At 43.0% G+C, this 72089-nt stretch overlaps 3 protein-coding genes and 1 long non-coding RNA gene across 6 annotated transcripts in view; 2 read left to right on the top strand and 2 right to left on the bottom strand.

Annotated features, from left to right (window-relative positions):
• Window positions 1-23989: 23989 nt before the first annotated feature.
• On the bottom strand, window positions 23990-40398 carry tent5d (terminal nucleotidyltransferase 5D). Of its 3 annotated transcripts, XM_066715314.1 has the most exons (3): window positions 40293-40398; window positions 38953-39056; window positions 23990-29830 (listed from the first exon to the last, which is right to left on the bottom strand). In XM_066715314.1, the coding sequence occupies exon 3, from the start codon at window positions 29818-29820 to the stop codon at window positions 27430-27432; it is 2391 nt and encodes a 796-aa protein (XP_066571411.1). In that variant the 5' UTR covers window positions 29821-29830; window positions 38953-39056; window positions 40293-40398; the 3' UTR covers window positions 23990-27429. The 3 variants fall into 3 exon arrangements, with proteins under 3 accessions (XP_066571411.1, XP_066571409.1, XP_066571410.1); XM_066715312.1 differs by lacking the exons at window positions 38953-39056; window positions 40293-40398 and adding an exon at window positions 37007-37459; XM_066715313.1 differs by lacking the exons at window positions 38953-39056; window positions 40293-40398 and adding an exon at window positions 36861-36977.
• On the top strand, window positions 35158-38759 carry LOC136760068 (uncharacterized). The gene is made up of 3 exons (XR_010820146.1): window positions 35158-35302; window positions 36898-37064; window positions 37447-38759. It is a non-coding gene; the product is annotated as an uncharacterized LOC136760068 (long non-coding RNA).
• A 7799-nt stretch (window positions 40399-48197) lies between the features above and the next one.
• On the top strand, window positions 48198-57752 carry chmp1b (charged multivesicular body protein 1B). The gene is made up of 8 exons (XM_066715311.1): window positions 48198-48380; window positions 49612-49709; window positions 50209-50355; window positions 51372-51440; window positions 52102-52209; window positions 53171-53214; window positions 55562-55634; window positions 55976-57752. Exons 1-8 carry the CDS (start codon window positions 48365-48367, stop codon window positions 56018-56020), a joined length of 600 nt encoding a protein of 199 aa, XP_066571408.1. The 5' UTR covers window positions 48198-48364; the 3' UTR covers window positions 56021-57752.
• A 13455-nt stretch (window positions 57753-71207) lies between these two features.
• Window positions 71208-72089, bottom strand: part of tbx22 (T-box transcription factor 22) — an 8371-nt gene continuing 7489 nt past the window's right edge. Inside the window, exon 7 of the mRNA XM_066715310.1 lies at window positions 71208-72089. This exon is cut by the window's right edge and continues 402 nt beyond it. Coding sequence (XP_066571407.1) covers window positions 71911-72089 — 179 coding nt within the window. The 3' untranslated portion in view covers window positions 71208-71910.

Genomic DNA, 72089 nt, shown 5'->3' with positions numbered 1-72089 from the left:
CCAGTCCACTGCCCTCTCCATGACTCCTCCACGTTTGCACCTGAGAGACAAAAACGGCTGTGTGCGTCTGCAAAGAACACCCAGGTGCCAGCAAGGAGGTCGCCTTTCAGTTCTGTGGGGATAATATTCAGCCATAACATATGGTGAGCACTTTTAATGAATGTGTAGAAGTCCAATGTGACGTGACACCAATCAGACTATTTTTTCCCAATTGAGTGCACGTTGAATGAGTATAATATTGTATTCATATTGCACATCAGTCTGTATTATTTATGTAAATTATGTAAATTGCCCATTAACAAAAACAGCCCGTTAAAGCGCAAGCACAAACTTGAACCCGGGCGATTCAATCTGTGTGGGGTTTTCTGACATTTAAAGAAAGATAAGGCAAAGCAACCAAAGACATCCCCTGCGAGAGAGGAAGACGCAGCAGCACTCAACGCCAACACCAACCCACGGAAGCTTCGTAAACACCTGTGATTTGTGCATACATAGTGCTGCGGCCATGCGGGTTAACTTTGCGCGCCGCAGAACTGCACTATGTGAGAGGGAATGGCAGAGATTATGGTTGTGGACACTTAAACAGATTTCCTTTATTTTGTGTTGCAAAGTAGGGAGGAGGGAGAGGGAGAGGGAGAAATGTACATTATAAATCATCCCGTGCCTTTTCAGTCTGATTGTGCAGGGTACCACATAACCAGCACCTCTGCAATGTGACGGGTTGTTGTGTGTGAAAGCTCCCTATCTGCCTGTGCTCTCCTCACTCTCTCCACCTGCAGACGTCTGTGCTGGATTTTGACTCTGGGGCGTTTGTGTCCAACAATAAAAGCTGATAGTTCAAGCTAAGACAGGAGATCAGAGGGAAATAAAGAGACCATCACAGGATAATGGCTGTTATTTGGCACAGTGATAGATATTTAAATACCATGTTTAATTTTTGAAACCCACACTTACTTAGACAAACATGCAATTATCGTTACATAAAAAATCCACAGCTCCTTGCAATGTGCTAATGGCTTCCCCCTTTGAAAGGTTACAGTGCAGTGGCAGACAAATGCCAACCGCTTATTTGACTTAATTTTGCTAAGAAAAGAATAACAGCAATTAGGAACGTTCTGCTGACAGAGAGGGGTCGAATTCAGAATGCAGGGGAGAGATACCTGAACAGATTAGTCTGGCAAAAAAACGAAATAGTTCTTGCACCATATCTATCTATCCATCTATCCATCTACCTGTGTCTGTCTGTCTTTCTATCGATATTTATTTAATTAGATGTCACTTACTGCTAATAGCATCAAGCTGGGAAGGGAGAGTGGAGGGGGAAGGGGCAGAGGGGTGGCTAGTCAGAGTGAGCCATTATAGAAAATTGATGAAAATTCCTTTGGTGCTTTCCACGCTTTGACATCAGAGCTTGCGTCATCGCAGGTCTTGGCTGCCTCTCCCCTGGGACTGTGCGAGGTAGAGAGGGGAAGGCAATTACCAAGGCGCTCGTCAGGCCGCGCAGGCCTCTCTCTGTTACATCTGCGCCTGTCTCTTGTTACCGCGTTGCCGTGACAACCCTATCCGGACCATTCTCCTCAGGGTTCCGCGGTTTTGGAGAGGCTCTGTGATCCTGCGTGCACCGCCTCCACTCCTACACAGAGGGGAGGTCTTTCTTTTAGTTTTATCTTAAAGCAGAGCTACATAAACAACAAGGCCAGTCTGATATTAAAGTTTTTATTTATTTAGTTAGTGCACTTATATAGGCTAGCCTATTGATTGATTTTAATTATGCATATTGGTGGCAAAGACATTGATTTTTTGGTCAACAGCCTTAGATATAGTCTGTGTGTGTGTGTGTGTGCAGTCAGTGTATTACTGTGATCAGCCAACAAGGACAACACTAAGAAAAAAAGTTACACTTGCTGACCCCCCAGGTCCACATGTAGGTCATTAAACAACAAGAACAAACAAAAACTGCACTAGGGGATTTCTAATTATTATTATTTTTTGTATTTGTTATTTGTGTGTATTGATTTGTTTGTGCTCCTTGTAATTGAAACAATAGGCTTGGCCCCTAGCCCTGGTGTCTCTTTGGGAGACACAACTCTCACTGGACACGCCTGCGAATTCCAGGTCTGAATCATTTCACTAGGCACGCGTCAGTGTTGGGAGGGGGGTCTCCCATCGTGAAACGCAGTGAAGGTCAGTCGTGACAGTGTCAGTGCATCCTGCTCTTCCCTTGGCCTGAAATGAACAGAAAGCCTGCGAATGATCAAGTCTACTGCTTTGCATTACTATTAACAGCCCTTATAATAAAAAGGGCCGTTATAGCAGATTAAAAAGGTATATCATTCAAGTGTCAGTGCTGCTTGTTTAACAAGGTCGGCATCATAAAGACTGAAGGTAATTAACTTTGCATTGCCTCTGTGGCACACACACACAGGGGAGCACGACTATATACATATGCATGTGTATATATTAAAAAACTAATTCAAATTACAATTCCAAAGAGGTCACTTCAATTAATTGTCAACATTACAATTGGCTTTTAATTATGAAATATTCTGGCTTTTGTGACTATGTGAAGGTAATAGCTGACAGCCTTAAGTGGGTGAGGGGGATTAGGGGGAGCAGGGCTGCCACTTACATTTGTTACCATATATGATGTTATTTATTTATTTATTTTTACATGCAATTACCCATTACCCATTCATATAGCTGGGTTTTTACTGGAGAAGTCTAAGCACAGTATCTTGCTCAAGGGTACAGCAACAGTGTCCCCCACTTAAGATTGAACCCACAACCCTCTGCTCATGCTGGGATTGGTGTTTTATCAGTTTGCTAACAGGGGTCATGTAGCTGCTGTGTGGCTGTCCACAGGAAAGGACAGTGTTGTGTCCAACTCATTGTGAGCAGGGTTACAGGGCTTCGAAAAAGGGTTGTCCGGAGATAGAATTTGGGTTCAGGGGGTTGAAGCAGTACACTTTCAGTAGGATTAGAGTGCAATTGGTGTTGGTGTGGAGTTGAAATTGGGGTTGGAGTAAGGTTAGGGTTAAAACTGGTAGAGAATTAGGTTTTCAGGCTGGACCAGCGGTTCGGACAAATCACAGATCTGTTTGGGGGGGAACACATCCCACTCTCTCTCTCCCTCCCTGTACCACTCCTAACAGATGCCTTTGCAAAAGCACACCTACCAATAGCAGAGGGCATGTGGTGTGAGGACCAGTGCAGATTCAGATTACCAAGTCTGCATGTCCCCATCTGATGGGGTGAATCCCTGTGGCAATGTGGAGGGAGGGAGGTGGAGGGAGGGAGGGAGGGAGGTGGGGGGGTTGTGTTTCTGTGAAGGATGTTCTTTACACTTGCACTCCCTCCGTGGCCCACAGACACTCCATGTTTGCACTGTGTGGACTCCAGCAATTAGTCTCAGCACGGCTCCCTGTCAGTCACAGGCGAACATGCTCTGTTCTGACACTTGCCTGTCCTATTTTGAGCAAGATGACTAACGCTTGTGATAGCACTCGGGCCATGCGTGACAGCCTCGTTGACGGGGTCCTTGGGGGCATTGATGCCCTATGTTGTTTCCGGGGGAGGTGGGAGGGGGTGGCTACAGTGACGTAGTACATGTTGGTCCTCCACGTACGTGAGAGTTTCCTACTGTCACTGCTGGAGAGTTTGCGATCTCTGCTCCAGAATACAGATTTTAACTACTGCTATGGTTTGTGCGTTTTGTTCATATTATAGGTCATTTAGGATGCTTGAGATATATTTATTTTTGCACACGTGTACATTTGTGTGTGTATGTATACATGTGTTTTGTCCACAAGGTGACACTGTTTTTTATAAGAAAAATAATACAAATTAAATGTTTATGTTTGTCATTGTATTCGTGACATTTGCGGTTCATTTTCAGTTTCCAATGGTAATTCATCATCCGCTTCACAAAACATTTTATATCCTTGTCCTTCTGCCTGGCTAACTATGATCTGTGGGCCCAGGTATCATGAGCTGCAGATAATTGCAGAGGGTCAGGAGCAAAGACTTATTTATGTCCTCATGTTTGGCTGCGCCTCCCACACCTCCACAACCTGCCTTGCTCATCTTACAGCATGCGATGGGACCAACGTCACTCACTGTCATGGGGCATTAGCCAGCCGGGTTTCAATCAGACAGAGCTTCCTCTTCATGTTGGAAAGAAACAAGCAATGCCAAAGCAATTGTGTCCGTTTTGATTAAAAGGAGAGGAGGAAAGAAATGTTATGGCCTCCCCATCTGTCTTAAACCATTAAAGAACAATTAATGAATACACATCTGTGGGGAATAAGTGCTAGAAGACATGTAAGGGAGGTGCAGATTTCACTGGCTAGTCAGATCCACTCCCATCCCCCAAGAGTGGCCAGCTTTACCTCGCATCTTTTATCTTCTCTTTCTTTCTCACACTATCTGTCCTTTCCCTCCCTCGCTGTCTCCTTCACAGTCTGTTTCTTTCTCTCCCCTCATGGTGTGTATAGTCAGGTCTGTCCAAGTCCAACATATGCAACCAAATTGGACAATTACTAACTTGGTGCCCACTATCGCTGCCAACAGCAAGAATGCCAATTGCAACATGGGGCTCATCATGTGCAAGATGAGCCTGAAAATCAATACAGTATTTGCAGGCTGTTCTTCAGAGTTTGTCTTTTTTTGCCAATGCTCAAAAAAGCTCTGTTAATCACACAGGGCTGGGCTTAATGAGTATGATAGGTTATCATCATAACCCCAGTTCCCTGAAAAAGAAAGACAGCCATGGGAAGAGCCTTCTGACCTGCCAATCATGAAAACATGTACCAAAGCTGCTCTGTAGGGACCCTGCTGGCAGAAGGAAGTCCCGCCTCTGGTGTCTGTGAGAAGTCTCCTCCTACCAGTTGCCGCCTGCCATTTCCTTGTCATGAAGGTCATCTGGCTGAGCGACCTTCAAAGGGTAATTTCTTTTCTTTTTTAGGGAACCGGGGTTATGATAATAACCTATCATTCCCTTTCAAGTTAAAAGACTGCCATTACCGAATGGGAAGGCTATACCAGAGCTGTTTCAAGACACCTGATTTAAGCCCCAATCCCACTATGGCACATGCAGCAGAGCCTCATGGTGCCTGAGGGCAAGCTGCCTATAGTACAGGTCCACCACATTGAGGCAGTAGAACCTTGTGAAGGTCTGTTGACCGGACCAGGTCACAGCATTACACAGATCTTCATGTGAGGTGTCATGAATAAGAGCCCACAATGTGGCCTGTCCCCTTGTTCAGTGCGCTGAAATGTAATCAGAAATGGGAACATTAGTAGTCTCATAGGTGAGCCGAATCGCATCCGCCAAACAGGGTGCCAGTCGTTTTTAGAAACAGCCCGCCCCCTATGGTGGACCCATAGCAGAAAAATAGCTGGTTGGATCTGCGGCAGTGTACAGTTCTTTCCATGTAGCACTTTAGGGCCCTGACCGAGCAGTGTGTGCACTCCAATTTCAACAATTCTCCTTGCTGAGGTTATTGCTACAAAGAAGGCTACCTTGAGCGAGAGAAAACAGAGCTCCACTGTGAAAATGGGCTCGAAAGGAGCTCCGCTAAGCACCTGTAGGATCAGTTCTAAGTCCCATGCTGGAATTAGGTCTTTTAATGTTGGTCTCGCCAGGAAATGGGCTCCTGGGGAGACAGAGTCAATTTTATCATGGTATGATGATATAGCATCTCCACAAACACTGTCAGGCAGTCCCAGTGACATTAGACAGCAGCTGTGCTGGGTTGGGGTGCCACAGGAGTCCATCTGTTATTGAGCAAGTCCTTTCACAGTGGGAGCTGCCAGAGTTATTATTATTACTTTTTATTATTATGATTGTTATAGCTAATCCTTTAACCAAAGCACAATGGCCTAAAACACAAAACTCACATGTGTTTCATTCAGTCAGCCCCTGAGTTAACTTCTCATTTTCCAACCAGCTTCCAAAACTTGCTCTGTGGATTATTTTGCAAGCAAAGAAAAGACAACCACAACCCCAGAAGAACAAAGCCCTACCAGTGCCCAACTGGTTAACTCTGTGTCTGTGTAATATTTAATTACAGCACTGGGTGAAAAGTACACAATTAAATTAGATTGAGTTGGTTTGGTGGGAGTGATTTGGAATCGATAACCGGTTTCCTGCAGCGCGTGCGGGTGAGGCTGGCGTCTGGCCTTCTATGTCCAGCCATGTCTGTCTGCGCTGAACACACTTCCCTCGTGCTCCCCACTCGCCTCAGACAGTTTGCCCATGTAATTGCATCTGTCATTTGTGTAGGAGTGCAAAGAAGAGGTTGTGGTCGGACAACAAGCGGAATAGATTGGGGGGTGAAGCGGCAGTTGGTATTTAACTTTTTTTTTCAATGTATTTATTTATATGCAGACTTAAGGTTTTGCAGCAGTGGCCCTGCTCTCTCCCCCTTTGCCTGCCCCATATCTGCACTCAGGCAGCCTCTCAGCCTGTGACGGCAGGGTGGGAGGGCTGGGGTGAGTCATCACTGGGAGGGGCTGTACAGCACTGATGGACGGCACACTGGGTGGGATCAATACCTTTCGTTGAAGAACAGGGCTTACAATACCAATTAGATTGCGATTCCACCCCTGAGCGCAGGTGGCTCCTAACTCTGAGGGGGGCCAGGATTGCTGTGCTGTTTCATTTAAGTGGTGGGGAGGCGCCATCTAAGTACAAATACCCTCAGTGTTTCTCAGACTGTGCATTTTCACTAGATAAAAATGCAATTGCAAGTGCATTCCACAGATTCAGTCTGTAATGTAATGTAATTGTATTTTATTTTCACCCTGTTGCATCCCCCTGCCCACACCCTGCCCCCGATCCTATTTGAACTTTATGATGTGAAGGTAAGGGATGGAATTGGCTGGGTCCTCTTTCTGGAAGATAGCTCAAATTGAATATTGTGCAGCTGCTGGGATTGTTCTGCGTAATAGACTAGGGCAGAGATGAGTGGTCTGAGTGAAGGTAGGTGTCTATGTTAAAGGAGCTGAGGCCAATAAGCTGGGTGTGAGTGAGCTGAAGTTGCAGGGCAGAGGGCAGCTCTGCTAGGGACATAATTATTTTTACTGCAGTAATAATGTCACAGCAAGATTAGACCAGCACACCAGCAGGCACTCCTGGGCGTATTCTCTCTCCTCATATATACACACACACACATTATATATACATACATACATATATATATATATACACTCACCTAAAGGATTATTAGGAACACCATACTAATACTGTGTTTGACCCCCTTTCGCCTTCAGAACTGCCTTAATTCTACGTGGCATTGATTCAACAAGGTGCTGAAAGCATTCTTTAGAAATGTTGGCCCATATTGATAGGATAGCATCTTGCAGTTGATGGAGATTTGTGGGATGCACATCCAGGGCACGAAGCTCCCGATCCACCACATCCCAAAGATGCTCTATTGGGTTGAGATCTGGTGACTGTGGGGGCCAGTTTAGTACAGTGAACTCATTGTCATGTTCAAGAAACCAATTTGAAATGATTGGACCTTTGTGACATGGTGCATTATCCTGCTGGAAGTAGCCATCAGAGGATGGGTACATGGTGGTCATAAAGGGATGGACATGGTCAGAAACAATGCTCAGGTAGGCCGTGGCATTTAAACGATGCCTAATTGGCACTAAGGGGCCTAAAGTGTGCCAAGAAAACATCCCCCACACCATTACACCACCACCACCAGCCTGCACAGTGGTAACAAGGCATGATGGATCCATGTTCTCATTCTGTTTACACCAAATTCTGACTCTACCATCTGAATGTCTCAACAGAAATCGAGACTCATCAGACCAGGCAACATTTTTCCAGTCTTCAACTGTCCAATTTTGGTGAGCTTGTGCAAATTGTAGCCTCTTTTTCCTATTTGTAGTGGAGATGAGTGGTACCCGGTGGGGTCTTCTGCTGTTGTAGCCCATCCGCCTCAAGGTTGTACGTGTTGTGGCTTCACAAATGCTTTGCTACATACCTCGGTTGTAACGAGTGGTTATTTCAGTCAAAGTTGCTCTTCTATCAGCTTGAATCAGTCGGCCCATTCTCCTCTGACCTCTAGCATCAACAAGGCATTTTCGCCCACAGGACTGCCGCATACTGGATGTTTTTCCCTTTTCACACCATTCTTTGTAAACCCTAGAAATGGTTGTGCGTGAAAATCCCAGTAACTGAGCAGATTGTGAAATACTCAGACCGGCCCGTCTGGCACCAACAACCATGCCACGCTCAAAATTGCTTAAATCACCTTTCTTTCCCATTCAGACATTCAGTTTGGAGTTCAGGAGATTGTCTTGACCAGGACCACACCCCTAAATGCATTGAAGCAACTGCCATGCGATTGGTTGGTTAGATAATTGCATTAATGAGAAATTGAACAGGTGTTCCTAATAATCCTTTAGGTGAGTGTGTGTGTATATATATATATATATATATATATATATATATATATATATATATACACACACACACACACACATACATTCATATATAGACACACTTATGACATACAAACACATATATACACAGTCAATGTCATGCCCAAAAACAGACACAGTCATGACACACACACACTCACATATAAGCAGCAACCTCAAACACACGCACACACACAACAATACCTCCCATGCAAACAAACACAGATGCCTCACACATACATTCACGTTTCTAGGAAACACATACACACACCCTCACACATACTAGAAGGCATCTATAACTGGGCCCAAAGCTGACAGAGTCAGTCCTCTGTGTACTCAAGAGTGTCCCAATGCCCCATGCTCTGACACGGGTCAGTCAGTGCTGCGGAAGTGTGACTGGTGTAGGACTGTGAGGCTCAGGCTGCCCCTCCGCCTTTGCTGGCATAACAAAAGCATACACAATGCATGTGTTTAACCCCTTGACCATGGATAGAGTTTATAAAGTCACTGGTAGCCCTACCCAGAGTACTTACTGTACAGCGTACAGCATACAGAATACAACACCACACCTAACATCAATGAACAGGGATTATGCATATGTGTGCGCAGGGGCTTGGAAGAGGGACTTCACGCAGAAGCGTTAATGAAAGGTGGAAACCGGATCTGATAGCTGCGTGCTCAGAATGCAAATTATTGTGCCTGAATTACACAGGCGGACGTTTCATTTTTCCTTTCTGTCAAAGTGGAGCCTGGAAAACCAACAAAACAGAGTCATATTGTCTTTAGAAGCATAAATAAATAAGTAAACATACCAATTAATTAATTAATCAATCAATACAGCACCTCAGGAATTAAGTGTTATTCTAATGCTGGGCCCTTGACACTGCCTGACAGTGTGAATAATCTGCAAGCTGAACATAGATGCTAATGTGACCTTTACAACAATTTCACCAGCCAGAAAATACTACAAGATAGGAATGGTTTCTTAAGCAACAGAAATACACACTCACACACATACACAATCATACAAACACACACACACCGAGCAACAAGGATACAGAGATCCTAGCATACAGACAGTGACAGGCATACAGAAACAGACTGGCAGGCAGATACACTCACAGCTCACAGGCTGGCAGTACCATGCACAGCTGCCCACCCCCAGGTGGAAGGCTTCCCTTGCAAGCTAATTTCTCTGTTTGTTACACGGTTAGAGTGTCAGGTTGTTAGTGTGTGGGTGTGCCTGCCTTTCCACAGTGTCACTGTAATAAAAACAAACTGGTTGTGTTTACACATTTCACTTTTCTGCTTCATTTTGAAGATTAAAGGAAAAAAAAAAGGGAAATGATCATCTCATGCTAGTGTTGTTTCTTCTCTCTCTCATTCTCTTTCTCACCCAGAAAAAAGGTCAAGAGCTTAATGATATTATATCAGCTTTCCAAAGTTAAATGTTTTTTTTGCTACCATGTCATCATAATAGTCAGAACACCATCTGGCTTTTTACATTTTGAGACAAGAAATAAATCCCTGGGCTTTGATTGGAGAGTGTGAACAAACCACATATTTATAAACAGAAAAAGAAAGAATTGTCCCAGAAAATATAAGCAATTATTATACTATAGAACCTGTGTATGTTACAGACCCAGGGTCAGGTGTCATCAAGCAGGGAACACGTAGGACCAGATAGACAGTTCTCCAGAAGAAAGTAATTTAATTAAGTTTTTTATTTTTTTATTTATATATATATATATATATATATATATATATATATATATATATATATATATATAAAAACAAAAAAACAAATAGCTGGACAGAATAATGGTAGAAAACATATCCCTTCACATAAGAACATGGAAAAACTCCTGAGGGTAGGGAAACCAAGCGCTACCCTATACTCTAGCCACCTCCTTGGAGGAACCAACCCTTCCAACTGCCCCTAGTAGTTCTCACACTCCCTCTTTATACCCCCCAAGGTCTAGAACTCCTCCCCCAAGAACATACCACTAATAAAATATAAATATCTCAATATCTAAAAGTATAAACCCAAATACTGTAAATTACCCATTCTTAAGATATCAATTAACAAAACCAATTATATCTAATACCATGAAAAAAACAAACCAACATTAGTACAAAGAAAAATAAAACAAAACATTATTGCAAACACCCCTTTCCTACAACCTCTTGAACCCTTCCCTTATGGCCAGAGAATTAAGAGTGGCTACCTTACTACAATAAATAGGGTAATGGCCTCTGTAACTACTTTTACCCTTCAACAACATGGCCGCCAACACACCAACCCCAGTAACTCCAGCCCAACTCCCCCTTTCCCTTCACCGCAGGTAAGTTCATGAGAGTTGTTAATACCAACCATGCCCTTTTTTAATAAAATGTTTTCCTTTTTTTAAATACAATAAATTACCACCATTAATAACTTTTAAAAACCAATTTAATTACAACACACTGCATCACACTAACCAGCGATGAGTAGTGTAGTTGTAATAGTGATGGGATCACTCCATCACATTGAAAAACTTAATTTAAAACCATGAGCAGTAGCACTGTATTACATGGGCAATTGTCAGCTCATGATACTGGGATGTGTGTTGATTGTATTTTGTGCTGATTGTATCACTGCACTTTGTAATACTTTGAAATGTTTATTGTGTAAACTGTAAGTCTCCTTAGGTAAGGAACATCTCCTGATGAATAAATAATAATAGCAGATGCAGCAGGCAAACTCAGGTTATGAGAAACTTCTCTTTACTTTAGTGTCTTTGCTCTGTCTCCAGCCCCCACGGGCCTCAGTGGATCCTGGCATCGGCACATTCAATCACTCTGATCTGCTGGGAACCCACAGGACTGTGTACTGGATGAAGGAAATGTGCAGGTGCAAGTCTCGCATTCCTGCTTTAGTAGGAAGAGGCAAGACAAGCCCGATCCAACCCTGTTCTCAGGTTGTGATTGCCAGGTTGCAGGAGGACCATGATCCCTTTCGAAAGCGCTCATTTGGGGAAAAGCATCCCTTGTCTGTGGCAGCAAGAGAACGCATGAGGCTTATTGAGAAAGCTGTCAAGTCAGAGCAAGAAGCTCTCCCTCTTTGTCCTCTGATAGCCACCTAAGTGGCTTCAAAAATTACGTTATTACTCGATGGCTAGAGATTACAGCCGTTATGGGATGCAAGTGAGGTGGCTCAGGGTAGGGGGGGGTACTCCATCTCCAGCACAGTGTGTTTGTTAGTAATTGCATGTGTGTTGTTCAAGGCTAGCATTACACCTATATGGGGAATATTGATTCTGGCCCTCAGTGAGACAGTGAAAGCATCTCACAGGTCCTCCTCTGCAGGGTTCACCCTTTCTAGTTGCGCTTGGCTTTTTTTCTCTACACAATGCATTCCTGCACCACTCATTTTTAAAAATTTCAATTTAAGGGATGTTCACATTTTCAAATCCTCACAGAGCGGGACCAGACAAAATGGAATCGGCATTTCTCAGGATCTCAAGGTTACACTATATTCTAATGCAGTCCATTTTAATAAAAAAATGTGTGTGTGGAAAAAACAGACCTTTTCATTGTGCTGACTCTCAGAGGTGTTGGCCGGCTCTGTCAGCTCTGTACCTGAGTAACTGGTGGCTGCCCAGGTCTATTTGGAGGGAATTCCTCTACAGCATGTCCAGAACAGAACTGACCACAAACAGAGCCCTTTATTGTCCAGTGTTTTAAAGATTCTGTGTGCAAGTCTGTATATGATCTGACACAGAAGTGGTACTGATGCTGACACTAACAACATTGTCACTGGAGGTCAAGGAGAATGAGTGGGTCAGAACCGCTGTTTACAAACACGCACAGGAAGCACGTAGGGTAAACAGTGGACTGAGAAGTTCAATAGGATTCCAGAGTAGAGTAAGCTCTGAGCCGGCATTCTCACCCTGAGCCTGTCCCCTCCCTGGCCTCGGCTGTTCACGCCTCTCTTCTCCGTCACGTTCCTGCCTCCCTCCCTCTCTCCTCTCTCCCTCGTTGTGTGCAGTTCAGATGGTTGCACACACACACTCACTGCTGCCCACTGTGCCTTCAGTTGCCAGGGAAACAATGCAGAAAGAAAATACATGACTTTTAACGCAGTTCATTATGTCATTAGTGTCAACAAGTATTTATCACCCTCCCAGGGCTGAACCGATCTTTGGTTTACTGTCAAAGACAAAAAACTAATACGTTTTTTTCCTTTTGTTGTTGTTTTTAATACACAAATATCACAAGTGCAACAACAGTAATGACAATGATAATTTATACATTTCCCGTGTGCCTTGATTGTGAATTCCATCCTTATATTAAATTCTATGAAGAGCTAAGTATTCTAAGATTACACATGTGGGACCCTGTGATAAACTGCATGCATGTATATATGTGTGTGTGTGTGTGTGTGTGTGTGTATGTATGTATATATATATATATATATATATATATATATATATATATATATATAATGTGTGTATATATATATATATATATATATATATATATATATATATATATATTCCTCTTGCAGATAACTAGATGTTACAGTTTCAGAAGATGGAGCCTAATCCTTCTTTATTCATGGGATTACAGCAACCCATCAGGCCAGAATGAAGGGAAGATTTTCAGAAAGAAAAAAAGACTAGGATTTGTATTCCACATGGAGATGAAGCTCACAAACCTCAGGTCCCATGTGCTTTGCGAGACAGACTTCCCACATTGGGGGCCGCAGCTCTGTGCTCGGTTATGCAGGGCACGTACAAGTTATCAGGAGTTTGAGCTAATGAAGGAGCCTCAGATTAGAGCCTGCTCTTACTTTGCACAGGTGATCTGTGCAAAGGTGATTTGTTCTCTGTATCTGTTGTGCTGAGCGCTACATGTTATTTTGCGAGATCCAAAGAAGCGTGTTTACGATGTTAAGGTAACCCAGCCTGGCTCGCCAAACAAACCTCTTACGGTTTTGCCCTGTGACCCCAGCAGTCTGTGCAGGCTCTCCCACACACTCTGATCTTGCCAAGGTCAGCAGAAATCCTGCCTTCCCATTTCAATCTCAGGCTCTACCTGGAGTGCAGATTCAGGAGAATCCACTCGCAGTGCTACATTTCAAAGAATGACTGCACTCTCATAGCATTTTGTATGGGGGGAAGCTTGTGCACAATAAACCAGGTGAAGGAACACGTTTTTCTTTTCATGATTGCAGGCTAGTTTGATAAACCAAGTGTATGGATGTCTTGTAGTGTTGTTGTCTTTGTAAGGAATAGTGGTTACTGCTGCTGCTGCTAGTGGTGGCGGTGTTGTTACTGTTTGTTTGTTTTGTGAGTAAGACATGAAAGTGTCGCATGGCAAAAAAACTGCACCATCACCTGACTGAATAGACCTTGGAGAGACATGCACATTTAACCTTCTGACAAGCCTGTAACTGGCAGGGTAATACAGTGCACCTAGTGCTCTGTTACAGACACAGCATTTCAGCCAATTAGTGATCCCTGAGAGGCAGTGATTACCCTTGCTTCTCTGTTAATGTGGAAATAATATAACAGCTGAGGAGGCCACCAAGACGGGGAACAGTGGCCCCGGAGAGCCACTTGAAACTCTCCAGCAGTGTGTTGGCCTTGCTAGTTAGCCATGCTTCACACATGGGTGTCTACTCCAGGCCTCTTTAAAGCACATGAGCACAGGGTCTTCTTCTTCTTCTTCGTCTTCTTCTTCGTCTTCTTCGTCTTCTTCGTCTTCTTCTTCGTCTTCGTCTTCTTCCATGCTCCCTGAAGCAGCCTGCAGAGGAAGAATACAACCTCCTGCACAGAAGAATCCCCAGTTACATGTCACCTAGTCAGTCCTCACCCAGCTGTAGGTCTTGTCAGGACAGGGCTAGTGTCCCATGCACTGAACCTCCCTCCAAACAACTGTCAATCAACAATCCACTTACAATTCCTGCCCCACCCCAATACCTCTAATATCCACACAGAGGAGAATACAAGCACCTACATTTGTCTTGGTAGAATTCAACTGGTCATGAACAGGGCTGCAATACCGGGCTGGAAAATATCTCAGATAGATAGATAAATAGATTAGGTGAAGCATGCTGTCTCTAAATCCCTGTGAGTGTCAGTCTTTTAATCTGCAGTAAGAAAATCTATGTAGCAAATGGCAACTGGCTGCAGGGCAAGTGTTTTAGAGGCGGTCTAACAGCAGGGCCACTGTGGTGCAGGACTGAGGACTGTCCACGAATTCTGTGCTGTTGCATTGGCTCACAAATAAACAAACACAAATAAATAAACAGATAACTGGCTATATAAATAAAATAACAATGCAGACAGATTACAAGTTGCACCAGCCCTCATGCTAGCCAGAGTGGCTGTCTTCTGGCTGAGTGAGAGCTCCAGTAATCAGCCGCAAGCTCGATGTGTCCAAAGTCCTCCCCTGCATTTGCCAGCCTGGGAACCTGCGGTGGTTACACAGGAACACACAAAAATGCTCTGTCTGCTGCCAGTCCAGAGCTCTTAGCAGTGCGGCTGGAGGGGTGTAATTACTGTAAGTGGACCACTCCATTATGAGCCTTCCGTGTTCCGAAAACAAGGACTAAAGAGCAGAGGTGAGGAGCTGTCTGTACATGCAAAGCAGCATGAGGCTGGGAGAGAGGGAGTCATGGAAAGAGAGAGACATCTAGAGTTAAGTAGCAGTACATGGAGAGATAGAGGAGAGGGAGAGAGAGACTGAGAGACAGTTCAGTCTGTCCTGACCTTCTCCTGCAGATCTTTCTTTAACAGAACAAGTATAAACAGGACGTTAGGGGGAACTATGCTAAGACCATCTAGCAAGACCATGTCCAGCAGTGGGGAAGAACTGCATGACCCTGATGACCAGCTGAGGGAGTGCCCTGCTGCTGGATGTCCTTGCCCCAATTTCTGGACCTGATTTTGCCCCTCTTTGTTTTCTTTCATTACTTTGTGCCCTAGCCAATGGTGGGCATATTTCAATTGTTTTACTTTTACGCCCTAGTCATTGGTGGACGTTTTGTTTTAGAAGGGTGGGCTTTTATGAACATTTTAACATAAAATCTGTTTTAATCAATTTGGTCTGCCTCGCTGCTGCTGTTCTGAGGTCACAATACAATTGAACCTGTAAGGGCCTTATTAGTTGGTTCAGGTCCTGATGCCTGCTCACCGGGTGGTGCAATACCCACCAGTGACACTTACCTGGCATTTGTCTACCTTTTAGACATTTTGTAAAACTATTTGCAGAAATCCTTTCCATGTCTACTCTATCCCCTTTTACTGTCTCCACAGTGATTCCATCATCTCCAGGTGCTTTTCTGTTTTTCATCTTCGTATGGCCTAGCCTTCGTCTGGAATCACACCTGGTGTTTCCCTTTTGTGTCACTCACCCACAAGACATTTGTACACCGGTAAATCAACAGTACAGCATTGGTAACTCAACATCCGTTATAGACGACGATTGTCTGAGCAAATAATCTGGGCTTGTCTTTTCCAATGAGTGTCACCAGGCGGTGTGAAGGCAGCATGAAGATGAAAATATGCAGGTGCAACCCTGCCATGCACATTTATGTCCACGCTTTAAAACGCAGGCAAATAATTGACCGGGCTGTCCTGATCCTGCAACAGTTAGTGTGTGCGAGCCATCTACAGTTCCACAAATGGCAGAACGATTGGCTTAATTAAGACAATGAGGACGTCCTGTACTGTATTTAGAATCTGCTGCAGGGTTAAGCGATGAGTCATGAAAGCAATGTGTACCCATGGTAAAGTCACCTGGCACAGTACTCGTCTAGTGAAGTGTATCCATGTGTATTAAAGTCACTTACATCTGTTGGTTAGGCCATACTGTTTCCAGCTATTGTGCTCTAGATGTGTTGTCAGTGAAATGTCAGCCAGCTTGGTCAGGGTCCTCCAGTCCTAGAAAAGTGTTTGGAGTTCACAGGGACCATTTATTCTCTCTTGTGTACTCCCACTGCTTAATTAGAGACGCTCATACAGCTCTCGATCCCCCACTTCAGATAAACTGCAAAACCAATACAAGCGAGCTGGGAAATTTCTATTCCTGCCAATATGATTGTGTTGGCTGTCTGTCAGCGGTTAAATGGATTGAATTGTTGTGGAGTAAATTGCTGTGCTGTAATTTGATTTGCTATTATTGAAATCAATAATGATCCAGAATTTTATTTCACGAGTGCTACGAGGCGCGTGGCAGGCGGCTGCTTGACATCAGAGCACTGCTGCAGGAAGGCGGTGTGTGCTGATTACATGCTTGATCTCAGGAGGTGTTTGACGCAACCCATGAGCCACCCCAAGTGTGGGATTAACCCTTTGGTTGCACAGGCAGCTCTGAAGTTGGAATGTCACAGCATGGGTAGCATCCAAATTCACATGTAGTTTGCAGTTGAACCAGCCTACTGGGGGGTGGAGGTAGGAAGTAAGGGAGAGTAAGCAGTGGGGGTGGTTGGGCAGTTCTGATAACATTTGTACAGGACAACATGGCACTGCATGACAGACAAGTCCTGCACTGCATACTGCTGTGCCTGTGTGTGTATGCACCTGTGCGTGTGTGTGTGTGTGTGTGTGTGTGTGTGTTTATGTCTGTATGTCCTTACAGTGTAATAAACACAAGTGCGTGTGCGTGTGCGTGTGCGTGTGCGTGTGCGTGTGTGTGTGTGTGTGTGTGTGCGCGCACGCGCGCACACCGGTCAGCCACAACATGACCTCCTGCCTAATATTGTGTAGGTCCCCCAGCCAAAACAGCCCTAACCCCTCGAGGCATGGACTCCACTAGACCTCTGAAGGTGTGCTGTGGTATCTGGCACCAAGACGTTAGCAGCAGATCCTTTAGTCCTGTAAGTTGCGAGGTGGGGCCTCCATGGATCGGACTTGTTTGTCCAGCACATCCCACAGATGCTCGATTGGATTGAGATCTGGGGAATTTGGAGGCCAAGTCAACACCTTGAACTCGTGATTCATCAGACCAGGCCATCTTCTTCCATTGCTCCGTGGTCCAGTTCTGATGCTCACGTGCCCATTGTAGACACTTTCGGGAGTGGACAGGGGTCAGCATGGGCACCCTGACTGGTCTGTGGCTATGCAGCCCCATATGCAACAAACTGCGATGCACTGTGTGTTCTGACACCTTTCTATCAGAACCAGCATTAACTTTTCAGCAATCTGAGCTACAGTAGCTCGTCTGTTGGATCGGACCACACGGGCCAGCCTTCGCTCTCCATGTGCATCAATGAGCCTTGGCCGCCCATGACCCTGTCGCCGGTTCACCGCTTTTCCTTCCTTGGACCACTTTTGATAGGTACTGACCACTGCAGACCGGGAACACCCTACAAGAGCTGCAGTTTTGGAGATGCTCTGACCCAGTCGTCTAGCCATCACAATTTGGCCCTTGTCAAAGTCGCTCAGATCCTTACGCTTGCCCATTTTTCCTGCTTCTAACAAAATGTTCACTTGCTGCCTAATATATCCCACCCACTGACAGGTGCCATGATAACGAGATTATCAGTGTTATTCACTTCACCTGTCAGTGATCATAATGTTATGGCTTATCGGTGTATGTGTATGTGTTTTCTAGTGTAGGGGTTCCCAAACCGGTCCTGGAGGACCCCCTGCCCTGCTGGTTTTTGTTCCAACTGTGCTTTTAATTATATATTTGAGTCTTATATTGCATTGTTTGTTCAGTTAAGGAATCAATTAAGCAATTAAGATCTTGGTTGGAACAAAAACCAGCAGGATTGGAGGTCCTCCAGGACCAGTTTGGGGAACTCCTGTTCTAGTGTGCCTCTGTTCAGTATTGGAGGGGCTCTGTGCATGAACTCAAAAACTAAATGTATTTTAAAATTAAATACATATACATTGATACAGGTGATTGTGTTTCTGATTAAATGTATTTCAGGCTGCTATAGCTGCAAGAGGGGGTGGGGAAACAATAACATAAAGACCAAACACATTCCTCACTGCTTATGAGGCATTAATATCTTGTCTAAGAAATTATCCATCAAAGTGTGACTCGTGTCCGGGGAAACTAATGAAACACCCAGCTGAGGAAGAGAGAGAAATGAAAATGCGTGACAAGCTCTAACAGCCCCCAATCATGTTACATGTACTCGCATATTTATTGGTCACAGACTTTGCAGCAGATGAATCCATTCTAATAGATTATCAAATTAATTGGCTAATTGATTGATTGGTTAATTGTATAATTAACGTATAAGATCCTCCGGTGCTCTCTTCACAGTTCTCTCATCGAAGGGAACTAGCGCAACATTCTAGCTAGCACAATCGTCCTCCCTGCTCTTCTTCTGAGTAATAACTCCTATATCCCAGGGATTGCACGTACTCTGTTTTACTCTAAGCTGCTGTGTTGTGTTATTTGCCATGATGTTCTCTGTTTATTACTGTAATTCTTCTTCATTGCTGGAAGGTGTGAAAGCTGGCACTAAAGCCCGGCAGACCTGCACTTACAGGGAAAAGGGATGGCGGCATGGGGTTGATCTGGGGAATTCGGAATACCTTGGCCCATGAATATGTGCAGTGATATTTATTTGTTCATTGATTGATTTTGTTTTAGTTTTCTGAGCAGAGACAGCCTTCAGCAACAGTGAAACAGTCTTACAGTATTACTGTCTTACAGGCTGGAGTTGGTGCAGGCCCAGGCTGTACCCTTGGGAGACTGTGGCTCCGAACTGTCAGTGTCCAGTAAAGCCTTGTTATGTCTTATTGGGCACCCTTATCCTTACAATTCTTACAATATATCACATTTTTAAATACAATTGCCCATTTCTACAACTGGGTTTTTAAAATCACTTCCCCCCCCCACCAATGTTGAGAACTTTTAATAGTCCAATAATGTGTGCCTGGGTCCATAGGCATAGTGGACATGCCCCCTCAATTCTGAAACCAAACTTATGCCACTGCGTGTGTGTGTGTACGTGTGTGTGTGTGCATGCATATATTTGTATATGTGTGTGTGTGTGTCTGTGTGGGCATGCATGCATATGTGTGTGTGTGTGTATGTGAACCCATCTATAGAGTCTCAACTGGCAGTTGGTGAGTCAGTTAAGATTCCGACCAGTTAAGATCTCTATGCTTTATCATAAGGGTCATAGCCAAGAGAAATGCAGAGGATGCTTAGTTAAAACCCCTTTCATGTCATTCATTAACCTCAGCATTGTGCAGGCCAACTATAAACCAGTCCCCTTCACCACCCACCCTCACCCCCCCAACACCTCAACCCCCTCCACTTCACAAGACCATACAGGACAGGACAGCTCTCTCCGCACGGCTGCACACCGATCTCCTTTCAGTGAATTGCCTGTGTGCTCCACAGGACCTCAGAGAGCAGCAGGATCAATATCGCTTGTTCTGTGATATATACACAATCTGCAGCTTGTCCAGCACACCTTTTAATCACACACACAGCTGCTCTACCAGATACATCCCTGAATGGCTGTTTTGCATTTTTAGTATTAATTTACCTCGGTTGATTTATATACAGCTCTGGAAAAATTGAGACCACTTAACATTGATTTCTGAGCTGTATGTATATACAGACAGGTGACATATTAAAGGAAAAATCTGAATAAATTTGTGGAGGAACATAACAATTGCAGATGCCTCCAAACAGGTGTACTGCATGATACAATTAAGCTCTGTGGCGTGTATGAAAATGTTGAGCAGGCCCAGTTGACCTAGATTTTGGATCAAGATGGCAAGAGGAAAGGATCTAAGTGACTTTGAAAGAGGGGGCATTATTGGGGCACGAATGGCAGGAGCTTCAGTCACGAAGACGCTCAACTGGCTAATGCTCTCGACAATTGGGCGAGTGCATGTAAAATGCCCCCCACAGCATAACAGAGCCTCCGGACCCCCTCACTGTTGGGCTCAAGCAGTCAGGCGTGTCCCGTTCTCTTGGTGTCGCCACACATGCACTCGCCCACTTGTCCAGAACACGAGCCAGTTGAGCGTCTGTGTGACTGAAGCTCCTGCCATTCGTGCCCCAATAATGACCCCTCTTTCAAAGTCTCTTGACTTCAACATCTTGTTTCCTTTCAAATCCATTGTGGTGGCTTACAGAGCCAAAATGATGACAATTGTGTCACTGTCCAAATATTTATGCATCTAACTGTGTGTGTGTGTATATGTGTATATATATATATATATATATATATATATATATATATATATATATATATTATATACACATACACACACACACACACACATAGTGTAGCTGTGGTGCAATGTAAAGGATACGGGCTGAAAATACTGAGGAAGCCATCATACTGATTTACAAGGGTGCTGTTTTTCAGGGTACTGACCTGTGGGTGTAGCAGGAGGGCTGGGTGAGGGATGGTGGTAAATTCTGATCTTTCTTCCTTCGTGTCCTTCAGTCACCCCAGGACCCCGAAGGCCTTCAGGAGACGACAGCCTGCCACACCAACAAGTCCCACCCAGGCAGCCTGTGAAACCTGTTGCGTCTGCTTCCCGGGCAGTGAGAGAGCAGGTGTACGGCACAGCGCTGGCGACCACAGCACGCATTGTGAAAGAGCAGGTAGGTGGGAGGGAGCCTCATCAACAGGAATTTGAAAACCTCTGGTGAATCCTCACTAATGAGACTAAGGACTCGGAAGAGGTGATTTCAGACACCTCTTAATAATAAGAACACCGCTTAAGAACAAATTGATATTTGTAATCGTTTTCAAGAAGATGTGTAATTAAACTGAATGCTCTGGATTGTGTCTGTGCTCTACTATGTTGTTTCTTTCCCCTAAGCATTATGCACACTCTCCTGGTAGTTGACTGGGTCAATGTTTAAGGGAGCCGAGATTTCAAATGCCACTGTTTTCCACCAATGAGGTGCAGTGATAATGGGCAGTCTCCGCTGAAGTTGACAAAATAAAAAAAAATCAATCCCCTCCCCACCCCCCCCGACACAGAAACAGAAACAAAACCCTCCTGACACCCACATGCACAAACACACACAGTCACGCACACACAGACACTCGTGCACATGCACTGTGGGAAATGGCCGCTAGCCCTGATAGACAGGACTCTTCCATCCCATGCCTCATTGTTTCATTAGTAAGGAAGTGGGCCATGGCTCCCTGAGAGACAGAGAAATAACTGAGGCGGGCAAGCAGAAAAGCTGCTACTCGCAGAGCCTCTTTGGTTCAAAGCGGCTTTCGCTTTCTTTGACACGTTTCAGGTCGGTAGCAAAGTTCGGCCTAAACAACATCTGATACATCCTGCCTGCTGGACGCCCGCACGGAGGCTGTGATAAGCAGAGGACCATTGATCCGAGCAGTGCCAGTGAGGATTACATTTGAATGTAAAATGTCCATAAATTGCCCTTTGAAGGGCCTTTCTCTGCTGCAGAATGCAAGAAAGCCAACCCTGTGTTGCCACTGTGTTTTATAAGCAGCACTAGACCTCAGGAGAGGAATGTTCACCTTTAGAAAATCTTGCTGTTGTCTTGTTTGTTTAGTTGTTTTGATGCAGTTCATCTTCCTTCATTTTCATTGCAAGATTACTATTGTAATGTGTCTGACCTGACCATTTTTATTAGTTCTCCAGATTTGCTATTCGGCAGAGTATTTCTGCCGCTGATCAGAAGTTGTCATCAGACTGAGATATTTATTCTTCTGTTGATTTGTCATGAGAACAGCTCTGAGTAAGCGATCTACCCAGCACATCTTATTAACATATGTGAAATTAGTAAACAGAACAGTATCTTGTCCACTTGATGGGTAAAGATAAAAATTTTGATTGATCTTTTCAAGATGGTGTGATCAGTCTCTGTGATTTTAAAAACAGCCAAACAAGAATACAGCAAACCTTTTAACCTTGGTTGAACATAAAGGTCAATGATGTTTGTTTTTATTGGTAGATCTACACAGAAAGAATGTAAAACATGACTGGCCACCAGCTGTGCACCACAGCAGCAAAGAGAATATCCTTCGAGATGCAGGATAGGAGCTGACAGTGGAAAACCAGATATGAATATGGAATTATCAAACATGACAGTATCACACAGCATTTATTTTCTTTTGTGTGTGTGTGTGTGTGTGTGTGTCTGTGTTGTGTTTAGGTGTGTGTGTGTGTCTCTGTGATCAACTAGCAGGGTGTTTGTGAAACCGAAGCTGTCTCAGGAGACTGGTGTGGCCCCAAGTGGCAGAGAAGCAGAATTCAGCACAGCGTCCCCAGGTGTTCATTTGCAGACATCGCCTGTGGATAGCGGTTGTGTCAAAAAAGACACTTCATCATTGTGTTTGGACAGTTTCCTTGCTGCTGTGTTGCTGTCCCCCCTCCCCTCACCTATACCCTCCCAGTGCCTCTGGTAAATATAGGCCCTGCACTTCATACCTGATTAGAGAGAGAGAGAGCTAGGTCCTGTACGCTGCTGGGTTACTCAGTGTCACTGTTTTTGGCGGTTGAGCCCCTGTGCAGTTTTTACCCTGAAGACTTAATCTTTAGAAGGTAGCAACCAGGCTGTTGTGCTGCATGCTGGGCACAACCCCACAAAGAGATGGGAAGATAGAACAGAGACACTGAAAACAGGCCCCCCTCCCCCCTTTCAAAGCCCTCTGCATGCACTGCTTTCATGTCTGCTTCATACCGCAAAGGGGCGTTTAATAGCTCTGCTAATGAGAGCACCTCCAAACATCACTGCAGAGCAATAACCTGGGCAGGTGCAGGAGGTCTGTGTGCAGCTTCAAAGCCTTTCAGTGTCAGTATATAATCCATTGAGCTGGGCAGCACTGTGCACTGCAGCATTAACTATGCTTCCTTGTGCTTTACGGTGATTTCTTATATGCCCCTCTTCCTTTAGCACATGTTACCTCTTTGAACTAGGATGTATGCTTTGTATCTTATATTAATTATATTTCTGCATTTTTGCAATTCTTAAATTGTACTTTGCATTGATTATACTACTGCACTTTTTTAATGCTTAAATTGTATTTTGTATTACTGCACTTTTGTCTCAAAGTACAACAACAGGAACTCTTAATTTTGTTGTAATTTAATAACATCTGAAAATGTAAGATAAATATATAATATAGTCAGTAATCAAGACCCTGCACACAACTTTCATACAGTGGCAGTACAACTGAGTCCTGCTGCTGTCCAGCCCAGTTCTACCATTCCAACGCAATCAAGCCTCTCTTAAGGGCTCCGCCTGCTGGACACACGCAAGTACTGCACTCTCCTCAACTGAAGTGTTCAATTTGGCATGGAACCCAAAGGGATATCCCCGTTTCTCGGCTATTAATCAAAAGGTGAGACATTCCATTAAAGACGCACATTAAAACCTTATTTTCTGTGCTGTACAGCTGTTAAGCGAATGCCCCGTAAATGCTGCCATTTCCTTTTGAAAATGTAAAGGATAATTGATCTGTTGACATTTTATTTTTTACTTTTTTAACCTTTATGATTTATGATAAAGGTCAGAGGATTATAAAACATGGTTATTAATATTATTAAAAGTAGTATTATTATTAATAACTATAATACATATAATAATCATCATCATGAGCATTAACATTATTGGACTATAATCTGACTGATAGCTTGAAATGTACAGTATATGTGAGAAACAGTAATTTCAAAGTCCAGCAACCTTTATAATAAAAATACGAATGCACACCCTTCACGTGTTTAGCACTGACACAACTACCTTCACGCCATCTGTGTTCTCTGTTTAGTTTTGAATTTGATTTTTAAATGAAGGCATTTTACCTGAGAATAGAAAGCACATTGTACCCAACAAGAGTCTTTAATAACACCACCAATGGGATGACTACAGTAACCATAGACAGTAGCAAAGAAAGTAGCAACACAAACATACACCTCAAAAATGAGTAATCCCGCCATTTCAATGGGGATGAGTTCGATTTCTTTGTGGTTTTTCCAAAGAGGCATGCAGTTCATTCGTGGAAGCGTTAGGCACTTGCGTGAGTTTTTCTCAAAAACCATCTTTGGTCATAGTTTAGTTGCAGTATCCTGTGTGCAGTCCTGACTGAGACAGTGTGCGGAGGAGCGGCTTGCTTGGTGCACTGCGATGACAATGAGAGTACAGGCAGCCCAGAAGCTGATCAGTACGTTTTATTTGCAATCCTCCACACTGTGGACTCTAGGACAAGACTGCCTGAGAGATTGGACAGAGAGCTATAATTTCCCCTGAATTGTCCCCACCCCCACAGTGAGTCATCTGGTTTGACCAATGAATTAAAATAAATACGCTCAAAAAGTAATCAATGACACTCTGACATGTCTTTTAAGTTACAAAAATAATTAATCACAACTAAATATGCAGGGTAGCAACAGCTAACAACAAGATCTAACCAACACTGATGGCTAGAGCCTCTCATGAATGATGTTTGGAACATACCGGCATGAATGAGAGCATTTTAAAGTTGACCTTTCATTTTGTAATTATTATATTTTGTTATGTGTATGTATGTATATACAGAAGACCTTTGATATTGAAAGATTTTATTTTCTTACATCTGCAAACATTTCCTATATTGCACTTCCTTGTAGATTTAATACTTTTTTCTGTTTAAAGGTGGTTTATTACAAAATTATATATTTTTCCTATATTTAATAATATTATATATTTTTTGCAAAGTTTAAAAAAAGTATTTGCATTTGCATTTGTCTTTTACCTTGGGGTTGAGGAAAGGAGGAGGAGTGCAGGTGAGGGTTATTGGGGAGTGAGTGGGTAGGTAGGGAACATGTTTCTTTTGATCCCCTTAGGAATGTATAAGTGTTTTACCATTCTAGTGCTCACAGAACCTTTGCGACTGTGTAAAAATTAAGTTCCTCCAAGTTGTCCTTTGAAGCTGCACAATGCAGCAGAAATCCTATTAAATCTAGATTCTAATTACTCTCCTGTGTGATCTGAGTGCTGCAGCTCAGTAATACATAGAAAAACAGCTGCATGGTTCATGATTATATATATATATATATATATATATATATATATATATATGTTTTATCTCTATAAAGGTTCTTGATTATGATGTCATTGCATTTACTTCAACAGATTTCACCTGTTGGGATTCTGTCACAAGAATGTTGGCAGTGGTTGTGTCTTTCAGAATTCTATCAATTATCCTGCATCTCTTTCCACGCAGCAGAGAGTCAGGGACCTCTCTTGTGCTCCCTTGTGAAGCATCAGGGAGAAAGAACAATTGCAAGGAAGATTGACAACACATTGCACCTTTGAGTGGGTTGTCACTAACATATCTGAACACATTCTGTTAACAACATTTTTATTTTATTTTTTTCCCTTTGTCCTTTGATTTGGCAGATTAAAATCTGATATGGCACATGAGAAATGTATATGTTGGCAAATTATGCAAGTCATTAATTTAAATCACAATACTACAGATTCCAAATCTAATATTTCACTTATTGGAATATTTGAATCACCCAAAACAAAGTGTAAACTTTTAGAAATTAATCAAACATAATAATTTCCAATCATTAAACAAAAACATTGCCTTATATTTACTTTGCAATGTGCAATTCAGCCATATACCCACAATGCCTATACTGGGGATTCTTCTAGCTTTGAAAGAATATTGTGTATGTCATTTGCATGATGTAGCAACTATTCTCTGCTATATCACATTTGCAGGATACCTTTCAGTTGGTAAGTATGTAGGTTTTAAAGTAAGTAGTGTTTGCAATCAGGTAGATTGAAACATTACAAGTAATCTATGAACTCATGGCACACATATTGCTACATCAAAAATGTGGTTTAATCCCCAGTTACCCTAAGGACCATGCATGTCGATGTTCGAAGCTGAAACCTAAATATTTAGCAGAAGTTTAATGTCTGTTTATTTTCTCCTGTGGCTATTTATTGTTATTGTTGTTATTATTATTATTATTATTATTATTATTATTATTATTATTATTAAGTCAGAACCATTGTGCTTTGGTTCTTGTTTCTATACTCTCTGAAGTTTCTCTGTCTTTTATTAAATGTATTTATTTAAGGACCATGCATAACACTGCACAGTTCCACCAATCCCTGATTCTACCTGAATCACCTCTTCCTGCCTTCACAGCATCACCGCTACTCTCACAGCTTGAAGAGAAGGACAGAAAAACTGGCACAGCTCTTTTCTTCCCTTTTCCAGAATGTGGTGGAGAGTGTGTGAGAGTTTGACAAAGAGCATGGAGCCTCTCAACATTGAAAACACACTAGATATGAGCCCTGGATGGAAATCACCACTGCAGGAACTGGCAGAATTGGCATCTACCACAATGGAACAATACAGACAGATTCACTGACACAGAACAGGGCTAGTGAGTGACTGGCATGATCACAAGCCCCTCAGAAGTAGTGAACTCACTCCAGTCTAAAGATGGACCTGGTCTGAGATTTCCTCTCTTTCTTTCTTTTTTCTAACTTGCAAATTAGTGAGTCCCCTCACCCTCTGGCCAAGCTCCATTACTAGATCTGTTGTCACTTTAATATTAAGAGCCTTTTGTTTCTATTAGTATTACAAAAATGTGTTCCTTGCCTTTCTATATATATGTATATGCTCTTCAGATCACAGGGCCCCCTTACTCTGTGCCCTGAGCCTGCCACACATTTGCAACTGCAGGCAAGAGCTGCCTGGAGCTGTTCTGCCCTGTGGATCATGCGTGCTATCCTGGGAGGGCAGGACAATACTTAGACAGTTGATTGTAATGGTGTTGCGTTATTGTTATTTCTCTTATCACAGCCCCGGGCAGGGCAGTCTCGGCCTGAATTAACTGTGCATTCACGCGCTTTCGAGACGTGATGCTCTCGTTATGTTTGGTTTTGTTTTTATGTTTGTTTTTTGCATTTTGAATTTGAATTCCACTCCTCGTTATCATCATCATCATTTGTATAAACTTTTTTTTAAATTGCTCATCAACACCAGTATTACGCATTTGCAAAATGTTCCCCCTGTGCCTTTCGCTACACCAGACCAGTCTGCATGTGAATGTGCAGGGGGTAAGGGTGGTAGATCAAAGGGGGCTGCCCGTGGGCGATGTAGTAGTTGTTGAAGTTGCGGTCGGCGATGTAGGGGGCAGGCTGGTAGTAGCAGGTGACGTTGTTGGTGTTGGGGATGATGTTCTGCTCACCCAGCACCTTCAGGGCCAGAATAGTGATCATGTTGAGGGTCTGCCTGCGCTCATGGCCCATGAGGCAGACGGTGCTCTCGTTCACCACTCGGCGCAGCGTCATCAGGTAGTCATATTTGCTCTTCTCCTCTCCGATGAAGTGGTTGCGCAGGTACGATTCAATCTTGCGCTGCTGCTCATTGACATCGGGAAAGTCGATGAAGAAGCGTGAGCACATGTAGCGCTCCAGTGTCTTAATCTCCGTCTCGCTTGCCGGCCTGAACTCCCGCACCAGCAGATTGCTGTACTTCAGTAGGCCCCCGCCGCGGATCTCCTCTGGATTGCGGGTGGCGATCAGGCGGTACCGAAGGTGGTCCATCGCCTGCTCAAAATCACCATACATGCTCTCCGCCACCACTGTTATCACAGGCAGCTCCCTGGCCACGGTGGCCACTTCCGGCCCGCCAGGGGTCTCTGGGACAGGCTCCTGGGCTTGGAGTGGGGCATCCCCTGCTTGCATTTCTGCCTGGGGATGCATCTCTGAAAGCTCTGAGGTCTGTGGTAGGAATTCTGGAATTTGTGCAGTTGAGCTCTCTTGGGCTTGGTTCCTGAGATCCTCGTTGCTGCTATTCTCCATGTTTGCCTCTTTACCAGAGTTTGCCGGAGCTTCAAGGATCAGAGCTGGTGACTTAAAAGTCTCTCTCTGTGGGATCTCAACCTCGGCTTGTGATTCTTGGTCTGGGGCCAGTGGTATTACAGTCTGGGAGGAGGCGTGGGGGGACAGGGTGTGCAAACCCGAGACCTCATCTTGACATGTCTTTTCTTTGTCTTCTAAATTGTTAGTCAGGGACCTTGAGCGCTTGGCATAGGATTTTTTGGCAGGGCCTAGCACATCATCTGACAGAGAGAATGATTTTTTATCTTTGGACCTTTGGGTAACATCCAACTGTTCATTCAGTAGGGCTTGTGTCTCCTTTGCAGGGGAAAGTGGACCACTTGGCACAGGTGCCTTCGATGAGGATTTTTTAGCAGGGGCAGGCAAAGGGCTCTGTAGTGGCCCAGACTCTGACGATATGCTGCAAGGTTTCTTGGCAAAGGTTGGTGGTTCAGACACCAGGTCCTGTGATTCCTCTGTGAGGAGCAGACAGGGCAGGGATGACGAACAGTTGCATAATATTACTGTCTCTTCGTTTACTGATGTCTTGGCCGGAGCTACCACTGTGTCAACCATACAAGCTGTTTGTTGGGTGGGGGGTTCTTCACCTGGGGCTTGTGGTTCAGTGGTCAGAAAGCTCTTTATGTCTGGCTCCAGAGGTTCCTCCACTTTGGCCAAGTGGCCTGGAGACTCTGAATCTTTAACTGGAGCTGCCACTAGTGCTGGCTCCTTATTTTCCAAGACAGGCTGGTCCTTTGCTTCAGACGGGTTGGGCAGCTCCTCTTCCTCAACCAGGATTTCCTCAGCATGGACAGAGGATTGTTCTTCCAGGTCCAGGGACTCCCCTGATAGCCCCCCACCCTGGCATCCAGGTTCTTGTCCCTTGGAATCTTGGGACATGGATGACAACTCCTTAGGGGCAGGGACCAAGCAGCGTTCATCCTCCATCTGTGGAGCATCCTCGGCTGTGGCCTGAGTCTTGGGCAGCTCTGCCTCTGCCCGTCTGTGCTCAGCCTCCTGGTAGGATTCCAGCATGCGGTCGAGGATGATCTGGAAGGAGTCCACGCTGAACTCAAACTGGCGCCGCAGGGAGTTGACAAACTTGAGCTCCACGTTCTTGCCGCTGTTGTTGGACAAGGAGATGAGGCTCCAGCGGTCATGCTCAGTGAAGACCTTGACCATCTTCTGCACGTATGCCTCCTTCATGGTCAGTGCCGTGATCTTGTCCTTGTTAACACATTTGGGCAGGAAGTCCAGCAGACAGTCCAGGACCACCTCCTTGATGATCTGGAAATCCTCCTGCTTGGGCAGCTCAACGCCAAAGATGATGTCCAGGTCCTTGTAACTTGTCCCGTTCTCCTTGACCAGGACGTGGCTGGCAGTGGAGCCATTGAGTCGGACATCACGCACGGTGATCTCTTTCTCCACCAGCCGGTCCTTCACCACATGGATGATGTCCTTTGGTTTGACCTCCAGCGTGGGGAAGTTGCCTCTTCCATGAATGGGTATCACCTCGGTGAGCACTTGGTCCAGCGTCTCCACCTGCTCCCTGGTGAGGTTGTGGAACCTGCGATCTGAGTGCTCTGTCATGTTTAAAAAACTGTGGAAACAGAAGTAGAGAGAGAGAGAGAGAGAGAGAGAGAGAGAGAGAGAGAGCGAGAGAGAACAAGCTGTTAACAATCCAGTCTAGGCTTAAAGTAGATGCATATATACCATGTGTGCTGTCCCAACCCCCGAAAGCATCATCAGTTGCTAATCTGATCTGAAGAGCAGGGATGTGGCAGGGTGTGCATAACATGCACCTATTTGCTTTTCATGAGGTAGAATGAGGTAGAAGGAATTGTACTTTTGCTACACGCCGCTTGAACTGTTCCTGCTCCTGAAAGAATAGGCATGTAGATATTGGGTTTTATGGGAAGTCAGCACAGGTCTAGTTTGCACATTACAAAGTGATTGATGGTTATCTGTCTAAGTTTACAGTTGACTGGTGCACTGTTTTTGGTCAATTATAATATAATATTTATTTATTTATTTATCAGCAGACTTTGAGTAAGTTGATTTCCAGGCTTTAGAAATGGTAAGAGTATTACCCCTGGGTTTCTATTGATTGGTGGAAAAGAAAAATAAAGTACTCCATTAATTAAGTAATTTAATATATATTTTTTTATGTAACTACAACATTTTCTTTTTTTAACCATGATGACGTTGTTTTTTTTTTTTTCTCTCATTCCTTCCAGCCTGTCTCATTGAGCTGTGAGATCGCTCAGGCACTGGCACCATTAAATTACAGTTCCAAGTCATTCAGGCCAGCAGTTGTTGCACCGTGACAAATGCTTCATGGGAAATACATTTCAAAGTGCATAGAAATCATGTGAAACAGTAACGTGTCTGCATGGCATGCATCCTCCTGAATTATTAATACCTTTCACTGCCGTGTGGTTGATATAACTCATATCATAGCTCTAGAGTTCAGTGCCTAACCGAAAGAGAAGGAGGGAACACGGCTTTGGGGGAAGGCAGAGCGCTGGACTGAGGTGGTGTTGTCGCAGAAGAAAAATAGAATACAATGATGCGATTAAAATTAGGCGTTGGCACACAGCAACCGGGGACCATGTGTGACGACCAAAATTGATTTGTGCAACCCCCGAAAATAACACATTCGGCAGCCCATCGAGACAGAAAGTGTACACCCGGGCTTTGTGAATCACAGGGATCCCCCTGGCACAGAGCTCTCCGTGTAAACTGCGTACGCCACAGAACACGACTGACATATGCTGGGAGACTGCGTGCTGTCATGTATTTCTCACGGTTTCCTTCTCCAAGACTGCCACATGGTAATGTGTTCTTTTTCCCTTCCAGCTTCCCTCCCCTTAGTTCAGTACCAAACACGGCGCTGCTCAGAGGAGTGCCTTGTAGCAAGACTTTGAAACGGGATCAAGTGTAAATGTGTCAGCACTGTTTTCTACACAGGTGTCTTTCAACAATTTTTAAAATAATTTTTTTCTTCCTTTTTTCTCTCTTTTTTTTATTCTTTCACCTGGCCTGAAAACCGCTCTGCATAATCCCCAGTGTGTGGAATTAGACACATTCTCCTCTACACTGACTGGAAACTGCAACATTTGCTCTGTTCTCCCCTCCAGGATTTGTACCATATTGTACCAGGAAGTCATGTATAATAGCATCCAGTATTTATTGTGGGAAATGTTATTGTACATAGGAAGGTCATATGACATTAAATTAGAGCAGATTATTATTATTATTATTATTATTATTATTCATAATGTAGAGGATCTAGATCTTGAAAAAGCAAAAAGAATGCATCTCACACATTTAGGAATGAACATTACTTACATTTTGAATTGTCTATTGTTCACTGAAAAAAGCACACACACTTCCACAACCTGCCCCCCCTGTTAAATGAATGATATCCATTTATATTGAACTAGAAGGCCCTTCGACTGCCAGATTAAAAGTCAGAGAGGAAAGACATCAGACGTTACTCAAAGGGTTTTGTAGAGCTCTTGTCATGTTTCATTAAATGTGTGTGAGATGTTCTGACGTCAGCTCACAAGAGGAAGCATGAACAGAGCTTCATGCACTTCTCTGTGCAATCACTCAGTGCTCTGGGGGTGCATGAGTATCCCCACCGTGCCTCCCCTGAATCGCTGTGAGGAGAAGGAGAATTCCTGGTGTCACCGAGTTAGTACACATCTCAGAAACTGCAGTCCAAGAAAAACAGGCATAGGGGGCAAGGAAAGCTTAGATATTTCAAGCAAAATTATTTTTCTTTTGTGATTGTGAGTTTTCCCCCACCTTCAGAGTGCAGCCTCTTCATCAGCATTCATGAGGCCTGAATTCAGTATTTAAGTGAAAATCATTCTGAGCAATAAATACATAAATAAATAAAAATTAAAAAGTGGATTAAGAGACCGCAGACCTGCTGCTATTTTTTTTATCTGGAGTTTATTGATTCTCTCTCTGGAACAAACAGGGTTAACCAACATGACTCACCACCCTGCTGGCTGAACGCATTAATCAGCCCTGTGTCATTGATACAAAATAAAAAAAAGGAAAGAAAGAAAATCTCTCTATCATCAAGAGACAAACTACAACACAACGCACAGCCCCTTCTTCCCTTTCATCACAGCAATACACACTAAACATATTGCTTTCAGCAACATCTGATGCACTGAGAAAACAAACGGGTAACCATGACAATAATATTCATCAGACTTTGTGAATTTGGATAGCAATGAATGGTTGAACATCCCTGCCCTGAGAGTGACTCAGACCGATGGCTTGGTGGTGACGGAGACATTTGTCGCCCAATTCTGAATCGTTTCATTTCATTGTAGAAAATCAAAAGTAGTGGATTCAGGAGACATGAAACATGACGTTTTCTTTGCCTAAGTAAAGCGCTGTGTTAAGCAGAGCAATAGCTCAAAGTTTAAAGAAGAAATGAATGAGAAAAATAAGTTAATGGAACATAACAGAGAGCCAAAAAAGAAACAATTTCATATTTTTCACTGTGCACAGTTGTGTGCAGCACTTCACAAGCGATGTACAGCAATGTAGAGGGGCTTGGGGCAGAGGAGCTGTGAGATTCTACAAGCCGAAGCTGTGCCACCCCTTTTCCATTCAGCTTGAACCCAGAATGTAATCAGGCACAGATGCTTTGGAGGTACTGGCAAACAACACTCATTTTAGAACTATATGGCTCTAGCAGAAGTTACTAAAACACAGGACTAATCAGTGCAGCATTAATAGCTCTCCAAGCAAAACCTAAGCACCGGTCTAATCGATTGGCCAAAGAGAATCCAGGTGATGAGGTGAACCCTGGCATTCACTGCCAACACAATCCTGTGATATAATTCCACCTAGTTTTGACAGTGTGTGACTGAGAGCTGTAAGCACCACAGTAACTCCAATGCACTTTTCCTGACCAAGTGTCTGAGGGCTGGGCTGGTTTGGGAATTTGTAAGAGAATCAATTTACAGCTGAAAAGGCATTTTCACAGTTCAGCTAGAGTGAGGCCTGTGAGTGTAAGCAGAACTGTCAGTCCGCCCAATAAGCAAATTGAAATAAATAAACTGTACTAACCAATGAAAGGATTTATTAATTCATTTAGAAGCAACCTTTTATATTTAGCTGTATGGTAAAGTGATGTACCTTTGGAATGCAGTGGGTCTCTTCCTCTGAGATAAAACACTTAATTAAAGTGAGGAGTGAATGCAAATTCCGTCCTCCATTGACAGAGCATCAGCACATCAATACGTCTGCCTGCGTTTTTCCTCACTAGCCTTCCCAGCTGTATTGCTTTGTTTCATGTCTACATTCATTAACTTGAGACAAAGAATAATCAATGGGATTTTTTTTTCACTTCTGATGAACCTACATTATTTGCAATACCTGTTAAACATTGACTAAAGCTTTAACCATCTTTACAATGTTTTCTTCCTTATTTTGTCTTTACAAATGAATGTATGTACATATGTATGTATTTATTTATATTTTGTTTGTTTATATTTTTGGCAGAGTGCCACAGTGCATTTTTGGAATACATGTATACCTAACTGAATGGATGAATTTTGTTTAATTGTGCAACAGATGGTTTTACAAAAATGATAATGGGAGCTATTACCATCAGGGTTTCTATAGATATGGTATGAATAAACATAATAAATTAAATCAATTAACATGTAACAAATGCATCAGGTAAAATATATGAACAAGATTTTTTCTCTACTATCATTTTAATCTGTAATGATTTACATGCTCAGCCAGTTCCTGTGCATTAATTTTGAGTATGTACTTTTTTGTTCAGTCAACAGGTGGCTATGCTTGGATCTCAGCCCAAAACTGCATGGGGCCCTGATGGAAAGAGCCTAGACTTTGGCAACTAAACTCCTATCTCAATGCCTAATGGAGACGATCTGTGTTCTGTGTCCCCCTCTGGTTGCAGATTGATGGTGCTCATGGGAAAGTGTTCTCTGCAGCCATTCCCTACAACAGCAGCTGCAGGGCTGGCAATGGGAGAAGGAAGAGCACCTGGATTTTTGCATGGGTCTCAATTTTCTGGAGGTGGGAGTGGGGGTGGTCAGTGATCAAGCCAATCAGGCAGTCAGTGCCCTCTGTGGTGTATGGGCACTAATGGGTTTTCAGCATGGAGAACTGCTTGCTGAAGTACAGGTGACACATACATGACTGTGGGATTTCCTACAGCTATGCAATGCATAGCCTATTATGAATTATAAATGTTCCATTTATCAACATCATGGCTTTCTTCAGCCTGTACATGTCATTATATATATATATATATATAATGTTACCCTTATTCAACAAAAGTCTTCAAATTATTATTATTATTATTATTATTATTATTATTATTATTATTATTGGTGGAGACTGGTTATTTATTATTTTCCCTCCTAATGACTGTGTACTAGAATCTGTTTCTCAGCCTCCAAAGTATTTATAGATGAGTCAGACATTGTTTTTGGGAAATGTCAAAGCCTTTTTTTCTCTTGTTTTGTTTCCAAACAGTGCAGGTTTGTCGGGCTGGTGTTTTGCATTAGCTGGCAATCAGCTGGCCAGAGGGCAGAGGCAGAGCACTCCTGGGCATTCCTAGTTCGCCTTCTGCAGCTGCTGCTACAGAGGACCCAAAGGCAAAGCTGAGACAACTGCACATAACAACAACAGCCAAGTCAACAGAACAGAGCAGCACTGCACAGCTGTGGAGCAGTTCTGTGGGTTTTTTGCACATTTGCTTGTTGAAGGGGGGGGGGGGTGTCAGTTGCATGTGAAGAAGATATAAGGCACTGGGTATTTTAGAGAAGGATGGGGAGTAAGTATGGGGGGAGGACTGTTTACTTTCTGGAGGCTGATAATCGCCTGAGTCAAAGTGAAAAAGAGGCAGGCGAGCTGGGAAGCCAGAGCTCACACGTCATTGGAGCGGGCGCACGTGGCGCGGGGGGTGCACACAGCCCTGATCCCGGCTGAACGCGGAGCTGCGCCACGGTTAGTCATCCACCGAGACAGCACGCCCGGAGTTCACAGTAAAACAGCCCCGCAGGTCGGTAATGGTGTAAAACAGGCAATGCTGCAGGATTTTTCTCTCATTTATCCTCCCCACCCCCACCCTCCCTTCCCCTCTCTCTTTCTCCCGTTCCCTCTCTCTTCTCAAATAAGCCAGAGCATGAGTCATAGCTGGGGGGGGGGGGGGGTGGCTGCACCTAGATGCGCTTCTATTACCTGCCTTTTAATTCTTCATACAAATCCAGAGTGCAGACACACGTGAAAACTATCCTACATCAATAAGATACTGCAGTTTAAAACGACAATAACAAACAAACTATTTAGGGTAAAGGTGAAAGGTCCTCTTTCTGTAACATATCACCCGTATTTTTCGTCCTGATTGCAACGCAACCCCATCGATTGATCCGCTGACAACTCAACAAACCGAGAGCATGAGGCAGAATTTAGGAAAAAACTTTACCCGCCCGAGCTGAAAGCTCACTTACTGGGGCTGGGGTATAATTGGGAAAGCAAACACACAGACAGACACACATAAAAAAATAGCCAAATGGTTGCCCAATGATCGCCTTGCCTATCAGTCATCAAGGAAGTGTCAAGTACCTGATTTTGACAGCCGTGTGAAAGCTTAACGAGGCTCTGTTGCAAAGAGAAGCTGGCAAAAAAAAGTATAAAAAATGTTGTATATGCATTTGTTTGATTTTGTTTATTTTGTTTTATGTATGCATTCGTGTGTGCGTATTTAAGCACGGCAGTCGGAGAAAGTTAAATGTCTCAACACAGATGAATCCTTTCCCCGGCACTCAGCTAAGAAAAGCATGCACTTTGTTTCTGTGCTCGCCGCCGAAAATAGAATAGCACCACAAGTTATCGACCAAGCTAATCGTGGAGTCAGTCATTCTAACTATATTTATTGTGCAGATAAGAACTTCACGTAAAAACACCAGGAATCAAACGAATCAAAGGACCTATGTCAGATAATATCATCCAGGAAGCAACAATGACAGACAGCAACAGCTATCCTACTAATAGAAAGCAGGATACAGTAAGAGCAAAGGGAAGCTCTGACGTACTGTACCGAACATTAACTACGTGCGTTGTTAATGTGAATTAACTTTTGGAGGACAAAATAACAGGTTATCCCGCTTTCAGAGTTGCCCGAATAATGTATCATTAAATACATGCATACATATGCAAACAGTCATACATACAATGTTTAAATACATCGTTAATAAAAATACATAAATAGTTAATTAACAACAATAACGTGCTTAAATTGAATTACAGTCCAGACGTATGAAAACAGAGACAAATCTCTTAAACAGATATTAAATTACATTTTTTTAAAGTCTTCCTCATAGCAACACTCAGCTTACACGATCCTTACCCCCTCCTCCATCTAAAACGCGTCTGTATACGCACATAGTTTGCTGTTTCTAACGGGGTTTTATATCTTGAAGGTTGATATATGAAACATTAATAGCACAGCAGAAGCAGCACCAGTAGTGGCAGTAGTAGTAACAGTATCATGTTTGGTATTATTATCATTACAAATAATAATCACATCAATCCTAATAAAACAACGTGCAGTTACTCACCATGCATATTATAACTAAACTTGTTGATCGTGCACAGGCTGATCCTGCTTACGTCGCCATGTACCTGAATGCCGTCACACGCCGCACGCAACAGCGAAGCAGAGGGAAGAGAAAGAAAGGAAAAGGGAAAGAAAGAACAAACTTACTGCAATGTGCGACGTGCTCGTCCGTGCTCTCGGGCTGGGACTCCGGTATATCCCGCAGGTAGGAGGCTCTGGGCGGGTGCGTGCGCGGTCGCTGTCCGGGCGGCTCGTGGTGCTGAAATGAAACTCCTAAACCTCTCGCGCTGTTGTCTCGCGCAGACCCCGTAGCGTAGACCAGTTTCCATGGCAACCTGGCGTCACACTTTTAAGGTAGTCCACCAACAAGCCACAACCGCGAGGGCAGCGTGGCACATGCAGAGGCGCAAACACACGTATGTTCGTATGAATGTATGTATGTGCACGACCACGGCAGGATAACCCCCAACACCCCTATGACGGGTAATGACAGTGTTATTAATGATGGCGACGATGGTCTGCGATTATAGGGTGTTTTTTATTTATGTCAGCCTTAACTTCTGTGTTGTTTTCTCCGTGCGACGCAGCAGGCGAGGGAAGCGGCGCGGATGAAGGATTGGCGATGGCGATGGCGACGGCTGTGCACGACGTGCTTCACTCATTGTTGCAGCAGCAATAGTTCCCGGGAGAAGAGCATCGTCGGCGTGAAATGTTGTTTGCTTTGCTGTGAAGTGTAATTCCCTGCCTTCTAATGTGCCGCAATTAAAACACACGAGCTGCAGTTAACTCCAATTAATCAAATGATCGTGAAAACTGACAGGTAGGTATGATGTCACGTATTACCCACATTGCAAATAATATATTATCATTTATTATGATTATTATTATTATTAAAATGTCAGATCAAGCAGATGTGAAAACGGAAAGCAGTGTGCGAAGTCAACAATGATTTATTGTTTGATTCCAGTAGACTACAGGACTGAACTAGTGTTTGCCCAAACTCGCCGGCTGTTTGGAAAGTTGAACTCTGGCCTTCCGATTTGCTGGTCAGTCTCTGCTGTTTTGAGTTAATTAGTGCAGTTGCTGCTGCGTATTAGGTACAATATACTATATTGTGACACAGTGAAAATGGAGACGTTACCGCGGGGTTCAACCGGTTCAGAGGCGTTGAAGCTGCTGCGTGGCTTCGCTTTCCTCAGCAATATCTGCACACAGCACGAACATATCACGACAACGATTGTCTAACTCTTTTCAGTCTTTGTCGTTGGATAACAATGGATACATTTTCCTCTGGATTATTGTAGCCCAGTGCTTTATGACATATATTTAAGATTTATACATTATTTATTTTTAAAAAGCCCATTAAAAGCAATTAAAACAACAAACCAGCTACCAAAATAACGTTTTGAAGGTCTGTGCTTTTTCATGGCTACCCACACCTTTATATTAATGATTGTGCACTGACAATGTATCAGGTACTTCCTCTTTCTGTAATAATTATTACAAGTTTGAATGAAAAAAGCAATAAAGCACTGGAGGAGAAGGATCCTGTGAAATGCAAACCTCAGCACAGTTGTGTGAAGTACCTGTCCGTGCTAGATCGCTAAAGATTAAGTCTTCCATATCAAGGATGAACTAGAGTGAAGGCCATGTGCTTTACAGATTGTCCCAGACTCACTTACCTTTCTCTATAAAGCACAGACAAAGGGCCTAAGAAGCAGCAGCACTATCGTCCCAGATTACTCATGTTTTTGTGGTTTAGCTGGGGCTTGCTGTCAGTGGCTCTGTGTACACCTTCAATAGGACACTGTGCTTTAGGCACTGCTTACCCCTCAGCTTGGGGGTCCTGAAAACTAAAAATCCTAAGCACACCTTTTTAAATAAATTATGCTAAACTGAATGCTTTGTTTGGTGCACTACATTATTTTAGGTTGTTGTTATTGCATTATTGGCATACCTAGGCATCCAATGTAGTGGGTACATGAATACAGAAACTGGCTGGAGAAGAGCAGAAGGGTTTTGCAGCAAGCAGCACACTTGTAAGTAGTCATTGCCCTGTGCAAACAGTGCCCTGCTTGGACTGTGTCACTCACTCTGCTCTCTTGCTGTTTGTGTGGCAGTCCAGAGATCTTAAGTCTTGTCGGTAGTCCACTGTTCAGAATCTCCCAGTCTTCATGAGTAGAGTGCTGCAGAGGATCTGAGACAGAGTTTACAGAAACATTAAACACATCACAGTGATTATTGAAGTACAACAGGGGTATTGACTCATTGCCTCAGCTAAGGAGCCCCAGAGTTAAAAGGGTCAGATTCATTAGACAAGTTATATGTTAAACACAGTAATTCACCACCTGCTTGACATTGAAATGGGGACTTCGTTACAAACAAGCACAGGCATGATTGAAGTGCTAGACCCTTTAGCAAAACCTCTCTTCTCTCCGCAGGAGTGGGGAGTAGAGGCCGCAGCTGCTGGGCTATAGGAGCAAACATCTTTTTAATCAGAAGTCACAGTGACAGCACTCCTGTCTGCACCTCTACTCCACGTAACTGATTCACCAGTCAGTGCTTCTTGTTTGTTTGTTTTTTCTTATTATTTATTTCTCTCTCTCTTTCTTTCTTTTCATTCTCTTGCATCAGTATCTGCAGACACCAAAAACACACGCACACAGACATGCAAGGCACACACAGTCATTCAACCTGATTACAAATGCCCTGACCGGGAAATAATTGAAAAACACAGAAGGGGCAATTTCATCCCCAGCAGAACGAGGCAGGGATGATATTAATCATGAGGCCCACTCGTGGCATGGAGACCTAATCGCTCCGTTGCCCCTGCCGAGGACGCGCTGCTCTCCACTCGGCACAGCGGCGCTCAACTCGCAGGATGACTCACGCAGTTGCCGGGCAGACCGCAAGGCCACAGCCGCTTGTGCGTCGACAGAAAATGTTCATTATTTTGAATGATAAACACTGAATGATCATCTCTCCACACCGCGGCTTTTAAAACTTAAATTATTTATTTATTTACTTTTTTAGTAATAGGTTTTTAAAACTATTAATCACTTTCCAAAACAAAAAACAAAATCCACATTCAATATTACAAACACACACACACACACACACACATATACATTCTTGCGCGCACACACACACACATATACTCTTATACCTATATATATATATATGTGTGTGTGTGTGTGTGTGCAGACACACACATGCACTGTGTTAATATTAGCATTTCAGATTGTAGTAGTTATTTTTCTTAAAAACCCTGTAATGGATAGTGTTTTTTCGATGTTGCAATTATTCAGGGGTGGTTGAGCCAGGCATTGCTGTATGAGCTGCACAATAGCTACAGTAGCGCTGCAATCAGAGTGAATATTATATCAAGATGTGGTGACTCATCCCCTCGTTTGTGAGATGTGGGAACACAAACCTGATCATCAATCAGCCAGCTTCCCCCAGTCAAGGGGGACTCACCAGGGGGACCGAGCTGCAGTCAGATCACAAGACCTGCTCGCTCCAGGCACTGAGAGGTCTGTGAACCGTACATCACCGATAACTTCACTGCTTGTGCAATATCGACATTAAGGAAGATATACTTCTGAACAAATGTCCTGTGTGGCAAGACGCCTTTTGCATGTGTATAGATCTGACACGTAACGTAAGATTTGTAACACAACAATAATAAAACAACACAGAATATCTAAACACTGATGTAATGATACATGAAAAGTCCAGGGAGCGCAGTCGTCCGGTGAATTTTACATACTAACTGTAACTTAAATGCGTATTTTATTCACTGGTGTTGGCTGACATTTAAATGTGTGAGCAGTGGAGCATGGCAACTCTTAGTGTCTGTAGCGTGATTCCGCTAAACCCTCAATTTCTATCGAGTCAGCCAAGATAGCGCGGCTCCCATCTCTACAGTACCGGAGCTAAAGCTGTACTATAGAGCTCGAGCATTTTGATTTGATCCTCCACAACTAAAACTTATTGTGACATTTGAACTTTTAATATGTCATCATGTTGCATTCTGCTGCTTGTCTCAGAGCTGCTCTCTGCTTGCAACATCCCATACACATACTGCGCAGGTCTCTCATCGATAAGCCATTTGGTTAGATTGTTGTATGCTTTGATTGACTGAATGATTTAATCCATAATTAACTGATTGACTTCTGAGCCATCTGCTCCTTCACGCAGACATCTATAATAATAATAATAATAATAATAATAATAATAATACAAATCATTATTAAATCATTAGCCTATTATTATTTAAATAATAAAAAAATAGTCGTAGTAGTAGTTGTATTTGTATTATAATAACTGGTCAAAGTGGAAATAGCCCTCAACACTAATTAAGCGTTTTGTACATCATAAAGCATTTAAATATGCAAATATGAGTCCAAAATATGCATCTGTGACAGTGTGATAGTAGCTGTAGCGTAATAGTAGGTATTTCCAGGATATAATGTAAGTTACTTAGTATTAATCATGCAATGGAAGTAGACCAATGAGTAATTAAACTGTTTTTACATCATAACATCTTAATAAAATGCAAATACGAGCCAATAAGGAAAATACACGGGGCTGGTCTGTGAAGACCCAGATTAGCTCTAACCGTGTACTACCCAATGTTATTTTAGTTAGAGTAGTCAGAGACTAGTGCGAATCAAGGTCTGTGAAACCAGTTGAAAATGTGCTATAATTAAGCTTAAACGAGGGGTTGTAATAGGTGTGAAATGTCTTTTATATAACTGGAAATTATTATTTATTTGTATATGTGCTTGGTTCATGTTTTAGAAACAAATGGGTATTTTGACACACTCCCTTGACATTCCCCATAAACAGCTGCAAGTTACTAGATGAGTGGTAGGTTTAATTGCTAATTGATCCAGGTGTATAGATGTGGCAAAGGGAGAGCTACCTGGCTGGAGATTAAACATTTGATAAATCTTTCAGTTTTCTTTTAACTTCAGAACTAATAAATGTGCTGGGATTGGTTGGGAGTGCTAGGTTACTGATAAATGTTATCTGTTCATATTGAGTAGACTGGTCTGCTCTATACTACAGTGGTTTGGCAAAAGTAACCCACATGTTCCCAGACTGGCAGACTCTTCTGTATAGGTTTGGGGATCCATTTTAATTACCATTGTTTTGCCTGTATTATAATAAGTGACATTGTCTTTACTTATTCATTTAAGGATTTTATTTATAATAGTGAGGGGGGGGGGGGTCGTTTGAACTACCCGAACCCCCCCTGTCTACGGACATGAACACTATGTCCTTAAAAAGGTGTAAATTGCTCAGATACATGTTAATTAGACATTTAATTGGGTATCTATATTTTTAAGGAATTTATGTCTCATCCATTATAATCAGTTGTGTAGTATTTGGATCTACCAGCCCAAGCAGGAGGAACATCCTGGTATTTATTGGTATAATTGTGATTTTTTTTTTTGCCTTTTGTCAACAATAAACCCCCTTTTTACATTGTTTACTTTGGTGTCCTCACTTTGCATAATTCCCCTCTCTTGGGAGAGTAAAAACTTGTGCTAGTTGATTGTCTTAATTATAATTGGCTCAAATAATCAATTATAACTATAGTGAAATCAACATGGGCCATTTTTCTGGTTCCTTGATTAACTATTTCTAGGGGTGTAATTCCCTTAGTTGCATAGGGGAGCACGTCAATTCGTCACATGACAATTCGCCCCCACAATAATTGGTCCCGGCGACAATTTGTCCCTGCAACAGTTCGTCCCCGGGTCAATTCGCCCCTATAACAATTCGTCCCGACGACAATTCGCCCCCATGTCAATTTGCCCCCATCATTATACGCAGGGTTCGAATTATGGGGGGGATTAAGACCCCCGAAAGAGGTAAAAACAACAGCATGATGGAAACACCGTCTGCACCTGCCCCCCCCACTACCACCGCGAATGAAACACCACCCCCCCGGTAGCACCGTAAACGACACTCCATCAGCACCTCTGGTTGCCCTCATCTGCTTTACACTGCTGACCCCCCCGATTGTTATTGTATATTTCGCACTCTGATTATACGTTCTCCACTTGATCATTTGTAACGATAAATGTTATTGTAGAGCCATAGAACACACATATGTGTATATATAGTAGGCAGGCTATATAAATATATATATATATATATATATATATATATATATATATATATATATACATATACACACAGACACACAACTATTTTGTATTATTTATTATAATGTATGTTTTTAATTCATACCTTAATTTGAGACTATAACCCAAATAATTAAGTTTTATATAATTAGTCAGAGCAGCTGGCAGCGAGGGCTGCAGGGTACTTAAAATAGGTTTCATACTAAACTTCTACAGCAGTTGGTATAGTGGTTAGAGATCAGCATTGTAAACTTGGTGATCTGGGTTTGATTCCAGATTAGTACTTGTTATTTTTGTTTTAATAAATAATTTCCTGGAGTTAAACACTATCAGAGTAGAATGAACAATTACAAGGCGATTAATAAGGATTTTAAATTCTCCTAATTAGAATTTCGTTTCAATAACACGGTTTAGGGAACATGAACTAGTAGCAAATCAGACAGAAAGGCAAATTCACTCTTTAATATCCAGTTAGACAGGATCATTATTCGAATTCTGCCAAACTGTAAGAAAATGTAAGAAATCAATAAATAATAATAATAATAATAATGCATCCACATATGCACTGAATTTAACGCTTAAGTTAAAAAATAACAAATTAATAAATTATATTTATCAGAAGGACTGACCCTCCTTATGTAGCACTGTATTTTCAAAAGCCTTGTAATTGTTCGTTCTACTCTGATAGCGTTTAACTCCAGGACATTATTTATTAAAAAATAAAATAAAAAGTGCTGATTGGGAATCAAACCCAGAGCACCAAGTTTACAGTGCTATTCTCAAACCACTATACTAACTGCTATATAAGTTTAATATGAAACCTATTTTAAATAGCCTGCAGCCCTCGCTGCCAGCTGTTCTGACTAATTGTATAAAACTTAATTATTTGGGTTATAGTCTCAAACTCATGTATCAATTAAAAACATACATTATAATAAATAATACAAAATAGTTGTGTGTCTGTGTGTATTTATATATATATATATATTTATATAGCCTGCCTACTATATATACACATATGTGTGTTTTATAGCTCTACAATAAGTGAATGCACTCATTGTTACAAATGCTCAAGTGGAGAAAGTATAATGATGGGGGCGAATTGATGTGGGGGTGACTTGTTATAGGGGCGAATTGATGCGGGGACAAACTGATGCAGGGACGAATTATCGTGGGGGCAAATTGACAGGGACAAATTGACGTGCTCCCCCTTATACAGTGGCTCTCGAAAGTATTCACCTCCCTTGGATTATTCCACACTTCATTGTGTTACAACATGAAATCAGAATGGATTTAATCAGGAATTTTTGCCACTGATCAACACAGAAAATGTCCATAATGTCAAAGTGAAAAATATAATCTGCAAATTGTTCTAAATTAATTACAGATACACAGCAGAAAATAATTGAATGCATAAGTAATCTCCTTGTTGCTTCTCTGTGTCCCACCCTCCTTTCCCCCTTTTGTGTGCTGTATCTCAATTGTGTGCTGCTTTTGTACAGATCAGCTGCAAATTTCAGTTGTTGGTTTGGCTGAGAGAGGGATGGATTATTATTATTATGGTTTGTTTGTTTCTTATGAATTACCCTTACCAAAGGACTAATCCAGAACCAGGCTTTTTGAGGATAATTGTCTTTTTTTATATGAACAGCCTCTCTCTTTGTGAACCTAAGTAAGCCTGCTGATGACCAATAAATCTTGTTTATAAATCATATATATTTGTGACAGCTTGTCCCTGTCAATTGCCACTCGTCAGTGCTGACAGCTGCAACAGTTTTCGTAATTTACACCTCCTACCTAGTCTGGCCTGCAGTACAGTCTTGTATTGTCCAGCCCGAACCCTAACAGCCGTTTGTTTTAATTTGCCTTTCTAATTTTAGTTTATTTTAGTTTGTTATTTTGTAACCCTTCATGGGGTTTGAAGGTTCCTCGCTGAGGGGGATATGTTTTCAAAGAAAAAACTTTGCAGCCTTTTGGGACTCTCCCTGCGAAGACCCGCTCTCAAACAAAATGACATGGGAGTTGAGTACCCTCCAGCCACTAGCCGACCGGTTGCCAGCAGCACCAAAGACTGATCCAGACTGATCATGAGCCACACTGCCCAGCCAAAGCTCAAGCAAGTGTGCAATGATCCAAAGAAAGAAGTCCAGGGAGCCTTCACAAACCACCAGAAGTCTGAGTCAAAGTCACTACAGGGTTTCTATGGAAAGCCTTATGACCCCCCAAAAATTTTGTAATAAAAATAAAATCACATTAACTAAGATTTTAATGCAGGGATGGCAAACCTTTTTTGACTGGAGTGCCCAAAGTTTGGTTTTGTTTAATATATATACATCCCGCTAAGTGCCAAGGGTGCAAAGATTAGGGATGTAAAAGTTTATATAGGGAATAAACAGAAACTTAATTATGTTGTTGTTGGGATTAAGTTATTAAGCAAACATGCCAACAAAACCCCCTCCCTCATCCCTCTGTTATCTGGAGAGCATGAGACCTCCAGTCTGCTAAAGGGGCATCTGCTTCTCAATATAAAGACACCAAGAACATACTGACCCAAAAAGATTATAAATATGCAGGTTATTTTTGTCCCTCATTCCATTTTTGCTCACAGATTGAGATTTTGTTTTAAATGTACAGCTATAGAGCCCTAAAAAAGAAAGAGTAAAAGCACTACACCAGGTTGATCACTTTTGGAATATGTCCCATTTTATTTTGGACAATGAGAATCTTTAATCCTCATTCAAATAAGATAATTCACTTTTAATCGTATATATTGGAACACCATCCCAAACCATGTCACAACATAGAGAATAAGTGCATCATACAATACAAACTATTTCAATATTGCAGTATTGCTACAGTGCAGTACAGTGCTGAATCACATTTCATCATGCATTAAGTTTAAGAATTATAATGCTAAAGTGCATTAAAAGAAAATCACAATGCATCATAACGCAGCAGAGGGACCCACGGTGGGGGACAGCACTCACAGCAGCCTGACTGGAGTCTGCCCTTAACTTCCCAAACTCCACACACACAAGTATACTGTTGACATGACTAACCCAGATTTATTACCAAAATAAAGGCATTTAATTACATTTAATTACAAATAGGAGGAGAAAAGAGCCTTTACCCATCCCTGGTGGGGTCGGGTCAGGTCCGGGGGCAGCAAGTGTACAATGAGATGGGGACGAAAAGTGAAAGGAGACAGGAAGACAGGGAGTGCGGAGAACCAGAGAAAATAAGAGAGGTTAATTAGGCCTAAGCAGAAACCATGAGAGGGAAAACAGGGGGCGGGTAGGTTGTGAGAAAAAGGGGAGGAAGACACTCATCCTGAAGGGATTAAAAATACGAAAAAAATATGCAGGGAAAAGTCGTTTGTTGTGAAATTGTGCTCTTCCCCCAGTCGGTCACTAGTTGTCAGTGGCAGAGGCACCAGTCGTGAGATTTTCACCTGCCGAGGAGATCTTGTGTCAGCTTGAGTCAGTCCTGCAATTGTCCGAACGGAAAGGGACTGTTAAAAAAGCACAACAAGTTTATCACATTGTTACAGTCTAGCCATTAACCATTAAAACTAATTATATGCACTATTCAATGAATATTTTTTCTATGTTGGCTATTGTCATTTTGTTTCCGTTAACTACTGCATTGCTTCACATGCATTGGGTTGAGCATTTTTTGATGAGGCCTAGGCTATGCCTCAGCTTGTGTGTGCTTACAGTATGTTGAATTTCAACACTCTCGTGCTGTGCAAGTGTGGTCATTGGACACTAGCAGATATCTGACTGCACAATTCAATACTTTGTTTTACGAATATAGAAGGGTATACATAAAATCTCCCTAACCCCATGCAACATCTGGCGCTTGTGCAGCTTCTCTGCCTCCCACGGTCCAAGGTAAAATTAAATCCCTAACCTCTGTCCAGGCACAGATTGTACACTGCCTCTACAAACTGTCAATCTGCTGTGCACTCTGTCTGCCCAGTCTCTTAATTCTTGGTCTTCCTCTCTTTTTCGCCCTACCTTAAACCCTTAAGGCTCATTAATGGGGGAGATATTTCAGTTGGAATGGAAATGGCAAGGCAATTGCCTTAGGCCATAGGTGATCATACTTAACCAAAACATTAGGTGCAAATGCCTAATTCAATTAACAAAACCCCTCTAAACATTTTTTTATTTTTTTTATTTATTACAATTACAACCCACAATAAAACAAATCCCACCGTGAAACATTATTAAATGCATGTGCAGATATAACAAATTATGAATGTTTAACGTCCTGTCAACCTCTGTGACACTATATCCATAACATAACTTCCGAGCTACATATGCACCATTAACATAGTATTACAGACTACTAACCTACCTGCTCTTATGTCTGTTAATCGCATCAATTTTCGGAGCCCAGTCGGAGCTGGATTTAAACCCGCTTCATTCATTTTAAATCGCACGTTGCTGATTCATAACTCGTTAGAAAGCAGAGACCCGGAGTTTCCATTTCAGCATAGCTCTCTATCCTTTCAATGTCTGTGTCTATATCTATCTATCTATCTATCTATCTATCTATCTATCTATCTATCTATCTATCTATCTATCATATATATATATATCTTTCATATCTAATTAACTTTCTAAATCTAATCACAATCATGTATATCATATCAGTTATATCATTATATTAAAAATATCTGCGATCGGCTAAATACATGACACGTTACTCATCACAGTGCCACATAATACCATACTACTTTTTACTACGTTTTAACCACGGTAATCACGTCGTAGCTTCAACTCTGATTGTAGTATTACACACAAACACATAATTTCTAATTGAATGTGTGTTTATTACAGTTAGTATTTATTAGTATTTATCATAATCATAATAATAATAAAAGACACACACATACAACACACAACTCTTATGTGTGTGTGTGTGTGTATATGTGTTTGAAATGTATACGGGTCAACAACAAGCCGTATAAGGAAATGTATAAGGAAATGTAACAAACAGAAGGTCAGCCAAACCGTGTCCAAAAATAAAAATGACGTCACTAAACTTGTTACACACCCGCTTTACATAAATACATATAACGAAAAGCGCGCACCCACGGCCAGGCGCGTTCAAAATGCTGCGTGACGTCAATGCTCGCAAAGACCACGCCTCGAAACGCGTGACGGTGACGTCACTGCTGGAGTCAGTGTGTAGCCGGAAGTGTTGGGAGAAGACAAATAAATCTAGGAAGAAGTATTACAAACCCAGAAGTAAACACGGACAAAACGACAATTTAAAACGTTTTAAATCACATCTGCCTGCGTTTCTTGCCAGCCGGAGCCACAGGAGATCTGCAACGATGTCGAGCATGGACAGTATCCTTTTTATGGCAGTACAAAATAAGGTGTAAGTGACTCTGGAGTCGGGGAGCTGGGTAGGTGTAGTGGATAGGGCCCGTCGACCGGTTGAAGTGTGAGTTTATAAAAACAGTAAAGGGATCTATTTGTAAAAATGTTTTGTATTGTATTTCAGTGTGTTCGCTACAACTAGCCTGCGTGAGACGAGAAAGATTCTCGTCTGTTCACATTTACCTAGGTAGTCACACAACTCTTATGTCATTAACGACACAAAATGACATGTGTATAACTTGGGAGAACATAAAAAAGTCAACATTTTTATTAAGCGGAATGTATATGATTGTTGTCTGTGATGGCGGCAGTGTAGAAATGGCAGCGCGCAGTGTCGTGCAAGTCGCCCGACTGATCTCAGATGTTACTCGCAAAGACCTGCTGTGTGAAGCTGTGAAACAGTGTCTCAGAGAGCTGCCTTATGACCCCGCAGCCCCACATCCACAGCCCTGAAACCAACACGCAACTCCGTACAGTAGTAGTCGCTGAAAACTGACCCATCCCGGTGAATCTGGGATTTCCTGTACCCACAAAACGTCTCTCGCTGATTTGGGCAAAAAAGCACAGTGTCACTTACGCTGACGTATAAATAGAACTGGATAGAAGACACGGATAAGTGTATCTTACACGCACACAGCCTGTCTCGAAGTGTCGAAATATAGGGGGTATTTTGGTGTGCATAGTAACTTAATATGAATGTATCCCTTCCTTGTTTGAGAAATCCTCCCTGCGCGTAAATCCTGTTGGGATAGAATGGCGATCACATGGAATGTACCGGCTCACATTCCCTGTAGTTAAGGCGCTAAGATGGCTAGCCATTATTTGTGCTTAGTCATAATATTAGGTTCTCTGTGTTTATTCATTATTATTATTATTCATTTCTCATTATTTTAAGACGTTGCAAAGTGAAACTAGTATTATCATAGAAGTACAGAATAGTATATGTTATACACTGATACTGTGCCCTGTGTCCCATCTTTTATTGTTTGGGGTCTTTAAATAATAATAATAATAATTATGATCATCATCATCATTCTCCCTGGAAGGCGAGGCAGCTGTCCTCTGGAATCCTTTTTATCCTAACAGCTTTGATAATGTTCTGAGAGTCTTGCTTTTGCTTTTTAAAACCCTGGTGGTGCTGGTGCTACTGCCTGCAAGCTGGTCAAGCACAGACGCATACCTTAACCCCGGATCACAGAGCAACTGTTCAACCTCAAGTTTGCTGCCAAAGAGCTGCTAAGAAGCTCCAAGAAATGCGACAAGGAGGAAAAGGCAGAGAAGGTCAAAGTGAAGAAGGTGAGGCTGTCCGGGAGACCTATGTCCTTTACTGAGAAGCACTGGCCTCCAAAGAACACTGAACATCTCCATCAGGCATCCGAATACTTAATTTTCAGGAGATAAGACAACCTGTTATTATTAGATCTATATCACATACCTTACAATACATGAATGCTGGAGCAGTGAAGTCTCCTGAACAGAGGGTTGTGGGTTCACTCCCAGGTGGGGGACACTGCTGTTGTATTCTTGAGCAAGGCACTTTACCTTGCTCCAGTAAAACCTCAGCTGTATAAATGGATAATTGTATGTAAAAAATAATGTGATATATTGTAACATTTGTAAGTTGCCATGTGTCTGCTAAGTAATAATAATAAAAAGAAAACAAATTTTCTCCATTGGTCGTCGGCCCTGCTCAAGGGCCTTTTGGTTTTCATGCCAAATCAAGCTGTGTATGTATGCCATTGAAACCAAATCTGGCGGTGCGGGGTGCCTAACCTGCCCTTTTCACCCCTGACAGGCCATACAGAAGGGCAATATGGAGGTGGCACGGATACATGCGGAGAACGCCATCCGACAGAAGAACCAATCCATCAACTTCCTGCGCATGAGTGCACGGGTGGATGCCGTGGCGGCCAGGGTCCAGACCGCGGTCACCATGAACAAGGTAACAGCATTCCCCTAGCTTCAGACAGGACCATTCCCCCACCCCACTCCCCCACAGAGCAAAAGTTTAGATTTTTTGATTTTAGTTTTAGTTTTATCCAAATCTATTAATGAGTCAGAATTGCCCACCTGCTTGATTGGTTGTTTAGAGTGACCTATAAGAGCAACTGGGGGAACAGGGATAGGCCCCACTGCTGTAGACACAGGTATGTGGAGTTGCAATAAATAATGTCTTAAATCTTTTGATTTAAGAGTATTTTTATCTTTGCTTCATCAGTACAGTATGTACAAAAAAGAAAACGGTCCACATCCACATAATTTTTACAAGATGTGGACAGTTTTCTTTATATTATTCCTTTTCTGTAGAATTTCACTGTTAAACCTTGAAGGATATTAAAGACACTCTTCCTTCTCAGGGCTTAAATGTTTGTTTTATTCCAACTCAAGTGAATGTTTTGAGCTTCAAGGAAAGATGTGATTAAAAAAAAAAAAAATTATGTAATCCACCTTTATTAGCAGTGGAGAGCTTTTCAAAAGCCAGCCATTGTTTAGTCATCTCAGCTTCCATCATATGACTGTATAGTTTACCCTGCACTGTTCCCTATCTGTGTACAGAAGTGCCTTCTATGCTCAGTCCTGAGTGTATTGCCACTTCATCTATACTGTTGTCCTCTGACCCTGGTCTCTGTGTTGATTGTGATGCAGCAGTTTTTGATTCATGTTTCCCATCTCCTGCAGAGGAATGTTTCCACTAAATGAAGAGTAAATCCTTTCATTTTCTCTGGCAGTGCCCAGAGAGCCAAAGATGCATTGTCTGAAAAATTGTAAACATAAGGATCAAACATTCCTCAATAAGATGCATAAAATAATGTCCAAAATAAAGAGATGTTTCTCACATTAAAGATGAACAACATTTTAAATTATTGATACTCATAATAATTACCAGAAGTACTGGAGTGAAAAATACTTGAGGTTTTGAATGACATGTTAAGATGATAAATCTCTTGTGTTCTCAAGGTCACCAAGTCGATGGCAGGAGTGGTGAAGTCGATGGACTCTGTTCTGAGGAGTATGAACCTGGAGAAGGTATGACTCTCGGTCTCTGTGCTCCTGCATTGGTGTTGAAGACTAGGCTGCAGCTGACGGCTTTCCTGGCACAATGTCAGCAAAGTGTAGCTATTGTTTATATACTGGGCTAACACTGAGGTTTGTCAGCGCTGGTTGACAAAGGAGCGCAGTGTGATTTGGTGTACCTTCACTACTTCTCACGCACAGAAAAAACACTATTAATCTATTCTGTCCAGTTCAAGTGTGTGTGGAATTTACCCGCAAGTCACGCCTTATGTAGGGCTTTGAACAGATTGTTTTATATCGTTGTTAAAAATATTAACTGGCTGGAAATAGGCACCCCTTGAGCTAATCTCTGGAAATATGTGTGTATAATTTCAACATGATTAGCCTGATGCTGTTCAAACCAAAGTGTAACTATGGTCTCCAAGCATTGATTGTTGACCCATTTGGTCAAATCTAAGTTCTGGTTTTGTGTAATGGGTTATCCATCTTCCCAAGAGTGGTACTGTCTCTTCTGCACATCGAAGCCTCTAAACAAACACTCTGGAAACTGACCGTACGCTGTGGTCAGAGTGGTTTATATATCACGCTGCCTCTACTGTAAAATAATAGCCCTCATGCGGCCAGCTCTCCCAATGCCCCTTGGGTCTGACGTGAGCCTCCTGTCCTCTCACAGATCTCAGCCCTAATGGACAAATTTGAGCACCAGTTCGAGACACTAGACGTTCAGACAGCACAGATGGAGGACACGATGAGCAGCACGACCACTCTGACCACTCCACAGGTGAGCCACTCTGACCGCAACACAGGTGAGCTGCACTGACCGCAACACAGGTGAGCCAGATGCATATAGTACATTTAATTAAGTAACCACACTACACTGAGATCACTCTACAGGTAACACAGTGACCACACTGACCACTGCACAGGTTATTCCTCCCAAGTAACTCAGACTTCACATGTGGACAAGTTAACTGTGAAATCAGCAGTTAGTTTGGTTTCGTTAGTTTCTTAAAAACTTGAAAGACAGGCAAGTCAAGATAAGCTCAGTCTGTACAACACTGCCCCCTTGTGTTAGTCCTTTTGATCTTTCTTTGTCACTGATCTAGCTTTTCTTTCTGCAAAAACATTTTCTGATCATGTCCCTTATTTGTATGCTCAACCGGTGTGCATCAGCAAGTGTGCCATTACATTCCTAAGTAAATCAATGGGAATTAATTTCCCCCTTATTTAAATAGATTCGCTTCCTGACCAAAATAAATAATTTATGTTTTGAAATGTGATGTAGGTTTACCATAGAGTATTATATCGATAGGATACCTACCTACTTCAGACATTGAAATCTTAACTTATTAACAAGGATACAAATGAATTAACCTAAGACCTCAATAATAATCATAATCTTTATTCTGAACTGATTCTTCATGATGGTGCTGAATGGAGAGACATATTGCACTACACAAATGTATCACATTGGCATTATTCCATCCAATTTACAGGTAATACAGATAAGGCAATTAATTTGCCCAACGCCTTCATAAAATGTATAATATTTATGCTGAACTTTACTGCACTGGTTTGAATTACAGTATGTTGATTGTACTGCTTTGTCTATTTTCTCCCTATCTGGTGCTCCTCCTTGAGCCATTTACTGACATTTCTAATTTTATAAGATGTATGAATCATAAATGTATACATTTTTTTTAGTATTAATATTTATATGTGTGTACATATTTGTGTTACAGAACGAAGTGGATAGTCTGATGCATGAGATGGCAGATGAAGCAGGGTAAGATTTTAGTATCTGGCTTCCCAGCATGCATCCATTAAGATTTTAACTTGTTTCTTCTGCCAAAAGCCAAAAGTGTAAATGGCTCTAGAATGCTCAGTCACAGGAAAGCTCTCAGAACTCTGCAGTCTTGAGGCCTGTGATACCTTAATTGCCAGTGAAAACTACACGTGTTAGTAACATGGTGCATCTGCCATATTGCGTTGTGTGATGAAGCCTTGACATTCTACAAAAATGTCGCACACGTACACATTTTCTGCACACAGAATACAGTACACACAAACCACTTCACACATAAGTTCAAGTCCATGCCTTGAAATTACAACCACAAACTGAATATGCTGGAGGTACATGGTTAAACCACCAAATTGAATCATGCGTTTCTATGCCTGACCATGTTAAATCATCGACCTCTCTGGTACTATAGGGCCCAGTGTTCTGAAACTTTGCATATGTCATACTGGTACAGCTATCTATCAAATCTTTACAGTCAAGTAGCTGCACTTAACAAAATGCCTGCCATAAGCCAATTACTTTGCATATATGCAAAAAATGCAAGACATTTAATCCCTGAAAAATAACTCATCAGCCTTACTCAAAATCGCACCAAATTTGGTATATATGTAACGGGCCATGATGTGCCTCTTTGTGGAAGGTTTCATAGCCAGTAGTGACATGGTGTGGTGGCCATATTGTCGGATGTTGAATGTTTGAAATCTTTTTCTCTAAAACTTTTTACTCCGTGCATGTGAAACCTCTTGTGTATTGTTCTTTTATGATCTGTTGCAGGGTTCGGCCATGTTGCGTCATTCGATTAAACTTTCGGTGACTTCCTCTCCAGATCTATAAGGCATAGTGTGCTCAGATGTCCCATTAGTAACACTAGCATGAAGATCCATCAAAGTTGTTCTTGATACAATACAAAACCTGCTCTACACCAATTAAAATATCAGCTTTTCATACTGAGCCACATACATGAATACATTCTTTATACTATACATTGTAGACCTTTATCACCATCTTGTGGCCAACTTTTGAAATTGAATTCCACTTCTTGAATAACACACGCATGTGAACTGCAAATATATGCAAAAACCCATTGAAATGAAATTGCACAACTTCAGTACCACAAGCATTCAATCTACATGTTTGTACAACAATCCATTGAAATTGAAATGCACACCTTCAAGAATACAAGCATGCAAGCTACAAATGTATACTACAATTCGTAACCTGCAAATGAAGCTTGGAAGCCGAAACATTGCATACTTCTACTTATTATTTGCATTCAATTATTTGCGTTACCATCATTCAGGCGTAGACACTATTGCTAAGTGGAATTTTTTTTTTTTTTTTAACCGCCTGTCAGTGCAGTGTTACACTATCCAGACAGTTGACTTTAAATAGCACTGTACAGAAGACTGTGTTGTACCAAATGCACAACAATGGAGAGGGAGTAGGCTATTAATAAGCCCTCTGACATTTAAATGGAGTCTCAAATCCACATATCTTGGTACTGTAGTCCACCAAAGATTCATTAGCTTTTTCTCTCAGCATCACTAGCCTCTCTGGCAGGGGCTCTCAGCCATGCAGTTGCATAATGTGCCTGGGTAAATACACTGTGGGATACTAATAATAGCTGAACACTGGCAGCAAGCAGGCACATTACAAATACCCAGCCTAGTTGCCATCAGTAAGGCAGGGAGAGCTCTGAAATGTGCTTCCTGGCAGACTGTGAAAGTCATGGCCTGTCACTGTCTTCCAGACACTGAGTGATTCTGACTTTGGTGAAATTCACAGATGACAATAACCTAAAGGGATATAATCTGAGCAGCACACAGAGGCGGGAAAACAATGGGAAGGCACGCGTGGCTCTTTAATTAGTTTGGTGGAGTGTATCCTTTCTGGAGTTTTGAGGTTATGTGGAGGAATCACCAGTTTTGTTTTCTATGCTGTGTAGAGCCAGGGTAGAGCGAGTTGAGAAAAGCTTGGCGTGGCCGCCTCCTGCTGGTCCTTAGGAGAACAATTCAAGTAAAGTAACAAATGAAATAAAGTAACAAGTAAAATAAAAATGAAAATCATCGATGAACAAAGATAACACCTGGACTTCAGTCAAGCCATGTTCAGCAAATAAAATACACTAAACTACATAAAATACATTAAAATACATAAATCAATTAACCTCCTGCTTGTCAGTCTGCAGTCAGCAGAGCAGTGCTGATGGGGGCACATGGAGAGCTCTGACAAGCAGGCAGGCCCCGCTAGTTCAGGAAGGCCTTCTTTTTCATCTTTAGCAGTGCCTGTGCCATCTGAAACTCTGCTGTTTTGTTTCCTCCTCCCTCTGTAGACTGGATTTGAACATGGAGCTTCCCCAGGGCCAGATGGGGTCTGTGGGCACCAGCGTGGCCTCTGCAGAGCAGGTAAAGAAATTTGTGTGTGTGTGAATCTGTGTTTGACACCTGCCAAAGTTTGCAAAGGACTGCCTTGCAGATGGCAGCAATGACTGCATGTGCAAAGCCACTATGTTTTTATTTATTTTTATATTGATTAGTTTAATTGATTTATTTGGCAGTCACTTGCCAAGGTGTAGTCCAGTGGTTATGTTGATGCATAGTAGTTTATTCAATTATACAATTATGTGTCCAGTGAAGATCTTTGTTTCGCTATCCCAGCGCTACAGGGAGTGGACAAAAAAGCAAGGAGAAAGCTGAGCTGACTAATTATGCTGTATATCTCTGTCTGTCTGTGTGCTTGCCCACAGGATGAGCTTTCCCAGAGGCTGGCCAAGCTCAGAGACCAGGTCTAGGCCTTCAGAAGCAGTGCTGTGCTGTGGGTGGACGCTGCAACTACCCCGTGACCATACTGGTGTAAATGAGATGAACACTTATTTAACTCGACTGCCCTCTCTGCCCGGCTCATAGCGGCACCTCTCTCAGACCTGCAGAGATTCTTTCCTGATTACTGACTCTGTGGGGGTGGGGGGTGGAGACAAACCCTATCAAAATCACACCCAACAAAACTTTGTTCGTTTTTTTTTTCGTGTTCTTTTTTTCATTGTTTATTAGGTACTGGACTGTGAAAAAATATGCTTTTGAGAAACAACTACCAAGAAAAAACACACACACACACACACTTGTGAAACTAACACAAACAAAAAAACACAATCTTCTCATTCACATTGAAAAGGTTGTAGAAAATTAACTAGAGTCTAGTTGGTAATCAATCTGAAGATGTATTCATGGTTTAAAAAAGAAAAGAAAAAGGAGGTTGTGATTTTATCTACCAGCTAGTTTGTTTTTACTTTTCTACACATGTGATGATTGACTAGTCCTATGGAAGAACTGTAAAGCTGACATATATTTCCTACGCTCTCATAATGGATCTTTTGATGTAAGAAGTCTCAGTATGCACACCAGCATGGATGGGATGGGATGGGATGGGATGGGATGCTGTAAGAGGTGACCTGTTATTGCTGCTACACTGCAAACGTGACATATAATAATAGAGCTTTCAATTCGGCTGTGTTGCCCGTGGGGCTGCGCACAGCTGGCCAAGTGCTGCCACCGTTTGGTGGGCTTGACTTGGGTAGGGTTTCCTTGGCTTATCGCACAACAGCTGCTCCTCTAACTTATAGGGTGCCTGTGAGCCCTGTGTGTGTTGTTGGTGAGGGCTGCATTAATTCCTTCCCATGATGCACTAAAGCAGGGGTAGGCATCCCTGGTTATGAGTTCTGGTTCTTTAATTTAGTGATTAACATAATTGGTCCGAATCTGTTCCAGGTGTTTTACTAATTGATGATGCCGTGCCTGCAGGACTGATTCTCTCCAGGACCAGGCATCCCTACCCCTGGTGTAGCCCCTGCTCTTTCTGCACTGAACGGTGTGGAGGTCAGCAGGCATCTCAGAAGTGTATTTTTTGGATGAAGCGCGTTAGCTGCCTACATTCCTCCTGTATGAGGAGGCTGAGCTGAGTTGATTCCACAATGGGAAGGTATAAAACAGAAATCATAATTGGCGATTCTATATAAATACATAGGTAATTTGAAGGCACCACAGCCACGTGAGCACAGTGGTGAGAAGGTGGTTGACTAACTAAATTACAAAGAGGTTCAGTCCTCTTGAATGAAAATATTCACTGCACACTCCATCCCACCACAGGTATTGCTGCCAGGTATAATGTAGTTCTACTGTAATGTCATTACCTTACATTTGTTCCTGGTGTTTTCTTCTACACTTACCCATATACAGTATACACATGTAAATGTGTAAACACTGACTTCTTTTTTTGTATTTTATTGTTTCAGTGTTGAACTTCAGCAGCTGATTTTCTTTCAATATTTATATTCCTTCTGTTTGCTTTTGCTATGAAATAGAAAAAAAAAAGAAAAGGCAAACAAAAAGAGAAGTGGTTTGGTTGTTGATTTTTAGCCTTGTTTCCTTTTCTATCATGGTTTCACATTGTTTGGGGAATGTCTGTCTTTGGATGACTTAGGACAGTTTTGACAAGTTAATAAAATTATTTTTAAACATGGACAAAAATATATTTAGTTTTTTTTGGTAATGTGTAATGGAGAGTGTTGGTGGTTATTTTGTGATTTAAAAACAATTGCAGACTGAAAGGCCATCTTTCCAGGCTGAGATTCAACTAAGCTAGATTCATTTGTAAAATACTGAACTTTCATCCAAACATCCTTACCTTCTGCATGGCCTGTTTATTTGTTTGTGTTTTTTCTTGCTTTTAAGGGATGCAGCTCCTGTTTTTAGAAAGCAGTTCGTGGTGGGACTTTATTTTTGTAGGGACAAGAAGCTTGGAAAGTTCATGGGTGTCTTTTGAGCTTTCTTTAGCTGTCTGTTGCCACTCTGCTGTCCTGAGTTGTGTTTGACTATTATTTATTTTTAATTTTTTAATATAAACACGGGACAGCGTAGCGCCCTTTTCACCTCTGTGTGTAAAACCTCTCCTATACTAATGTGTAAACCAGTTGGACCCAACCCAGAGAACACAGCTTGCAGACAAGTTCAAGATTTGCAGAGAAATTTGGTTTGTTTACGCACCTGGTTTGAACACCAGGCCGTTCCATTTTTTTATTTTTTTACGAGAGCCGGGTAATTCCACGACGCACTTCACCGCTAAATGCAAGATAAACAAATGTCCAGAGGAGGTCGCTTTTTTTACACCCGTTTTTCTTTGGTTTCAAGGCCATCAAACACACAAAAAGACTCCACCGCCACTAGGAAAAATGGGTCTCTCTCTCTTTATCCCTCAGGTCAACCCTTCAGACACCACACTCAATACACTGCGGACGTGCGGGGTGATTTTGGGCTGTGTGTCCCATGAGATGCATTTTACCTGTCTGCCGTCACTCCCATGTCAGTATAACTGACCTTAGTAGTGTAACTACGAATGTGTCCTTCAGTCCTGACTGCATTGCCTGCCCCCCTCCTGCTCTGTGGTTTCCACACTGAGCTGTCCTGTGCAGGCCCATGCTGCCTGTTCCCCATCACAAGCAGCTCTGACTCGGCCTCTGAAGTCTAATTCCCAACTGGGAAACTAAACTCTCCACCCCCCACCCGCCCCTCAGTTTCTAAATGGACAAAATAATCAGCTTTCATTACAGCCTCTTCTGCGTCTTGTTCCACCCCCTCTACCCCTCCTCCTCCTCCCCCTCTCCTGCACCGCACTGCCCCCTTCCGCTCTGCTCGACGGGAAACATATGAGGGGTCAAATGTCTCACCTGTGTCGGAAACAGCCCCGCAGTCAATCGCATGCCTGCCCATCATTACCATTTCAATGAAGGAAAAGCTCTATCTAGCCCCATCTGCAACCAATTTCAGGTGCCAATTGCAACCTGTGTGGAGCTGAGGAGGGGGGGGTTCAGGGATGCTGCGCTGATGAGTTTTCTGCACTGGGCTTTGACGTGACCTTTACTTTGCAGAAAAAAAGTGGGGGAACACAAAAAAAAACCTGCGTCAGAGCCAATTATAATCAAGGCCCTGTGACAGCCAGCCCTCTCATAGGGCTTGCTGCAGCCCAGGCAGAGACTGCTGTTCACAGTTATTGCTGAGGACAATTTCATTGGTGCTTGTTATGCCATTACCTGGGATAATGCACTCAGACCGGGAAAGGCAAATGGCTCCTAATTTCTTCCAGTTTCGTCAGATGTGGCATGAATGGCACTGTGGGCGTGGGGGGGGCAAAGTTCATGGTCTTCAACTTATCTCCACTCCAGCCCTATCCCAGCTTCAATTCAGTGAGTTGCAACCCCTCCACAATAATTGAGATAATAAGGAGACCCCCCCCCCCCCTCCCGGATATTTGCAAGATGTCAGTCCACTATTATTATAGAAATAAATTAATTATAGTTTGAGAAGCAGTGAGTTCAATATGTTTTTTTTTCTTTTTGCAAAGAAAAAGGTGAATTACTATGCCATATGGAAGGCTGTGAGATCAACTGGTCACTGTATGATCTATGGCTCTGCTCAGGTTTACCTTCATGTCTGTGGGTGAAACAGGTGTAGATCTCCAGTTTTCCCAGAAATGAGAGACAGCCTGTATTTTCTTCTACTGGCAAAAGCTGTTGACATAGAACAGTGTTCCAGAGTTCCTCATTCTGTCTCCTGCGTACTGAACGTGCACCTCAGAGACCAACCCGGACACTGCGTGTGTATCTGTGTATGATGTGTATTACATGCGCTCAATCGAAAATTCACAAAGGTAGATCACAAAGGTGTCATTTTTAATGGTTGTGGATTAGAAGGACTTTAAATGTGACCTCAAAAAATCTGATACTTACTGAAGTGACCCTCCACAACAATTTAACATTTAACACTGACACAGAACGTAACCCAGGGCAATGTGTTTCCTATTCCATTCCTATTAACACCTGTTTAAGTAGTTAGTAAACTGCAAATGTGTGGCTTAGAATTTATATACATGTTTTCTTATTACCCTGTGGAATGGCTTTCTCCTATTTTTTCCCTTGTTTTTATTGTATGTACTTTTCTGATTCCAGTGCTATAAAATATTTTACTTTTCTGCTGTTTGGCCCATAACCTCTTTCTCCGCAGCTGCCTCCTTATAGAGAGACAGGCAGTCAGCTTTGACAGGTACAGATCTTCTGCTAGTGCAGCCTGTTGATACAAAAAAAATATAATAATAATTTGTTCTGCTTCTCTTCTTTCCCAAAGGAGACTCACTTTGTTTGCACATCCCCTGGAGAAGCTGATGGGGGTTTTGTCAGTGCAGTGTGCTAAAGATTTAAAGCCTTGTCAAGGGCCGAGATGAAGTCTGTGCACACTAGACATAGGATATGCATCTGAGCCCCTGTGGTGACCAATAATGTTCTCTGTGCTACAAGGAAAACACCTCCAGCTTTCAGCACCTGTGGGAGAGAACACAGAATTTCACAAACAACAAATATATTTTATTTTATATATTTTACATTTTAGTGCCATTTGTTTTTCAGATTTTTATATTTTTCTCAGATTTTTAATGTTATATTATTATTATGGTTTGGTATGAAATGACAAGTGAAATGGTGTGGAAAAGGGGATGAGAATCTGATGAGCTGTTCAGAGTGTGCAGTTGGAGACTGATGGATTGCTTGGACTAATGAAGCATTTCCTCCCCCCTCCCAACCCCTTCTCCATGTGTGTGTTCACCCCCTCTCCTGTATATATCTGTCCAGAACTCTGGCACACTGTTGTGCTTGTAAACCCTGCGGCCCAGGGGAGCAGATGAGGGGCCGGCCGCTCTTCCCAGTTCTGTTTGAAATATTCAATTTTCCCCGCAGAGGCTGTACGCACAGCGGCTGTCGCTGGGGCCCTCTCTGACACCGGAAGCCATGGGGATTTGTTCCGCTCTGTCCTCTGACACCCCGTGTCCAATCGTTCTGGCTCGGGGGCTTTCCTCGGCTACCACTTCATAAGCACATCTGCAAAATGCTCTCCGTCTCCCTTCCCCCCCTGTACCCCCACTGCAGAAAAGACAGGGAGAGAGAGATAGAGAAAAGGAGAGTAATGGAGATCGCTTCCTCACGCATTTGTTAACAGCCTTGTCTTTTTTTTTTTTTTTTTTGGTCATTGCATTTCATCGCTGCAGCTGCCCCCATCAGTAAAACTACCTGTTGTGGAGGACAGAAGGGTCTCCACACCAATCTCTCCTTCTGCCTCAGTTCCCCAGTCTCACCTCGGGGTGCCCTCTCCACAGATCCGGTTCCCACCTCTGCTCTTGATCACACCGCCTGATTCACTTACCAGAAACCTGTCCGCCGCCTCCAGAGACGGAGCGTTTAACTGTCATGAGAGTGATGCACAGCTACCTGAGCAGTGGGGGCTGTCTGCAAGAGATGGTGTGCCATATATATATATAATATATTTTGTTGTCTGCTTGAGTAAGGAAAACCACAACCATGCCATTTGTATTTGCGTTAAGGAAGAAGGTGTAGAGTAGCTCAATAGCACAATCAGCTGCTGAGGCTGGTCAGACAGTGACAGTCTGAGATGCTGTTGATGGGCCAGGATTGAAGAGGAAGTGTTGAGCTGCTGAAGGGAAAGGAAAAGAGGGAAGAGGTGGTGATGAGCTACCCCACGTGTTGGCTGCCCAGGGAACTTGATTCTGTTGCTCTTTGTCCTTCATTTAGGGTCTCCTGTCAAGTCAAAACATGGAGTTTCCCTGGTCAGCAAGACTGCAGTAAGAGCAATAGGAGACCCATCAGTCTTGAAATGAAACTAGCTAGCATGTCTGTCTCAGGGGGTGAGAGAGAGGGTGTGTCTGTGTTTCAGTGTATGAGTGCATGAGAGTGTGTGTTTGTGTGTTGGCCTATATATGTTTGTGTATGTATGTGTGTCCAGTTGTGAGCAGGGCTGCAGCAGGATGGAGAGGGTTAGAAGCAGATGGTAAAGCACTTGACACACAGGGAGGGTTGGGGGTAGGGGGGGGTGGAGCCCTTAGTCACACTCCTGCGTCTCTAATTGAATTACCGTTGACAGTGCACAGTGGACTTAGTGGGTGATCTGCTGTAGAGCCCAAACTCTGACCCACAGGGAGGGGATGGTCTGAGCATGCATGTCAGTAAGAGAGAGGGAATGATGAGGTGTTTCACTGAAATCAATTACTGGGTGTGTGAGGCGGGTGGGGGTGGATGGGTGCCAGCTAGACACAATCCACAGGTCAGCGGCTGGAATGACAGCAGCACCTGTGGGAGGGAGGCCTGAGTGTAAAGCCATCCGCGCAGAGCTGACCCCGGTCAGGACATGAAAGATGAGCGCACACTACAGCATTTCTAAATCACCACAGGGACCCCCACCTCTTTTCCGTTAGACGCATCTCCCCTTTGCGCCACCTGATACGACACCCAGGAGCCCTCGTAAGATTCCTCAGAAATCTGCACCACGCAACCGCCGCTAAATCATCTCTGAGGGGACGGGTGCAGCGTTGGACGGAGCAGTGGGGAATAAATAACCTGTCACACACAGAAAGCCAGCAGGGTCAGTGGCATCCATCCTATAGCCGTGAATCATCTTCAATATTATTGCTGTCTGTGGGACACCTTCAAAAGGAGATTGATATGTAATATGCACGTATTCTTTACCACTGCTTGCATTTATATATGTGTGTATGTGTTTATATATACATATGTATAAATCTAGATTGAAAACCTGCTTGATTACTTTGTTTCATCCCAGGAAAGAAACTAAACTCATCAATATCATTTGAGTATCTTCCAGATCTACTGCATGGAGGATGAAAGAATATTTAAATGATATATAAAACAACTTGTTTTTCCCCTCACTGTAGCAGGGAAATAGCACCCCGATGTCCAAGTGTCCTCAGTTCCTGCCACTGAGATGAGCCCAGAGTAGCCCCCTGCAGGCCCTCCCCCACCCATTCCCTTCACCACCTAGAGGTCACAAAGGCTGGGACCGCAGGCTCAGGTATCGTAGCCCTGAAGAGAGATGTGATGCTGACAGTGCTGGGTGAGTGACAGGATTAACACTTGCCACACTTACACATTGTGCTCTCAGCACCGCTCCCCTACCTTCCCTTAGGCTGACAGGCCGTCCTTGCAAATGAGATGCAAACATGCTGTGTTTGTAAAACTGGGTAAATAATTCCTGTGGGGTCCCCCCACCCTCCCCGCACACACACCTCCCTCCCTCTCTCTCTCTCCTCTCCCTCCTCCTGTGCCAGAAATCTGCTGGAGAGATCAGGAGATCTCGCTGGAGCCGGGAGCTGCTGGGTAGACGCACACAGGATGCTGATTGACAGTTGAGGTCAGAATGTGGAAAGCCTTTTGCTGGCCGGTGCAGGATCCCAGTGACTTGCTGACAGCTAGCTCCAGAGTTCACTTCCCGTTCTGAGTGTTCTGAGGGGGCTGGGGAGGTCCACAGTGAACTGATGTCTGGTGGAAAAGACAACAACTAATAAGAATATTTAAAATTATTAAAAAATATATATATAATATAAGAAGCAGGGATAGGGACAGAGACACTGAGAGAGCTGTTTAAAGGAAGAGACCAGGGGAGCATGTTGGCATTTATCTGCCTTTTTGTCAGTCTGTCTGATGTAGCTCTCCATGCAATGTTATGGGATTAGCCCCAGGATGCTGTGTTACCAATAAAATAGCTGTATTTTCCAGACAAGCGTCGCCAAGGGAAATGGGCCGTATCCGTCTACATTAAACCATTAAACCATTCACAGGTTTGCTATTTTGCAATGCAATCGCTCACCATGTGTCAGCTGTAATAACGCCACGTCACGTGGGCGCTTTATGAAGCAAAACAGACAAACTGTTCTTGTGCGCACAAGCTGACATCCCACACTTTCAGTTGGTCTTGCCTCATACTGCGGCTGCACACACCTTAACTGAACTAAACTTCACAATGACTGCTCTACATCACCTGATGTCATCGTGCTATCCCCTTCACCCTCCTTCTTATTTTCAATTCTCCTGTCACACTCAGACCCCTGTCACCCTCTCCACACACGAGAGGATGGTATATATTTTTTTTTTTAACTAGCAGACACCCTTACCCAGGTCAACTTATAGTCTCGAAATGAAAAACGGGTGTGCTGTTGGTCCAAGCAGGTGGAATTACTGATATTACAGAAGCAGTTACAGTACTGTGGTAAATGTGCAGTAATAAGAACCTAGATAACAACAGGGGGCAATTATAAATGGTGTCACATCCAGCCTTGATTCTGCACAACCCAGCTGGCTTGATCCAGCGAGCCCGACCCACGTCGGTTCAGGCCAGGTCAGGCCTCTGCAACAGGCCGCTCTCCAGCGAGCTGCTGGCTATGGGCACACATGGCTAAGCAGTTTCCCTCAGGGTTACCTGCCCCTCCTGCCCCCTGGAGCTGCTAATTCAACCCTGATGGCAGGGCAGCAGGCTGACAGCCCTCCTCCCTCCTCCCTCCTTCCCCTGACACATGTCTGCCAAGCCCCCACTTAACCTCGCAGGATGGTCATTTGTTCACAGTTTGCAGCTGGGCCCGTCCCACGTGCACTCCGTTAGAAAGAGGATTCTCGCTTAATTTCATCTCCACTTCGTTGCGCCTCTTTATTGATTTTGTGTCTGTTTTGTGTTTGGTTTAACTTTGATGGTTGCCCCTTCCCTTGAATGTGGAGGGCACTTTGGAGCATTTAACAATTGTCCATTAAAAAGCTAAAAAGACAATCACTAGACAAAAGTGGAGTAAACTGCTTTCTGTATTAATGAGAATGCATTAATTAATTTAATGGAAACGCATGCATGTTGTCTGTTTCTCCACTACACCACACACAACCCCTTATGAAATATGCAGATGACTGTAATCTATTAGCAAGCATTTCAGCATTTATCCACAACATGCTCCACACATGGACACTTATGGAGATGGTGTGTGCATTTACCATACAAAAGCACACACTGCAGTACTGTGTCAGATTACTATATACAACTTTAGAGTGCATAGCAAAACAAGGCACAGCATGATCTATGTATGTGCATGTATGTGAGCATGCCAAATGGGCACATTCACATGACAACCCCTGCATTCATCCCTCTGCTCCAAACCCAAATCCAAAGCCCACATGCGGTGCAAAATGGGGAAAATTCTCCCTTTGCCATGCTGACTCTCTGAGACCAGAGGCTGGCACTGTGCCCACCTGTGGATGCCCGCCGCTGCCAGAGCATGCTCGATGGAGACTGTGCGGGGTCTGGACTGTGCTTATCTCAACAGGGAGGGAGCTGCAAATGAGCTGTTAAAGAGCCCTGCTTTTCACATTACCCGCTGGGTATAATTCACTTTCACCAGCAGCTGTTTTTACTTTAACTTTACAGCCCTGCTCAGTCACATCCTATAAGCTGACCCGATAAATAACCTTTTTGGTTTTATGGAGTTTGCAGAGAAAATACACCTCGTGTAAACCTAGTCTGGCCTAACTGGATTAACTGTGGCTGGAACCTTCGGACTGCGTGCCGCAGAGCCATCGGAACACAGTAGCCCCCTGAGTCCCACACTGTAGCCCTGGGAGGGCAGGCCTGCTGGGCCATAGCATCTCACTGCAAAAGCTTGTATTTGCGCTCCAGATACGTATTGATAAAAACTTGTTTTTTTGGGGGGGGGAGGGGTTGAAATCCTTATTTTTTTTCTTTGCTCCCCCTCAATCAGTTAGAGGGGTGTCCAGCACTGTCCACACACACTCACACACAGACAGCTGCCCCAGGCCCTGCTGCCTGTCACATGCGTCCGGCCAGTCGCCGGGGTCACTGCCCCTGCTGCACCACATCACCAGACTCCCTCCTTCTGCTCCATTTCTTCATCTCCGCTGACGGTTTATGGGCAGAGTGACAGCACACTCGTACTGAGTCAGCTCTCCTATTTTTATTCTTCCTATTTGCTGTCTGTATTTTTCTTAATTTTTTCCTTCCTCCCTCCATAATCATGTTTTTTTATGTTTTTGGGGCATTGAACGACAATATATAAATATTAACCAATCTGTTTGCCTTTACAAAAAAACAAAAAAATCCACACAAATTAAAAAAGGACATTTTTTGGTTATAGCCAAACAACAACTCTGTTTATGAAACATGTCTAAACTCAATTAGAGTGCTTTTTAAAGCACCAAACATATGATTAGAAAGTCCTCCACCTTTTAGATTCCTGAGCTTCCACGTTCTGTTACTCAGCTCAGAACCGAGACTGTGTGTGGGTCCTGTTCCAGAACCCTGAGAATGAGACCCACAAAATGAGGTTCATAACTGCTTGTGTTACACAATGATCCATGTTGCATTATTCTTTTCTATTATTTTACTTTATTTTACTGGGGAACAGGTTTGAATTAGGAACACTTCTGGTGTTTTGTTTGAAGCGTCTTACAATATATGCCTTCACAGCAGTTCGAATGAACTCGGAGCAGTAGAGTCGGCGTATAGATGTATCTTTCCATCGCTCATTGTTTGTTACTGTTTTTTTGTGGGAATGTCTCTGGCCCAAATGTTTCAGCTTGATTTTGTTGTACGTTTCATGCAGCGAGAATGAAGACAGCTTAGCATTATGAAACCCAGATGTCCAAGTGTGTTTAATGTGACCTAAGTAATTGTGTCCTGTCAAATATGTGAATTCACATTGCATTATTTTTCCTATGGGCCTGCCAATAACAAAGCTCTCTTTATTTGTGTTTGGTGTGTTATTTTAGCAGAGTGACTGGTAGCCTGGAATTACTTGACATACAAAGGGAAGTAATAAAATGTGAATGTGTTGCTGTTGCAGAGCATAATGGGTTGGGATTATTTTATCTATTTATTTTGTGTGTGTGTGTAAGTGTGAGTGTGAGGCTGTTTAACCGTTAAACCCTGTTAGTGTACTGGGTGCCCGCACTTGTGTCTGCATTTGTAAAGGTTACAATCTAATCCTGCAATTGGGGACACTGCAAAGTGTCCAGGGTGAATTGCAAAGTGCCTGCTTTTTTTATTTGCTGGCTCACATCCAGACACAACTGCATAAGGCACTGAGTTGTGGTTAAAATGCCAGATTTCTGGGCACTTTGCAGATCTGTCTCTACAAACATCAAGACAATCCCACAGATCTAGATGCGTCCAGTGATTGTTTGCTTTATTTTTTTGTTTTTCAATTCGAGCTGGCATTTTGTGATTTATGAGTAGCCAGCCACTCTGAAGAATTACCGCAACTGGGACCCAGATTAAGTATGTTTTGGATTTGGGTAAGTGGATAATTACATCTGTATTACAATTGCATGTATTTCATAAGTATTTTATGACAATTCAAATATATTATTATTATTATTATTATTATTACTACTACTACTGCTAATAGTAGTAGTGGTACTACAAGTACTACTTTAATTACTACTACTACTACTACTACTACTAATCATGCGTTTTGTCTGCATGTCTCAGACACAATACTGTCCTGCAATGAGTAAGCCTTGACTAAACACTGCAAATTAATGACCTGTTTTTACAGCATGGCACGGAAGAAGCCTTAATGAAAGCCAGACGTCTAATCACGGCCCTGACAACAGCCTGCGCGCACAGCAAAGAGCAGGAGCGCAATGCAATGCGGGCAGGTCTGCGCTGCGCCGCGCTCCGGCGCACAGACAGGTGGATCTGGTTTGGCGCAATGGGAAGTCACATGGCGGGGGAGTGGAAAGGAGGAGGGTGTGGGGGGGGGGGAGATTAAATTGATTAGACAGGTGCATATTGTTGACACATGGTTATCAGAGCACAACCAATTACTTCACGATTGAATTTATAGGTTTTTGACAAATAGGGGATTTGTTGCCGGAGCATGTCACCGCCACTTAAATTCACCCGACGGGCATCCAGCAATTGTACAACTGATTGGATCCCATCGACGCCGTGTGGGTTGTATTAATACCGGCGCACCTGACCTGTTTGAAACGAGATGAGAGGCTTCCGTGGGCCTCCCCAGACTCGGGCCATTACCCCCGCCCGCCGTCCTGCGATTATTGCCGGAGTCAGACGTTACCTCGTTGGCATGTCGTGCGTCCCTGGCAGCTAAATTGCTTTTTGAGTTTCGCTGTCCTTCGGGGAAACAGACCATTACCTCCCTCCGGTTTAGGTAATAATCATTTCTGAAAACTGCCAGATCAGAGAGGGGGTGGCGGTAGAGAGAGAGAGGGCAATTACCTGAGGAAGCTGCGACAAGGCATGAAGGAAGAAAGGGACGCGCAATAGACTTGCTGGTACAGGAGAGTTACAGCGAGAGGCGCATGTGTTTTGAGTGCTGGTGTGAAGGATGGGGTCACTGCGGTGTTCATGCAGCTCGATCTCCACAATCCTGTGCGTATATATAGGTCTCTTGTATACATCTTTTGGCAGTAGGAAGAAAATGTAAAGAAGCGAGACGGTTCCAAACGGCGTGTTTTTCCCCCCTCTCTCTTTTCAAATGATTGTATATACACGTCTCCGGCAGTGTGCGCTCACGGTGTGTGTTTAACATTTGAAACCTGTTTTAAACCCGTAAGAATCCCGCGTCTCCAGTCCTGCGCTCTGCGGGGTCTTTATGGGAACATGATGTGCGGGGCTGGCGGGAGCGCCGGCCGTTGAAGAGCTCTGGCAGCTGCTCAAAACTCCCATTGACCTATTTGTTCCACGTCGCATTGCCATGGAAGCTTTTCTTTATGCTACTTTGTGAGGGGGGGGTGTGGTGGGGGGGTAACCTTTCCTGTCCTTGCGGGGCAATTCGCATATTCCAAGCGCCGACCCGCCTTGTCAATCAAAGAGGTGCGTTGATCCTTCTTAATAAGCAACGCTCCCCGGTATTAGTGTTGCCGACTAACAGCTCCAAACGAGCGTCTTTGATATGGTCTCCCCCTCCAGCCTAACGAAACTGAACAAATTATATAATTGCTGCAGTTTACCAATCTCGGTTATCCGCAGCAGGGGAGCACAGTAGCACCATTGACTGACTGATTTTTTTTTTTGGCCCGAAGATCATGAGTTTCAGTGCTGCCTGGTATGCTCTATAGTCCTAACTTGTAACTCAAAAACAAAATGTATGGGGACATGCACATTTATATACCCACTTTATAGCAGCCATGATGACTGACTTTGAAACTTTACCTAGGTGGCATAAGGTTTAGCTTTATTACAGGGTGACTTACAATTGTTACAACATCATATTACTTCTACATTTGTACCCATTGCTACAGCAGGGCATTTACTGTAGCAATGTAGGTAAAATACCTTGCTCAAGGGTACAACAGCAGTACCATCCCACCTGGGGATTGAGCCCACAACCTTTTACTCCCGAGTATAGAGCCCTAACCACTACTCTACACTGTCACTTTATTGAGGCACCCGTGTAACTTTTAATGATTGCAGGCCATATTGTATGCTTTCATTGGTTCAGTGCAGAGACAAACCCAGGGCTGACATGATAGAAGCAAGTTAATTTATTACATATCATTAAAGGTACATCTGACAGGGAGCACGCTGAATTGGCGGTGCAGACTTGCTGTATGTTCCAAGATCGCACTGCACGCAAAGCCCTAAATGTAGGCAGACTTTGAGAAGATCGGTCAGTGATCCATCTCTGAAGGAGAGAAGAATGGACGGGGTATTCTGTCTATTGCATACAGATACCATGTCTGTTTGAAGTTACTGGTACTTTCATTCAGAGACGGATAATAACACACTACAAAATACCCACCACAAGTGTCAGAGTGTCGGCGCCCCTGCACTGTTGACAGGAGAAGGTACCTGTGCTTTATACATGCATACCATTCAAGGTACAGTCTTTATACTTTCAAGGGACTGTACTGCTTCTGAAAAACATTTTTATTTTTTATTTTTTACATCTGCAAATGGAGCTTTGGAGATTTGTTCTCCTTTAGCATGAAGATCTGTAAGAATGGCCCAGGGAGTGGATAGTTCAACAGGAGCAGGGAAAGTATAGGGGAAAATGTAAGCAAGGGGATGTTTTGTCAAATGCAATTATTGTATTTTATTTACACAATAGGATCATTTCTGAAATAGGAGAAAGTACTTCATAGACCTTGTGTTTGGAATGGCTTGACAAGAATACAGGGACACACACACAACACAGTGAGAATAGAGGGACAAATACACACTGCAGTGAGAATACAGGGACATGGACACCCACTGCAGTGACGATACAGGGACACACACACCACAGTGACTTTCTCCAATATAAAGCAGAGGCCTCACAGGAGCCCACTTTCTTACTGCTGTGTTCACCTCTTTTTTCAATTTGCACTTTTTTTTTTTTTTAGTTGTCGGCTCACTTTAGCATACCCATCAGGAGGCGCAATTGAAAGAGTGCCAGCTGCAAAGCTGAACAAATAACGCTGACTGCTTGTGTGGTGTCAGGCCCACAGCTTGCAGGAGAGGTTGGGATCAAGGCGGTTTCAGTTAAATTGGAATCCCTGGAACTTTCATCTCGTTCCGTGGCCACCGCATTCTAACCCCAGCCTCTGGAACAGTTTGCTGCAGAGTGACAGTCTGGAAACCTGCCCTGTGTTTTATAGTGTTACATTGGAAGGGGTGTCAGTTCAGGATGGAACCCAGGTCTCTGGCACAATAGTCACAAGGCCAGTCATCTGCTCCGGGCATCCAGTCTCCCTGGAGCAGTATCAGAAGTGTGTGCCTAACAGTGTACTGAAGAGGGAGCATAATGTCTGCAAGTTGTAAAGTTTTCAGCATCTCGACTGGTGTGAGGAACAAGAGAAGTGATCATATTTCCTATAATACATGGTTCAGTTTCAGGAGCTCTTTTTATTATTTCCTCCTAAATACACCAAGGGAAGAGGGGGATCTGAAGACTTGTTTTAATCTTGCATGGTTTCTCCTCAGCCTGGATACACTATAAAGCAGTAGTCAGGGGTGTATGTGATAGTCAGGGGTGCTACCTGGCAATGCACTGTATGCTAACAATCTGAAATCCTCTGTAAAGATCCTTGCTTTGTGTCCGTGAATAAGATCAAATCAGATTTGCAAAGGATCAGAGACTGTATTTGCAGAAAGATATCAATAAAAAACAATTAATCTTTTATTATTTAGAGTTCTTTCAGATTGTAAATATGTACAGAATATTTAAAATGTACAAAGTGCAGGACAAGAAAACTGTATGGTCTTATTTACATTTTATACAAATTATACATAAATACATATTTTCTCATGATTAAGGGATATGTATTTTTTTCTCTATTCTCCAGTTCATGGAAGCTGTAAAACTAGTGAATACACACACAAGAGAAAACAAAAAATGTAGTGGTTAGTTGTAAATCTGAAAAAGGCACTTCAATTGAGGGATAATAGTTTTATCTTTTAGTAATACTTAAAACTAAAAAAAAAAAAAAAGAAAGAAAGTATCTCTAGGATGAGCTTACCCCTAGTAGCATTAGGTAGTTTAAGTTCCGCACAAAAAAAAATCTGATTCAGACCTTTTCAATGCGCCAATGTGTTTTCCTTTTTGCAAAAACAATCCCACTGTTATTCCAGTCAAGGAATGCACCTTCTGCTGCCACTCAACATATATACAAGTTCAGTGTGTGAACCGAGCCCGCTTGCCATGTCAAGACATCCCCCAGAGTCCTTTTAGTCTGCATAATGAGAATATTGTATGTGGTGTTTCTCTCGCCCTCTTTTCGGTAAGCTAGTCAGCACTTCACCCCTCCTCCTGAGCTGCACGCTCGGAGCCCAGTCAAAGGCAATGGTTGATGGTGGAGTTCCAGGGCGCCGGGGGGAGCAGGCTTTCTGCAGGCGTCAGAGGCACGCTGTCGGTCAGTGTGAAGTGCCTGCTGATGCTGGCAAAACGAGAGGGCATGGGCAGGTTGTAGCTGTAGAGACCATAGGGCGACGACAGGGAGGATGGTGGAGAGT

This window comes from Amia ocellicauda, chromosome 10 (genome assembly GCF_036373705.1).
Source record: "Amia ocellicauda isolate fAmiCal2 chromosome 10, fAmiCal2.hap1, whole genome shotgun sequence".
NCBI classification, from domain to species: Eukaryota; Metazoa; Chordata; class Actinopteri; order Amiiformes; family Amiidae; genus Amia; species Amia ocellicauda.
This window is presented reverse-complemented; position numbering and strand designations above follow the sequence as displayed.

Coding starts and splice junctions, on each gene's coding strand:
- tent5d (XM_066715312.1), bottom strand. CDS start 37,188: ATGGAAACTGGTCTACGCTACGGGGTCTGCGCGAGACAACAGCGCGAG. Junction 29,831..37,006: donor CGAGCACGTCGCACATTGCA/GTAAGTTTGTTC, acceptor CTGTTTCCACAG/TTTTTTAAACATGACAGAGC.
- chmp1b (XM_066715311.1), top strand. Junction 52,210..53,170: donor CCACTCTGACCACTCCACAG/GTGAGCCACTCT, acceptor TTTGTGTTACAG/AACGAAGTGGATAGTCTGAT. Junction 55,635..55,975: donor GCGTGGCCTCTGCAGAGCAG/GTAAAGAAATTT, acceptor GCTTGCCCACAG/GATGAGCTTTCCCAGAGGCT.